At 38.1% G+C, this 64,553-nt stretch overlaps 5 protein-coding genes and 1 long non-coding RNA gene across 8 annotated transcripts; 2 read left to right on the forward strand and 4 right to left on the reverse strand.

Annotated features, from left to right (window-relative positions):
• The first annotated feature begins 2,525 nt into the window (after nt 1-2,525).
• On the forward strand, nt 2,526-12,236 carry LOC110786857 (histone acetyltransferase HAC1). Of its 3 annotated transcripts, none has more exons than XM_021991434.2 (16): nt 2,526-2,844; nt 3,589-3,691; nt 4,249-4,501; nt 4,590-4,778; nt 5,333-6,687; nt 7,566-7,862; nt 7,949-8,227; nt 8,338-8,466; nt 8,703-8,903; nt 9,017-9,159; nt 9,362-9,662; nt 9,940-10,076; nt 10,421-10,499; nt 10,684-11,064; nt 11,421-11,647; nt 11,751-12,236. In XM_021991434.2, the coding sequence occupies exons 1-16, from the start codon at nt 2,714-2,716 to the stop codon at nt 11,827-11,829; spliced, it is 4,284 nt and encodes a 1,427-aa protein (XP_021847126.1). In that variant the 5' UTR covers nt 2,526-2,713; the 3' UTR covers nt 11,830-12,236. The 3 variants fall into 3 exon arrangements, with proteins under 3 accessions (XP_021847126.1, XP_021847127.1, XP_056696600.1); XM_021991435.2 differs by having other exon boundaries at nt 2,709-2,844; nt 3,593-3,691; XM_056840622.1 differs by lacking the exons at nt 2,526-2,844; nt 3,589-3,691 and having other exon boundaries at nt 4,362-4,501; nt 5,455-6,687.
• A 558-nt stretch (nt 12,237-12,794) lies between these two features.
• Nucleotides 12,795-14,816, reverse strand: LOC110786858 (pentatricopeptide repeat-containing protein At3g29230). Its single transcript, XM_021991436.2, has one exon. It carries the CDS (start codon nt 14,702-14,704, stop codon nt 12,872-12,874), a length of 1,833 nt encoding a protein of 610 aa, XP_021847128.1. The 5' UTR covers nt 14,705-14,816; the 3' UTR covers nt 12,795-12,871.
• Nucleotides 14,817-15,661: 845 nt separating this feature from the next.
• On the reverse strand, nt 15,662-17,865 carry LOC130466139 (uncharacterized). The gene is made up of 3 exons (XR_008926160.1): nt 17,005-17,865; nt 16,572-16,634; nt 15,662-15,834 (listed from the first exon to the last, which is right to left on the reverse strand). It is a non-coding gene; the product is annotated as an uncharacterized lncRNA (long non-coding RNA).
• A 17,265-nt stretch (nt 17,866-35,130) lies between these two features.
• On the reverse strand, nt 35,131-37,916 carry LOC110786818 (putative disease resistance RPP13-like protein 1). Its single transcript, XM_021991397.2, has 2 exons — nt 37,310-37,916; nt 35,131-37,047 (listed from the first exon to the last, which is right to left on the reverse strand). Exons 1-2 carry the CDS (start codon nt 37,628-37,630, stop codon nt 35,788-35,790), a joined length of 1,581 nt encoding a protein of 526 aa, XP_021847089.2. The 5' UTR covers nt 37,631-37,916; the 3' UTR covers nt 35,131-35,787.
• A 141-nt stretch (nt 37,917-38,057) lies between these two features.
• LOC110786859 (protein CROWDED NUCLEI 1) lies at nt 38,058-45,120 on the reverse strand. The gene is made up of 8 exons (XM_021991437.2): nt 44,599-45,120; nt 42,893-43,102; nt 42,331-42,584; nt 41,942-42,212; nt 41,779-41,862; nt 39,507-41,605; nt 38,787-38,958; nt 38,058-38,663 (listed from the first exon to the last, which is right to left on the reverse strand). Exons 1-8 carry the CDS (start codon nt 44,758-44,760, stop codon nt 38,448-38,450), a joined length of 3,468 nt encoding a protein of 1,155 aa, XP_021847129.1. The 5' UTR covers nt 44,761-45,120; the 3' UTR covers nt 38,058-38,447.
• A 1,580-nt stretch (nt 45,121-46,700) lies between these two features.
• On the forward strand, nt 46,701-50,123 carry LOC130465621 (uncharacterized). Its single transcript, XM_056834456.1, has 3 exons — nt 46,701-48,899; nt 48,987-49,335; nt 49,432-50,123. The coding sequence occupies exons 1-3, from the start codon at nt 46,701-46,703 to the stop codon at nt 50,088-50,090; spliced, it is 3,207 nt and encodes a 1,068-aa protein (XP_056690434.1). The 3' UTR covers nt 50,091-50,123.
• The last annotated feature ends 14,430 nt before the right edge of the window (nt 50,124-64,553 follow it).

A 64,553-nucleotide genomic window follows, 5' to 3' on the forward strand; every position in this document is an offset into this window, starting at 1 on the left:
TTAGAAGGAATGTTTTCAAGAGTGAAAACTTCACTTTCTTGACCAAGTTATATAAAAAATAATGCATAAATATTGAATCTTTGAACTTGAAATAGGAGTATGGAAGATCATTTGAGGGGGTTTCAAGTGTGAAAACCCCTCGAATATTACTCCTTTAAAGCATTACCTAGTTCAAGTGTGTATGAACATCACATGAACATAATTGGTTTATTTATAACTTGAAAATAATTAGCAAATATGATTAGTAAATAATAAGTTTGTAGGACTCGGATTACCTAAGTAGGCTAGATTGATTTCTCCAGGGTGACTTCCCAATTGCAAGAATAGTAGAAAAGTGTGTGTTTTAGAGATTTTGAATATTTGAGAGGATTTTATTGATTGTAGATTGATTTTAGCATTACGACGTTGTATTAATGGTCTGTTTTTTTTTTATTGTACCTAATCTATCGACGTACGTCATTTTTTTTATATATAAAACAGTACAAACTGCAGATAGATGTAACCTATAAATGGAGAAGGAGACTAATGCTATTAAAACATTCTTTATCTTAAGATAATTTTGTTTGTCGTTGTGAGTTTATTAAGACTTACCACGATAGTCTTTAACAACTAACATAAATGCAACCAAAAGACGTGGTCCTTTTTCAGCTCATTGAACACTAAACGATCTTGATCAATGGCAAACCTATCCCATAATTAAACTTAGTCTCATGATTTTCCACGGCGTGTTCGAATAAATTAAAGTGTAGTCTATCAAATACTTTTGCAAACTAACATTTGTCCAATAAAGGCAATAACACATCCCTCACAAATACTTGTCTAGCTACTTACTCCTACAATGCGCATTTCAAACGCATAGACACAATAATATAAACAGTAAGATAAATTTAATAATAGAAAATAGTTTTTTTTTTTTTATTCTACTACGAGGAGTTCCCACCGTCTTCGACGAGTGGATTAATCTCCCGCGGGAGTTTGTATGGGTACCTCGATGTGCAGCATCCCTCCCAGTTGAGGTTTTTTCCATTCCCAAAGCTCGAACCCGAGACCTTGGTTAAGGAGCAAAAGACCCTTAACCACTCATGTCAACATCAATCGGTTATAATAGAAAATAGTATAACCTTATTTGGATTTACCATTTATAAAAAATTATCAATCTAAGCACATTCTTTAATTTATTCATATAATAAGTGGTGTACATGTAAATTTTGATGTTATTTGATTTCCCAATTTTGTTCTTTAATTGATTACTCTGTATGTTTTTTTTCCAAACAGTGTGAATTCTTTTAAAGCTTGGCATATTTCCTTTTTCTTTTCTTTTAATTTGTAGAATAGTATTCCCTCCATTTCTTTTTAATGTATCCATTTGGAATCTGGTGTAGTTTTTAAGAAAAATGGAATATTGGTTTGTATGGGTATAAGTGTAATGATTGGGTGTAAGAGAAAGATTAGGTGTAAGAGATTATAATAAATAAAGGAGTGAGAAAATAATAAAGAAATAAGGTAAGAGAGAGGAGTGATAATGATGGGTGATAAAGGAGGTGAGAGAGTGGATATATGGGGGAAGGGAAAAGAATTAAATATTATAGGTGGGGAAAATTAGGTGGGAATATGGGTAGAATCTTTAGGTATTTTGTTAATTAGATAGAAATGTAAGGGTATTTTAGGATAAAATGTATGTCCAAAAATAGAATAGATTCTAAATGGATACAACAATATGAAACGCTTAAAATGGAAACGGATACAACAAAAAGAAACGGAGGGAGTATAATATTTATATGGAGTATTGAAGTAAATTTGGCATGCTTTCCTATTACTCCCTCTGTATTTAGTTAAGGAATACACTTGCCTTTTCCGGCCGTATTTATTTAAGAGATACACTTGCCATTTTTAGAAACTTATCAACTCCACCATCTAATTACGGAGTAAATAATCTATCTATACCCCACCCCCTAAAATGACATGGTCCCCACTTGTTTTACTTATTAAAATATCTACTCAACCCCACTTGTTTTATTATTTTATTTTATTATATTCTTTTTCTTAATACCCGTGCCCGTCCAAGTGTATCCCTTAAATAAATACGGAAATAAATACGAAGGGAGTAATTTCTCATGTTTCCTTTTTCGGTTTCGCGTGATTTATTTGACATCTCCTAATTTTACCGGTGGTTTATGTGAAAGATATAGGAGTTGCCTTATTGTTTTCTTAAAAAAAAAAAAGTTAATGGCATTTTCTAATATAACGGTTAATGAGAGTTGAGGGATTGAAGTTTGAAGCTCTCTCATTTGTCATCACTCTGCTTTAATAATATACGGAGTAGATGTTTCGGCGTAGTACGTATTAGTTTTCGGGTGGTCAATTTTTGATTCGTACCCATTTTTATATAAAACATTATTCGGGCCTCGGCCGTTAATGTAATATAATTTCTCTGGTTCTGCGTAAAAAAAAAAATTGTATTTTAGTTTTATGTTTTAAAAAAAATCTATTAGGACTGTATAAATTTAGATTTGGCGGTCATAATAGAGATATTCTATTTACCCTAAAATTTCCCCAAATCCTCTATTCTTACGCTCCAAAAAGTTTCCCTCAAAATTGTTGATTTCTTACTTGGGAGTCTCGCATTCTTACCTGGGATTTCTTACCTAATTCCGCTCATGATTTGAAACTTTCTCCCAATTTGATTGTTTTCTGTGCATCGCGTTATGTGATCATGGCGAGCATTAAGTACAATATTCCAAAAGACGGTAAATTAGGGTTTCGTCTGGCTGAATCGGAACCTAAATTCAATTGGCGCAACAATCCCAGAATCGCTGACTGTCGTAGATTAGTTACAAACTCAATGTTGGTGATATTTCCCTCTTTTTTTTTTGTTTTTCAATTTTTCTGCTGTTTTATTTTAGCTCCTAGCCTCTGGTTCAACTATTCAAGAATTGCTTTCCTGTTCTTTTTATTGTCGAATTTAAGTGAGATTAGCACTTTTACATTGATTATAGTTCTGATATGATTACATAGAAGCACATTGGTGATCACTTAGCCCTTCTATTTCAATATGAACTAATGAACGAATGTACTACCGAGGTTTCAGAATAATGGACATACCTAGCGCGAAACGTTCCACTTTGAAATGTCGAAAAATGTCGTTGAATTTAGTATTAATATATATTTCATCATATCAACTTTTTGTAAATGTTACTACTATATGCATTGACAAGTATGTACTCCGTAGTTGAATATAGTAGTATATATTTTCATTCCCGTCCAAAATTTTATGAAGGGGTTCCTTTTGTGTAAATGGTGAGATGTTAGGTTTCTTGGTTTGGGCGGGACTGCGGGAATGGCCTCTTTTGAAGGTATGCTAGTGTTCACTATTTAATGGGCGTAATCTATTGTGTAAATAAATTGTGACATTAGCAAAATGTTAGCATCAAGGTAATTGATTGCAAAACTCGGATAGTTGTATACCAAGGAGTAGCACTAGTTTATGTTCGGAACAACTTAATCGTGTTTGAAAGTGTTAACTTCGGCTTTGAATTTTGCTTGTCAGATCACTCCTGATGTTGATTTTTTTTTTTGAATCTCCTAAAGTCAGGTGCATCTTGTACAAAATGCATCTATGAATTTTGCGCCGGAAATTCCTGCCCTTGCTGCCTACCTGGAAAATCAACTCTTCAAGGATGCTCTTTCTGAGGTTTATTATCTTAATCTATTTATTATTTCGAATTTCCCATTACCTCTCGAGTAAATTGTATTGAATGAGTGTTTGCTGAGCTGCTTCCTCTTGATATTCAACTATCTTTCCAATGTGACCTGGCAAACAACTTGTGTTATATTTTTCTTGCTCAACAACTTTTTTCTTATGCGTTGAGACTCTTGAGAGATTCACTGCATTTTGACTTTGGTTTTAGCGACACTAACTCCATTCCATAATGATGTTTCAGTTCATAATTTTGACACTATTCACAATTTAGGAGAATCTTCATGATTCCCAATGTATAAGAAAAAATATATTCATGTGGATCTTGTTTGATTCGTCTCAATGACTACTTTAAGAATATCAAAATTTATAATTTGTAATAGTGTGTAATTAGAGATAAAAATGATATGAAATGTGCATTGACAAACTGGAACACCAATATGAAACAGAAAAAGTATATTAAAATCTGTCTTTTAGTTGAACTATCTTTTATTTTAGTTTTTTCTTATTTTACATTGTATCTTACCAAGACTGACTTTCGCATGTTTCAGAATGACTACATGGATCGAGAGAAATTGCTTATTCGCGTACAAAATTTAATTAATTTGCGTTGGACTTCTGCTCAGCATGAACCAATGCATGCCACTACATCATTACCAACATATGTCTCTGCTCCAACTCTTGGGATGAAGAGTAACTTAATTAATAAGCCACTTTGTGATCAATACACGATTGCTGATACTGGCTGTATGTTGGATCGTGCACCAAAATTGCTAGCTGATGTGCCAAGGAGTAGTATATATGGTAAATCAATATATCCGTTGTATAACATTTTAATGCCACATTGGTGGTTTTCTTTCATGTCTTAGTATTGCGCATATTTTTTTTGCAGGATCGCAAAAATGTATGTTGGAAGCAAATCTATGGCAGCCTGAACTAGTGCCACCAAATAACCACTTTTCTGGAATGGGATTTTCTAATGCCGAATCTGGTGATAGTGGAATCACTTACTCTGGTTTGCAGTATGATTCTGAGGCATCCTTTGAGAGTCATCGTTACAAATATCAGGATTCTACCAAAGGTGTGCTTACTGTTTACATATCTTCCTTAGTACCTGGAAAACAACCTGTGTTGACACTTGCCATCTTTTTATTGGGGATTGATGTTGTCCCCTTTCTTCACCACCAACAACAACTTTTGTCACGTCTCTTTTTTGTCAAAGTAGAGCTATTTGTCTTTTTTAGTCTCCTATGTTTGTGTTTAACATTAACTTAGCATCAGTTTCCCCAGGGCTAGATATATTGACATTCTGAACTAAATTTGTTAATTATTCTGTTGCTGCAGTAATATGGATTGTTTGAGGTGATTTTAGTTCTAGGTTACTTGCCGGTGTAGTGCAAGGCACATTCTGCGAAACTCTCAGCATTGTTATATTCTCTAATCTTTCACGCTTTTGGTTGTATATGTGTGGTTAATTTACCTTGTGCTGCTCTTCTCCAAGCTGTGAGCTTGTGACTTAAACTGACTTGCCTGCTTCATCTAGGCAAAGATAAATGAGCACAATTTATTTGTATGTAGTGATGATATAATTTGGTTCCTCAACTTAATCTGAATTCTTGTGTCTTTGATTTTAAGGTGAGGCCAACTTCGACATCTTTAATGACATGAATTCTCCTTCTGTGCATACATCTGCTATGGCGAGAGAGAATTTGAAATTTGAAGTTTCCTCTGTTTCTGATGGTTTGTATATGCGACAGCCAGTTCTGGGATCCCTGCAGCTTAAACAACAGCTCTCATGTTTAGAATCTCATAGCGATGGACGCTTTGGGGAGAACGAATCATTAGGAAGTTTACCAGTGCAAAATAGAAATTTGTATGCACTTCCTGGCACCACATCAACCTCTAGCAATACACAGCAGCTTCCTGCGGTGCTCCTAGTCAATTATATTATTTACAATTTGAGCAGAGGGAGGCTTAAAGTTCCGCTTTTGGAATTCCTGCATTCACGGAATTGCGAAGGTGGCATCTGCAAATGTGAGGAACATAAGTGGTTCCTCTCACATTATGATGATTGTGGCTCTGCTAACTGTAATATTTGTGGACCTGCTGTTAAGGAATGTTCTGCAAGGGGTATTAATATTGTGCAACCTGGATTAAGAAAACAAAGAATAGGTGTTGATAGGTTGACACATAGTAATGATTGTGGCAAGAGAGTCTGTGTTAACACTTCTGAAGACCTTATGAATCCTGCAAAATCTAGGAAGTTGGATTCCTCTCCTAGAAGTGATTCACCATGTGATGTTTCTGTATTAACTGAGGAGCCATTCAGTCCTTCAGGACCTTTGAACTTTGCGCAACCGTCTGTATCTCAAATGATGGCTACTATTGCTAACCCAGGGGCAAATGTGGAAATTACCACTAGTCACACTAATGATGCTCTAAGAATTAGTGAAGTTGACAACAGCCATCTGGACGACGTTCTGGGATCTGGTGATGCAACCCTTCCTTCTGAAGGCGTGTCTGCTGTCGTTCAACAGAAAGATGAAAGGGTTTCTAGTCATATTTATGATGCCGCAAGGCTTAGTCAAGAAGGCAATGGCACCCTGAAGGATACCTGGAGAAGCAACTCTGATGATGTTACCAAGTTTTCCGATGACCCATCTGCCGATGATTTCTGTCAGAAAAAGATTGAACCTGCAGTTAATGAGCTCAAAGTTGAGGTTCCTGATAGCCGCTGTGAATTGCCATCTGATTATGTTCCGACCTTTTGTGATGACAAGTCTATTGCTCCAAATGTAGATTTTACGCCGGGAAGGGATCCAGAAGAAATTCAACCTAGGATAAATCAGGAAGGTTTTCCACCAATACCTGGTTCCTGGACTGGGATGAAGTCAGAAAAACAGAAGGTGGATGGCATCAGTTTAATTGACTTTTTTACACCTGAGGAAATCAAACAACATATTTCTGGTCTCAGGCAGAAAGATGATCAGGTTATTCCCCTTCTTCAATTAATGGTACTAAATCCATTGTAGTTCTGTAACCCAGGTTATCTCCATTTTGTTCTGCTCTAGTCTAATCACCTTTGGGTTACATCTTTTGTTCTCTGCTCATTTTGTTGTTAGTGTGAAAAGCTTTTAGCAAAAAAATAAAAAATAAAAAAAATCTCGTTGGGACAAGTTGCCTATACCTTAAGGAGGTTTAGCTGGTGCCATTTCATTAATGGTGTACTAGGTACAGCATAGTAGTTGGTAATTCTAGTCCTTAATAATAGTTGTGAACTTCTGTAATGGTTCGCCAGGCTGTGATTGTTTATTACAATATGAAATTGGAGAATTTGATGGGATTCATGTTATGTGTACAAAGTTTTTTGTCATCCCAACCTGGAACTAACTTGATTTTCCGTGCTGTTCTGGTGATATTCTGCAATTTATCCCGATGTTCTCATGTAGGGTAAATACTCATAGGTGTGACTGATAATTGGAATGCTATTACCTAGCCAATTTAATTCTGACCCATTTTCCGAAACATTTTCTTTGCGGATCTGACATTAGTATCCACGTCTAAATGTATTGTCTCTGCAGGATTTTGATTCCTCTTCCTTTCTTTTTCCTAAGGGGGTGCCAAGGTGGTTGGTCGGTACTTGAGCATAAGAGTTAAATATGAAATAAAATCCAATTCTCGTAAATTTTGATGTGATTAAACTTTCTACCTGTCTCCTTATAGCATCAATGCCTCTATGAATATACCAGGGATTAATATAGTCGAACAAAGAATGCATGCTGTAAACATGTATTTTTTATTCTTTCTTGCTTTGTCTGCTCAATTGTGACTTTTCCGCTGATGTACTTTTCGTTTTCTTTTGTCCTAGGGCATAATCAAGGAATTAGTGGGAAATGGAGCAAGCTGTTCAGTTAGTGAGAATTTCTGTCAGCTGTGTGCCTTGCCTCAGCTTGCATTTTCACCAATGCCATTATATTGTTCATCCTGCGCTGGACGTATAAAGAAGAATGCAACATATTACTCCACAAATGACAAAACTTGTGATCCATTTTTCTTTTGTACCACATGTTATAACAAGTGTCACCGTGAATTTACATTTTATGGGTTGTCTTTTTCTAAGCCCAATCTCGAGACACTAAAGAATGATTCTCTTACTGTTGAATCGGTGAGATATACTGTTTTATTTTGTAAACTATAAAATGTAGTTTCTCGGCAAGTTCGCAACTCATGAATATGGCTTTGGTGTTGCAGTGGGTTCAATGTGATAGATGTGAAGGATGGCAACACCAGATATGTGCCCTCTTTAATGACAAAAAAGACTTAGGAGGTAAATCAGAGTATCTTTGCCCAAGGTGCTATTTAGAAGACCTTGAATTTGGGGTGCATATGTCTTTGCCACGGTCTTCTTCTTTGGATGCAAGTAATCTTCCTCAAACTTTGCTCAGTGATCATCTTGAGCAACGACTCTTTGAAAGTCTTAAGGAAGAGAGGAAAAATAGGGCAAAGGCTGCAGGAAAAAATCCTGAAGAGGTGAGCTGGCTTCAGATATGATCAGTGTGCTTTTTGCCTTATGTTCACTTGTTCTACTCATTGAATTTTTTTTAAAGATGAACTGTCAACTTCTGTTATTTCTTTAATAGGTTCCACATCCTGCTGATCTTGCTGTGAGGGTAGTATCATCTGTTAACAAGAGAGTGAAAGTGAAGCAGCAGTTTCTGGACATATTTCCTGAAAAGAGTTATCCTGCAGAATTTCCTTATAGATCAAAAGTAAGTTAAATTGCATCCGTATTATATGTTGTATAGGAATACGCTTCCTTTCATGTGGTATACTATATATGGAAATTCTTGTTATGTCCGAGAATCTGCTAATCTTGAAGGGTGGTTTTGGCTACGTAAGTACTTTGTCCTGTTTCTGAGGTTTTAAGGTGTTTAACGCACTTCTTTTTTAATTTATCTATGATATTCATTGAATCGTGTGTGATTGTATAACTTTTCAATTCCAGGTTATTCTTTTATTTCAAAGGATTGAAGGTGTAGATGTCTGCCTTTTTGCCATGTATGTCCAAGAGTTTGGGTCGTCCTGTAGCCAGCCGAATCAAAGATGCGTTTATATTTCTTATCTTGATTCTGTCAAGTATTTTAGGCCTGACACAAAAACAGTGAAAGGAGAAGCTCTTCGGACTTTTGTTTATCATGAAATTTTGGTATACTTTCTACCCTAACTTTTCAGTCGATATTTGTTCGGATTATCTAAAGATAATTTTGATACTGGAGATAATTTCTCTAATGTCTGGCATTATCTTCTTCTTTCTCTCAGGTCGGATACCTTGATTATTGCAAGAAACGAGGCTTTGTCACCTGCTATATATGGGCCTGTCCACCAGTCAAGGGAGAAGACTATATTCTATACTGTCATCCAGAGACGCAAAAAACGCCCAGACCTGACAAGCTGCGGCAGTGGTATGTTTTTTTTACACAATCCTTTTCCTACTCATAAGAATCATGATAAGTTTGTTCATGAAACGCTTTATAGTTATACTTGTACATTTTACACTCAGGTTTCTCTTTTTGTTGTCTTTGGAAGATTTGAAACATTGTTATTCTTGTACTTCTATTTTTGTCAATTACCTTTATCATTATTGAAGTTATTTTTACCAATCAGGTATCAATCAATGCTAAAGAAAGCAACAGAAGAAAAGATTGTGGTGAATTTCTCAAATTTATATGAGAAGTTCATTGCACCTACTGAAGAATACAACACAAAAGTTACAGCAGCCAGGTTGCCTTACTTCGATGGTGATTATTGGTCTACCGTTGTTGAGGGTATGATTAAAAAGATCGACAAAAAAAGCAGAGGGAACCCTCAAGAACAGCTTAAAGGTTTTACAAAGCGGCGTCTCAAAGCTATGGGGCATACTAATCCTTCAGCTGATGATGCAAAAGACATCCTTCTGATGCAAGAGGTTGGTTTTTCATCTCTCAATTTGTAACATTACACGAATAGCTTTCAGAATTAGCAGTTAAGAGGTGAAGTTTGTGTTCAGAATTGGTATCTCCTTCTGGGTCGGAGTCCTCCCTCTTCTTCTCCGTATGACAGTAATGTAAATTTCAGTATTCGTGAGGATGAGGATGTGCTGAAGGATTGAGTGTTGATGTTCTTACTAAATAAACTAATGAAATTTTCTTTACTACTGTTCCTCTATTGTCCCCGAGTAATTTGTGTTTTCTATTTATTGACAGCTTGAACAAAGTATATCATCAGCAAAGGAAGACTTTATTATTGTGTACTTACAATTCGTCTGTACGCACTGCCATGAAATCATATCAGGGATAAGGTGGTTTTGTAATCAGTGCAAAAACTTCCAGCTATGTGGAAGGTAATTATCTGAGTTGGTGGTTGATACTGATCAATTGATTATTAATTGGCGTGGGAAGGATGTCACAGTGAAGTAGATAGTTAAATATGAAGATCTGCCCATAAATATCTGCTGAATACAATTGCAACACTGACACATTAATTCTCCTGTCACAGACTCACAGTGGAGTTTGGATGAAATATAATATATAGACAGAATTTTTCATTTTGAGATTGTGATATGAATACCCCTCCCCCTTTTGACTAACTAATGGAGTAAGAAAGTGGGGTGCCTGTTTCTCTGTTATGCTAAATTATAAGGACTTTGGTACTTTCTACTTATCCTGGCTATTTTTTGCTTGGCAGATGCCATGATGTGGCTAAGCAATCTGGACCAGCAGACACACACATGTCTAGTGCTGGTCAGAGACATGCTCTCTCTCAGGTATCATCTTGGTTCATCTCCTTCCCGATAATTCCTTCTCTCCAACCCAACTAAAAAGAAAGGAAAGAAAAAGAATACTATGCATCAAGTATAACTAGAATGGGTACATCAAATTAATCCAGATATTGTCAAAAGAGAGATTCAGATTTTAATGCAAATTCATAATTTAACTTCTGCTTTTCAGGAGGTGGTGAATGATGTACCAGTTGATACTGAAGATAATGATGCCATTATGGACAATTGTTTCTTAGAGAACAGGCATGCTCTTTTGAGTTTCTGTCAAGGAAATCACTATCAGTTTGACTCTCTTCGTCGTGCAAAGCACTCCTCTATGATGATTCTGTATCATCTCCACCATCCAAATGGGTCTAACGCTGGGACTTCTTGCGGATTGTGCCTTAAGGATATAATAAGTGCTGATCCAAGATGGATGTGTGAGATATGCCCGGAGTTTAATGTTTGTAGCTCATGCTATGAGAAACGTGGTGCTTTTTGCCACAATCACACGTTGATGCATCATCCATCCACAGCAATTAGGAAAACTGAAGTTAAAATGGAAGAATTGGTAAGAAGTGCTTGTATTGTTTTGTCCTTTTTTCTAGGAGAAGATGGGTCTCAATAAGACCTATATTTGTTAATGAATCCCTTGGGAACAAGTTCCTGCACATATTATTCCTTTCTTTTCATTTACCAAGCCAAGCTTTGTCTAGTGGGAAGGAGAACACCAAAGTTTGAGGTTCAATCCCCAATAAGGGCATTTCGGGTCTCTCCCCCCCACCCAAAAAAAAAATTCCCTTAAGGCTCTAGCCCGCTAACATGGTCGGGTTAACCTGAGGTGGATTCCGGCTAGACAGAGCAGTTTATCTTTACCAAAAAAAATCCTTTTCAATTATATGCTAACGTTGCAAGTTGGCAATGCAGGTCAAACAGCTGCTTGATGTTCTATTACATGCATCACGGTGTCAAACAACTACGAATCATCCTTGTTCTTATCCAAATTGTGTGATTCTGAGGAGACTCTTTTCCCATGCACATGCATGTAGTATTCGAGTTGCTGGTGGGTGTCGTCATTGTAAGAAGACCTGGTTTATTCTATTGATGCATTCTCGAAAGTGTAAAGATTCGAGTTGCGGTATCCCACGATGCATGTATGTTTCATTTCAGTAGTTATTTACTTGTCTGTTTTGACTTTATGTTTAATTTGGGGTGGAAATTTACATCTTCGTTTTAATTTTTTGTCTGCTGTTTCAGGGAGTTGAAAAATCATGCAAGAAGAATTGAATTAGAAAGTGCGTCCAGATGTTTGCCGTCGGTCAGTGTTATAAACTGACCTTAAACTTTCATGTACAGCAGCTTTATATGATTTGTGAGGACAGAATACTGTTTGTACATTCTTTTGGTGAGAGGCAATTGTACAGGTAGATAGCAGCAGGAATCTTTCAGAAGTAAATCTGTAGAGTTATTCAGAAAATAATGAGAGCATTAAGGGGCGAAAATTATTCCTCTTCTTAGGATGAGTTTGTATATACAGGTTATAACCTCGCAATTTTTGTAATCTTTCCCCCCATGCTCGATGTAAAAAGCCCCCTTGTGTGGTGCTAAAATAAATCCTAAGCTTAAGTATTTGTAGTCCCTTAGAAATCTCATTTTGATTATGAGAAACCAGCATTTTGGCGAGCTGAAAAGGTTACATTGTTCGTTATGTTATGTAATTAGTTTTCTCTTATTCCTCAAAAATTAGTTGAGGGCTGTATGCCTACATATGTCTGGTATATTTTGTTGGTAAGAACTGCCTTGCTAGACAGGGATTTATTGCAGATAAACTAGCCAGCTACACAATTAGGTGCACAGCAATATACAACAATCATCTGCAGCTCATTCTGCCGAGGGAAAAAGGGAGTCAGGTAGGTTTTGGAAAACCAGTTAGGTGCACAGCAATACATCATATTTCTTGTGAAAATTATTAGGTGCATCGTACACCCAAGGATATGTTTATACGCATTGGTGGTCCCTACTACATTTTCTCCCCACATGTAAATAGAAAATGTAAAAGGGTGTACGGTGCATTCGGGTGCATCTAACATGCATTCGGGTGCATCCTTCCTGTAATCATTCTTTTCCTTTTATAACTCATTCTGGCAAAGTTGTTCCATAGATACAGAAGGCCAAAGGAGGAGAATCCTAGGACCGCCATTGTAGAGAAATAAAAGAACTACTGTATGTCTATTTTATCTATCGACAGTTCTGTTAAGAACCAGAGTAGCGATCCCTAATTCCTTTAGGGACGAAAACCAGTTTATTGTCAGTAACATCATAATGGTAAAACTCTGAGAATCATCTGCTCCACAATAAAGCTACTTCGACCTCATTCACTATGTTAACCTTGGGGCATAACCAGGTTTCTTAAGTTGTGGTCGTAATAAATGGATCATCTGATATATATCTTCTGAATTTGGGTGAGAACTGTCAAACACAGTAAATTCATGAACCTCACCATCCAGGTCAAGAGTACTAGTTCCAGAAGGTTTTTGGACTCCTATATTCTTCATAGCTCGTCTAACATTTGCTACATTAGCCCAATCCCCAGCAGCAGCAAAAATATTAGACAACATAGACAAATTTCCAGCCTCTGCTGGATTCATTTTGACCAAATGCTTCAAAACCTCCTGAGCAAGTTCCTCAGGATAATGCAACCGGCATGCTCCTAAGAGCGTTCCCCAAATAACGGCATTTGGTTCCATTGGCATGTTTTGCACAACCTCTAACGCTTCTTTCAAACGCCCACCACGACCTAATAGATCAATCAAACAGCCATAGTGCTCGATTTGGGGAACAATATAATAGTCCCTTTCCATTGAATAGAAATACCCAACACCCCTGTCAACATAACCCATGTGAGTGCAAGCACATAAGATTCCAATGAAAGTGATTTTATCAGGTTCAAATCCTGCTTGTTTCATCCTATAGAAAAGTTTGAGGGCAGTCAATCCATCTCCATGCATTGCTAAACCTTGGATAATAGTATTCCAAGAAACCAAATCTCTTTCTGACATCCCCTGGAATACAGCTAATGCTTTTTCCACACACCCACATTTAGCATACATATCGATCAATGCATTAGTCACTGCAGTACTACATCTAAATCCAGCAGCCACCATTGAGGAACGAACTCTCTTCCCAAGTGCAAGCAAACCAGACTCTGCACAAGCAGCTAGGATACTAATAATTGTCCCATCATCAAGCTCCAATCCTGAATTCTCCATTTCATTGTACAAACAAATGGCCTCCTTTATGAATCCCTTCTCAGCATACCCAGAAATCATTATTGTCCAAGACACCAAATTTTTGACAGGCATCTTATCAAACAATAACCTAGCCATATCCAAATCCCCTGCTTTTGTATAACCCGAAACCATTGTAGACCAAGACACCACATTTCTTCCTGGCATCTTCTCAAACAAATGAAATGCAGAATTCATGTCCCTCGCTTTGACATACCCATCCAACATGGTATTCCAGCTCACAACATCTCTCTCAGGCATTTCATCAAACATTTGGCGAGCTTCTTCCAACAAACCCCCTTTAATCAACCCACTAACCATTGAATTCCAAGAAACAACATCTCTATCCTCCATAACCATAAACAACTTCCTAGCAGAACTAACACCAATCACCCCACACTTACAATAGCTATCAATTAAGGAATTAGGTACAAAAATATCAGCAAAAAACCCTAATTTGATCATATGAGTATGAATCATTTGAACCATTTCTAATGAACAAGTTCCAATACAAGCCTTTAGTAGAAAAGGGTATGTGAAATTATCCGGGAAAACGCCATTTTTCAGCATATCAAGAAAAGTAGTGAAAGCTTGAGATTGTTGAGAATTCTGGGTATGAGCTCTAATAAGAGAATTGTACAAATGAACATTGGGAAATTGAACTTGGTTGAAAACATTAATGGCTATCCTTAATTGATGGCATAGAGAGAAAGCAGAGACTAATTTAGGTGCAACAAAGGGATCATCATGAAGATTAGCTTTGAAGATTTGAGCATGAATTTGCTTCAAATGTGGTAAGTTTGAGCATTTGTGAAGTTCAGACACTTTGAGTTCGAGTTGCCTTCTTGTGGAGACCCAAGTTGGGGCTCTAATGGGTGAGCTCATAGGTGGTATGAAACTGCTGTGTGGCTGAAGTTTTGTCATCTCTCATAAGAAGGAATAGATGAACTAATTGTTAGAAATCAATTCATAGATTGATAAGAATAATCTACACCATTGGATAATATCGTTGTCCCTCTCGTGGTCTGTCAACTGTCAAGGGCTATTTGGAGTTATAGCGAGTAAGGATCTCCTTAGTAATCAAATGACAATTTCACAAATAATTGTTGATTTATTACGAAAATGTCATTAAATATAAGTATTAAATACAATGATTGTAACTAAGTGTGGGTTTCACGTACATTCAACATTGCATTTCGTAGTTCATTAATAACCATGTACGGAGTACTATATTCGTTTTAAAATGATCTTTACACTTTCCGTTTTAGTCCGTTTCATAATATTTTTTATCCTTTGTTTTATTCTATTTTTGGACATGAAAATTTACTACCTTACCCTTCTTACCTCATAATATTTACAAATTTTCACTTTCTCTTAGTTTATTCATTTTTTATTACAACCACCCAATTTTTTACATTTCTCTTACTTTATTCATATTTTATCATATTCAACTAACTTTTTTACTTTTGTCTTAATATTTGTGTAAATAGTAACCGTGAAGATCTTTATGAAACGGCGATGCCCCGGATTGAACAATTAATTATCATATTCTTTAATGAAATTATGTGGATATTTTCACAATAATTTTCCAGTATTATATTAATATTAATTTTGCAAAAATAACAGGTAAAAAGTCATAGCTCAATTGGATAATGCTCTAGTGTTAAAACTTGAGTTCATAGGTTCAAATCTTATGCAAATCTATTTCTCATTTTTTAAATGAAAGTAGATTGATAGCATGGATTTACGGATTGAAAACTGTAACACCCTGACCTCTAAATCACTATTTAAAGCATAATTAGCAGCGGAATTAACCTAATTTGGTCGGGACATTACCTGCCGTAATTCCCTCTTGGAAATTACAAGGCAACATCATACATAAGCCATAAAAACCTCCAAATTAATATAATAATCATTTATATTCCCAAAATACAAGTACATAAATTACTAAAAGTCTTTGATTAAACTATTATAAACATCAAGCATAAACTAGGTGAATAATATAAAAGTGAAATTTCCTCGCAACTACGCGTTTTCATCGATTCCCGCAGTACCTAAAACGGAAAAACAAAACGGTGAGCCGAAGACTCAGTAACGACTACCCTAGCAACGTAAAATTCATTTCAACTCATTTTATTTAATAACACATGGAGAATAGAATAAGTAAAACATTTAATAAAACATCATATTTAATTCATTCATAAACTTTTAATGAAAACGTCATTCATAAACTTTTAATTAACATGCTAGTTGTCGGCAAGTACGAATCGTGAAGGAATTCTCCACTGGGCCTGGGCCCATAAGAGCCTGGGCTCATCATCGTAACATGGGGCCTGGGCCCTGAGCCTGGGCTCATAAACCATGGGAACCTGGGCTCGTGATCCATGGGTGGACAGGTGTCCGTGGTGCATGCATGACCGGTAGATAGGAAGATGGTAGTTTATATACCGCCAGACAAACCAGGTCTTTCACTTTTATTTATCATGTTTTATGTATTTTTACCAAGCCTTGGCTTGTATTTCAGTTGAAACAACATAACTCTTTTAGATCATAAAACATCATTTTGATCCTGGGATCAATAAAATAACAATTCTTTCATGGCATTGCATAAACATCATTTTATGAGAAAACTCAATCAAATCATATTATAACAAACAATTCAAACAAATCATATTTCATTCCCACAATCCATAAAACATGACAAAACATTTAATTCATAAATCCAATCATAACGTCATAATTTTCATAATACATTTATAAGGGGATTGCGGGTATTAGCAATAGCCGTTACCTCAACCGGTGTTCTATACTTCCTGTTTGATGGATCGTTCTTCCTAAGCTCCAAGTCCGATTTCTTTCAGAATATTAAATTATTGAATTAGTACTACAACGATAAATAATCTAAAATTATTATTTTATAATAATAAATTTTATAAGTAAAGAATTTTATGATTAACGAATTTTAATAAAAAGTATAATTTCGAAATTTAATGAAATATTATTATTAATCCAATTTTCGATCAAAATACATAAATTCCATAAATCAGTTTACATGCAAATATTATTTAAATTCCGTTTTTGATAAATAAACTAGTAACTTATTTTCGTAAAATCGATAATAAAACCTGAAAATTAATAAACATTTTATTAGTAAATAATCATTTTATTGAATAATAAGTATTGATATGTTAAAATCTGATAATTATAAATCAACCTTAACTCACCAAAAAGCCCAAATTGAGAAATGGCCCAACCTGAAATTGGGTTTGAGGGAAAATAAAAGTCAGGGCTTCAAAATTAGGAATTTTGATTTCTCTTTTCTTTTTTTTTGTTCTCGGTTTCCTGGGAAAGCAGGCAAGAACAGGGGAGGGGTGCACGAAGGGAAGGAGAAGAGAAGAGAGGAGAGGAGGGGACAGCTGGGCTGGGCGGCGCAGCAGCGCGAACCCGCGCTTCAGGCGACGACGGTGGGTGGTTTGTGGTGGAAGACCGACGAGAGAGAGGGAGAATAGAGCATGACTTAGGGGAAAAACAGGGGTGTTTTGGGTGTTTCTAATCGGTGTGGGAGGAGGGAGGTAATGATTTGACGGTGACGGTGGGTTGTTGAGGATGACGGAGAGAGAGGTTGGGGTTTGGTGGTGGCGGCACGGTGGTGCAGCGAGGAGGAACAGAGGAAGGCAGGGGAAGGGTCAGAGGATGGCGACGGAGAAGAAGGAGGGGAAGGGAGGTATGGTGGTCGACGGTGGGTTAGCGGTGGTGTCGGTGGCCGTTGGAACTTGGTGGTTGTAGGCAGTGGTGGTGTTGGGTGGGTGGTGAAGTAAGGGAAAAAAAGAAAGGGAAGGCAGGGGAGTTTGACCGAGGAGAGCAAGGTGGTGCGCGTGTGGTGGTGGTTGACTGAGACAGCTCGGCGTTGCGGCTGGGTGGTTGGCCGTGGTGGTCGACAAAGGATGGTGGTGGCAGTGGTGGTAGCCGGTGGTTGCAGTGGTGTTTGTTGATGGTTCGAATCAGAGAAGAGAAAAGAGGAGGAAATATTGAAAGTGGTTTTGGTTTTTCATGTTAGAATACCAATTCTGAAATGTTTGAATATGTTTGAATATGTAAACAGGAAGAGTGATGAATAAGGAGAAGTCCTTGGTCTCCAAGGCATGAAATTGGAATTTTTGGACTGATTTCAAGGGAAAAGAAGAAAGGAACTTTATTGCTTTTTACGTGGAGAGCAAGGAGTTGAAGTGAAATAGAATTTTGCTCTTCAAGGGCATTTTCGTAATTTTACAATATTAGGCACAATTTCAGAAATTGTTGTACTTTTCAGAAATTCATAAAAATAGAAATGTTTAATAAAAATCAAGTTTTGAAATAATTCTTTATAAAAATATCGTTTAACGAAAAATAAATTTAGTTTCCGAATAAAATAAGAGCGTTTAGAAATTATTAGAAATCCGAGAATAATTAATATTTAAAAAGGTCGTTAAGCTTGTAAATATGACATGATAATTATAAAATCTGAAAAAATAAATCGTGTAACAATATTAAAACTTCAAGCGAAACAAAACTTCATTAATTAAAATTACGTTCGAAATTAGGATTTAAAACGATTTTAAGCTAAATAAAAATAATTAAGCATAATTAATCGAATTTTAAAAAAATTCGGGGTATTACAAAAATAGAGCGTCATGTGAACTAGATAGTCCGCCTAGTTTTCTTCCCTAATAAAAAAAATAATAACATAAATTCACAATCATTGACTCACGAATAAACAATATACTTCGTAATATTTTAGTAATACATCAACAGCCCTGGAATATATTGTCGACAACTAAATCCCTTACTAATATACAGTTAATAACTATAAATATACGGTCAGCATACATAATTATATCGAGTGGAGGGGCTCGGTATAATTCTACCGACCCTTGTGATAGTTCGCAACTAGTTTCTAATCGTGATGACTACTTAGGAGTATCTCTCAAGCGGAGGGTCTCCTAATATGTACTTTTCTTATCTATAAAAAAGTAAAATCATACCACCTTTGATCGGGAAAGTTTTTCAACAACTGAGATTAGCTCGAAATTTCTCTTCTTCTATTTACTTTATTCTTATTGTTTATTACTTATTTTTCTTAAAATCATACAAGATAAGAAAAATTCAGCCCAATAAAGCAAAACACTCACAGAAAACATACAGATCATACTAGACCAGAAAAGGGGGAAAAAAAAAACTCACAGAGAAATTCAGACCGGATTAGACCAGACCAGAAAAATTCATACTATAACATAATGCTAAAAAAATGAGACCATACCAGGTGAAAAGAACAGCGTCCAAGCGGCGAGCATGGTACCCAAAACACACACTTGTTTATGGGAAAGAAAATGACTACTTTTTCCGTACCTAAATATTTTTCCCATTTCCTTTTAAGGTGTCCTAAAATAGTCTTCCCATTTATTTTCTTACCTTTTTTTATCTTCTCTTTGTAATTTTATTGGTGTATCAATAAAAGACCTTGTAATCTCATTGGTTGGATGCATTAATGAGTTTGCATTTTTATTCCTCAAATTCTTATAACTATTTTGTATATGTTATGAGAACGACGGATCCAGATTTTTTTTTTTTTTGTTTTGGCAATTAATAATGGGATATATTAATAACCAAATCCTTGAGAAACCTCAAGGGGTAGAGCATATATTACAACCTACAAAACACCAACAACAGAAGAGCTACAACAAAGCAACAGCTCAAAATAGCTACAGCAGCAGCTACTAAACATACTCTACTCTACCTCTAAGATCATCAGAGCATCTGCAACACACTCTAAAGAGAATGTCTTTAACAATACTATCAATAGATCTCCTAGTTTGTCTAAAAACAACAACATTTCGAGCAAGCCAGATATGATACACAGTCTCAGTGGAGCACATGACATAAAGCACAGAGCAACCACTAGTCTTCCTGCTCCTCTTAACAACTACATTTAGCTCACTAGCAAAGCCATTCCCTCTTCTAGAGATCCCAATGCTTCTCAAAACTCTCTGCCAAACAGCAGCAGAAAACAGACACCCAAAGAACAGGTGCTCAACAGTTTCCTTCCCAGAATTGCAAAGAACACACACATCACTACTGTTGATACCCCAAGCCTGAATTCTGTCAGCAGTATATAATATGTTAAGAACAGCTAGCCAAGTGATGAAAATACTTCTAGGGATTGCATGATTATTACAAATCACTCTCCTCCAAGGAACTTTAGTATGATCACCTTGCAGCCCTCTATAAACTTTACTGATAGAGTATTTGCCATTATGAGTAGAATTGCTCCACCCACCAATCTGCTGAATAAAGGTTCTGCAACCCAAAATCTTCTTCAAAGCCCAAGAACAAGTATTAGGGATATTACAAGTCAGTGGATCCTGACCTTTCATATAGTATTTGTCTACCCACTGAACCCACAATTTGTCTTTCTTAAAAGCCAAAGCCCAAAGGAGCTTACCAATAGCTACTTTATTCCATACTGTGATGTTTTTCAAGTTCCAACCACCAGCTGTTTTAGGTAGATACATCTTTTCCCAAGCAACCAAGGCCTTTTTTGAGTTAGCAGTACTACCAGTCCAAAGAAAAACCCTACAGAAACCTTCAACTTCTTTTATAATATTTTTAGGGAGAATAAAAATCTGACACCATAAAGTTTGCATTCCAAATAAGATAGTTTTTATCAATAACAATCTGCCAGCATAGGAGAGGAATTTAGCAGACCAAATAGTAGCCTTGGCAAGGATCTTATCCATCAATGGCTTACCTTGATGATAGTTCAGTTTCTTGGGGGACAGTGGGACTCCCAAATATCTGAAGGGAAGAGATCCCTCAGGAATAGCAGTAGCATTCAGAATCAGTTGTTTCTCTGAATCCAGTATGCCACCAAAATAGATATTACTCTTGTTCATATTTGCTTCCAAACCAGAGGCAGAAGAAAACTTATGAAAAGCAGCAAGGAGCATTTTAACTGAGATCATATCAGCTCTAGCAAATAACATTAAGTCATCTGCAAACATCAAGTGAGTGATGTTAAGCCTCTCACACTTAGGATGAAAATTAAAATCTGGAGAAGCCTGTAATTGCTGCATACACCTAGTCAGATACTCCATCCCAATAGCAAAAAGGAAAGGGGAGAGGGGGTCCCCTTGCCTCAAACCTTTCTTAGCCTGGAAAGGTTTATTAGGCTTCCCATTAATGAGGATTGAGTAGGACACTGTAGTGACACGGGACATAATCCATTGCACAAACAGTTCAGGAAAACCAAGCTCTTGCAACACTGTATTAAGATAGCTCCACTCAACTGAATCATATGCTTTTTTTCAGATCAACCTTTAACACACACCTAGGAGAGAGATGAGCCCTTCCATAGCCTTTGATTAGCTCTGTAGCCAGTAGAATATTGTCAGCAATATATCTACCTGGGATAAAGCCAGATTGGCACTCACTTACAACTTCTGGAATCACTTTTTGAAGCCTGCTAGTCAGAACTTTGGAAATGATCTTGTATACCATAGTACAGCAAGCTATAGGTCGAAAATCCTTCACCTGAGAAGCATTTGGCACTTTAGGCACTAAAGTAATAGAGGTGCAATTCACCCCTGGCCACATCTGCCTATGAGAGAAGAAAAACTTGACTGCATCATACATTTCCTCTTTGATTATATGCCAGCACTTCTTGAAGAAAACAGCATTGTATCCATCTAAACCTGGAGCTTTGCTATCATCAATTGAGTGAAGTGCAGCATCAATTTCAGAGTTAGTAATAGGACAGCACAGAGCCATAGCAGCTTCATTTGATAATCTAGGGCCAGCTCTCAAAGTGGGAATATCAGCTTTTGGTAACACAGCAGCAGCAGACCCTAACAACTTCTTATAAAATAAATGGATCTCTTTACTTATTTCACCAGGCTCAATCAATTGTGTTCCTTGATCATCATATAGCATTGAGATTCTGTTCATATTTCTTCTTTGCTTCACAGAAGCAAAGAAAAATTTGGTGTTAGAGTCACCATTAGAAAGCCATAAAATTCTGGACTTCTGTTTTAAAGCAGACTCCTCAACTGACAGCCATTTTCTAAGCTTATCAGTTAGTCTTTTTTCCTCCACTTGCAGCAATAAATCAGCAGAATCCACTTGTAATTGCCCTTGAACATGATCCAGCTCTTGCTGAGTTTGTTGAATTCTGGATTCAATACCTGCAAATTCCTCCATATGCAATTGTTTGAGTTGTAGTTTAAGTCTCTTTAACTTAAACCATATTCTACTGAGAGGGTTACCTTGAATAGGCTTTGACCAATCATGCTGCACCAGTTTCTCAAATTGTGAATGCTGAGCTAGGTAATTGAAAAATCTGAAAGGTCTACCTCCACTCTGTTGATCACTACCAACTTTAAGCAGTAAAGGAGAATGGTCTGAAATAGAACAATTTAAGTAATCAACTGCCAAATGACCATACTGCTGTTAGGTTATGATACATATGACAATTCATAAATCATGCGGAAAAACCATTTAGCCAGGAATACATATTATTTACACATAATCATATAGCATAGTTTAGATGCATACTCTTTGTTGCGTGCCTTCCCTAGCTGCGCCCGAACCGAACAAGAACAAGTCTTTAGGACTCCAAGTGTCGTCCCTCCGTAGATAGTCCACAGCACGTCCGGATCCGCCTTAAGATTGACCAACTAGAATCGCCCTTAAGGTACTAAATATTTTCGGCACTTATAGTCAAGAAATGTGTCTGAATTTTCTCTCAAAAACTCACTTTGAATACTTGAATAATCTATTAAAAATATGTGACCCTAGGCACTTATTTATAGAGTTATGGAAAGGGTTTTGGAATCCTATTAGGATACTAATTTATTTAATTATAACCCTACTAGGACTCTAATTAAATAATCATTATCTAATAGTTTTAGGATTTAATCACACTTTGAATTCTGATTGCTTCAGGATTCCCGCACAAGCAATGCACGAGCACCGTACACCCGCGCAAGCCTTGCGGCCCACGCTAGGCGCACAGCGCTCGGCCCACTGCTGTGCGCGCGCGCCCAAGGCCTTGGCTGGGCCTGGCCTTGCGCTGGGCCTGGTCGAGGCTTGGCGTGCGCTGGTGCGCGTTGGCTCGCTGGGCGACGGCCTGGCTTCGTGCTGGGCCTTCGTCTAGCGGGCCTCGTCCGATGCTAATTCGTACGATACGCTTCCGATTAAATTCCCGATTCCGGAATTCATTTCCGATACGAACAATATTTAATATTTCCGATTCCGGAATTAATTTCCGTTTCGAACAAATATTTAATATTTCCGTTTCCGGAATTATTTTCCGATTCCGATAATATTTCCGATTCTGACAATATTTCCGTTTCCGGTAATATTTCCGATTCTGGCAATATTTCCATTTCCGATAATATTTTCTGATACGTACCATGTTTCCGTTTCCGGCAACATCTACGACTTGGATAATATTTATATTTCCGATACGATCCATATTTCCGTTTCCGGCAATATCATCGTTTCCGGAGTATTCATTTCTTGCCTGTGACGATCTCAGCTCCCACTGAAACCAAGATCCGTCGATTCCGAATATCCATAGATGGAGTATCTAATGCCATTAAATACTTGATCCGTTTACGTACTATTTGTGTGACCCTACGGGTTCAGTCAAGAGTAAGCTGTGGATTAATATCATTAATTCCACTTGAACTGAAGCGGCCTCTAGCTAGGCATTCAGCTCACTTGATCTCACTGAATTATTAACTTGTTAATTAATACTGAACCGCATTTATTAGACTTAACATAGAATGCATACTTGGACCAAGGGCATTATTTCCTTCAGTCTCCCACTTGTCCTTAGGGACAAGTGTGCATTTCCTAATTCCTTTGTCGCTCGATGCTTGCTCTTGAACATAAGGTAAGAGTTGTCATCCTTATTATGTCCAGAGGTGTTTCTCGGTTTCAGAGTTCAACTGATCAAATAAACAGATAATCATAGCCTATGATTCATCCGAGCACGGCCATGCATTTCACAGTTTCTAGCTCTCCGAGTGGCCTTGTACAACTTTTAAGCATCTCATCCCGATTTATGGGAGGACAATCCCAATCTTGCGATCTTGAGATTAGACTTCGTTTGATAGGTGATTACCTGAGCGTTGCCTTTATAGCCTCCTTTTACGATGCGACGGTTGGTCAACGTCAAAGCAACCAGTTCTCAAACAAGTAATCTCAAATCACTCAGGTATTGAGGATTTAGTGTCTAATAATTTTAATGAAATTTACTTATGACAGATTTTCATCTCTTACAGTAAAGTTTCATAGGTCTTGTCCGATACTAGTCTTCCCAAAGTAAGTATCTATGCAAATGATTATGACATTTGCCATGTCCACATAGTTCAAGAAACAGAACTACTAGTCATCTTGCATTCTAATCGTCTAACGTTTTCTATGCGTCCAACTTTATAGAAAACTCCGACTAGGGACCATTTTCAACCTTTGACATTCAAGTTCACTTGATAGACATTTCTTAGTCACAGGACTGGTCCTGACAGTCTATCTTGAATATATCGTCAAATTGAAGGGACTCATCATTTAATAAACCACAAATTAAATGGAAAAATGATTCCTTTTCATTTATTGTGAATGATTAACCAATAATGTTTTACAAAGATTTAAACTCTAAAACTTTAAAACATTAAACAGAGACATCAAAGCCATTCTCCAATATGCTTGATTCCCATAGCTGCAGTGTGCGAGTTGTGCTTCGCCTGCGGCAGAGGTTTAGTTAATGGATCTGATATGTTGTCATCAGTTCCAATTTTGCTTATCTCGACTTCTTTTCTTTCAACGAACTCTCGTAGAAGGTGAAATCTACGAAGTACATGCTTGACTCTCTGGTGGTGTCTAGGCTCCTTTGCCTGTGCAATAGCTCCGTTATTATCACAATACAGGGCTATTGGTCCTTTAATGGAGGGGACTACACCAAGTTCACCTATGAACTTCCTTAGCCATATAGCTTCCTTTGCTGCTTCATGTGCAGCAATGTACTCCGCTTCAGTTTGAATCCGCAATGGTGCTTTGCTTAGCACTTTTCCAGCTTACTGCTCCTCCGTTGAGGCAGAAGACAAACCCAGACTGTGATCTGAAATCATCTTTGTCGGTTTGGAAACTTGCGTCCGTATAGCCTTTAACAATTAATTCATCATCTCCACCATAGACCAGGAAGTCATCTTTGTGCCTTTTCAGGTACTTCAGAATGTTCTTGGCAGTAGTCCAATGCGCCTCTCCTGGGTCTGACTGGTATCTGCTCGTAGCACTGAGTGCGTACGCAACATCCGGGCGTGTACATATCATAGCATACATTATTGAACCAATCAATGATGCATATGGAATCCCATTCATTCGTCTACGCTCATCAAGTGTTTTTGGGCACTGAGTCTTGCTTAGAGTTATTCCATGAGACATGGGTAGGTAGCCTCGCTTGGAGTCCGCCATCTTGAACCTATCAAGCACCTTATTGATATAAGTGCTTTGACTAAGTCCAATCATCCTTTTAGATCTATCTCTGTAAATCTTGATGCCCAATATGTACTGTGCTTCTCCTAGATCCTTCATCGAAAAACATTTCCCAAGCCAAATCTTGACAGAGTTCAACATAGGAATGTCATTTCCGATAAGTAATATGTCGTCGACATATAATACTAGGAAAGAAATTTTGCTCCCACTGACCTTCTTGTATACACAAGATTCGTCTGCGTTCTTGATGAAACCAAAGTCACTGACTGCTTCATCAAAACGTATATTCCAGCTCCTGGATGCCTGCTTCAATCCGTAGATTGACTTCTTTAGCTTGCATACCTTTTTAGCATTCTTTGGATCCTCAAAACCTTCAGGCTGTGTCATAAACACAGTTTCTGTTAAAACGCCGTTTAAGAAAGCAGTTTTGACATCCATCTGCCATATTTCGTAATCGTAATATGCAGCGATTGCTAACATGATCCAAATAGACTTTAGCATTGCAACTGGTGAAAAGGTTTCATCGTAATCCACACCGTGGACTTGCCTGTAACCTTTTGCAACCAATCTAGCTTTGAAAACTTCAAGTTTCCCATCCTTGTCCTTTTTCAGTTTGAAAACCCATTTGCTTCCAATGGCTTGGTAGCCATCTGGCAAATCGACCAAATCCCATACTTGGTTTTCATACATGGAGTCTAATTCAGATTGCATGGCTTCTTGCCATTGCTTGGAGCTAGGGCTCGTCATAGCTTGTTTGTAAGTCGCAGGTTCATCACTTTCAAGTAATAGAACGTCATAGCTCTCGTTCGTTAAAATACCTAAGTACCTTTCCGGTTGAGATCTATATCTTTGCGATCTACGCTGGGTAACATTTCTAGATTGACCATGATTCTCACCAGATTCTTCTAAAGATCTCTGAGTTTCATCCTGAATGTCATCTTGAGCATTCTCTAGAGTTTGTTGTTCGACTCGAATTTCTTCGAGGTCTACTTTTCTCCCACTTGTCATTTTGGAAATGTGATCTTTCTCCAAAAAGACACCATCTCGAGCAACAAACACCTTGTTCTCAGATGTATTGTAGAAGTAATACCCCTTTGTTTCCTTTGGATAGCCCACAAGGATACATTTGTCAGATTTTGGATGAAGTTTGTCTGAAATTAATCGTTTGACGTATACTTCACATCCCCAAATCTTAAGAAAAGACACATTTGGAGGCTTTCCAAAACATAATTCGTATGGAGTCTTTTCGACAGCTTTAGACGGAGCTCTATTTATAGTGAGTGCAGCTGTATTTAGTGCATGTCCCCAAAATTCTAATGGAAGTTCGGCCTGACCCATCATTGACCTGACCATGTCTAGCAAGGTTCTGTTCCTCCGTTCCGACACACCGTTCCATTGTGGTGTTCCAGGAGGAGTCAATTCTGATAGAATTCCACATTCTTTCAAATGGTCATCAAATTCATAGCTCAGATATTCACCGCCTCTATCAGACCGCAGTGCCTTAATCTTCTTGCCTAATTGATTCTCTACTTCACTCTGAAATTCCTTGAATTTGCAAAGGATTCAGACTTATGCTTCATTAGGTAGACATAACCATACCTACTGAAGTCATCAGTGAAAGTGATAAAGTAGCTGAAACCACCTCTAGCATTTGTACTCATTGGTCCACATACATCTGTATGGATTAAACCCAATAGTTCATTTGCTCTTTCTCCAACTTTAGAGAAAGGTTGCTTTGTCATTTTGCCAAGTAAACATGATTCGCATTTACCATAATCCTCTAAGTCAAATGGTTCTAGAATTCCTTCCTTTTGAAGTCTTTCTAAGCGTTTCAAGTTTATATGGCCTAATCGACAATGCCACAGATAGGTGAGATCTGAATCATCCTTTTTGGCCTTTTTGGTATTTATGTTATATACTTGTTTGTCGTGATCTAATAAATAAAGTCCATTGACTAATCTAGCAGATCCATAAAACATCTCTTTAAAATAAAACGAACAACTATTGTCTTTTATTAAAAAAGAAAATCCCTTAGCATCTAAGCAAGAAACTGAAATGATGTTTTTAGTAAGACTTGGAACATGGAAACATTCTTCCAGTTCCAAAACTAGCCCGGAGGGCAACGACAAATAGTAAGTTCCTACAGCTAATGCAGCAATCCGTGCTCCATTTCCCACTCGTAGGTCGACTTCACCCTTGCTTAACTTTCTACTTCTTCTTAGTCCCTGTGGATTGGAACATAAGTGTGAGCCACAACCTGTATCTAATACCCAAGAAGTTGAATTAGGAAGTATACAGTCTATAACGAAAATACCTGAAGATGGAACGACTGTTCCGTTCTTCTGATCTTCCTTTAGCTTCAAGCAATCTCTCTTCCAATGCCCCTTTTTCTTGTAGTAGAAGCATTCGGATTCAGAAGTGGGTTGACTGACCTTCCTCTTTACAGATTTGGCGCCAGTTTGCTTAGTTGGGCTGGCCTTGTCGCCACCTTTCTTAGCATTCCTCTTCTTTCCAGATTTCTTGAACTTGCCCCCACGCACCATAAGCACATCCTGCTTATCACTTTTGAGCGTCTTTTCAGCGGTCTTCAGCATACCATGAAGCTCAGTGAGCGTTTTGTCCAGACTATTCATACTGTAGTTCAGTTTGAACTGATCATACCCGCTATGAAGAGAATGGAGGATGGTGTCTATAGCCATTTCCTGAGAAAATTGCTGATCCAGCCGACTCATATTCTCAATGAGTCCAATCATTTTGAGAACATGTGGACTTACGGGCTCGCCTTTCTTAAGCTTGGTCTCAAGAATTTGCCTATGAGTCTCGAATCTTTCGACTCGAGCCAGATCTTGGAACATGTTCTTCAACTCACTGATGATTGTGAAAGCATCTGAGTTGATGAACGTTTTCTGCAGATCCGCACTCATGGTGGCGAGCATTAGACATTTCACATCCTTGTTGGCATCAATCCAACGATTGAGGGCTACCTGAGTGACCCCGTCGCCTGCGGCTTCGGGCATCTCCTCATCTAGGACATACTCCTTTTCTTCCTGCATAAGAACTATTTGCAAGTTCCTTTGCCAGTCAAGGAAGTTTTTCCCGTTCAACTTCTCCTTTTCGAGAATTGATCGAATGTTGAATGAATTGTTGTTTTCCATATTAAAAACTACAATTGAAAAGAATAAACAAATAAATAACCATTCACAGTTTCTCTTAATAAACTTGAATCCTAGCATACATGCATAATTCAATGTTTATTAAGCATTTTATTCAAGTTATGTGTTCCGGCAGGTGTGAATAAAATGATTCCAAGATCCTAAAATCATTGAAGAACTAAGCACAGTTTGTCGACTTAATCCTAGAACATCTTAGGTAAGCAAAATCCTTTTGCTAATAGTCTAGAAACTATTCTTGGTTGATAGGTGCGTCTAAGAACTTATTAGGTAAACCTATCGATTTTGCCACGACATAAAAGGACTCCTTACTTATATCGTTGAGTTTCACCAAAACTAACATGTACTCACAATTATTTGTGTACCTTGCCCCTTTAGGACCAATAAGTAACACCTCGCTGAGCGAAAACTATTACTAGATTGATGTAAAGGATATCCAAGCAAGTGTATATTTTGGCATGGCACCTTTTAACTCAATTTTTAAGTTTGGAACTTAAGGCTCTTACTATGTTGGTTAGATTTTAAGTGAACTAAAATCCTTAATCATGCAACATAATCAAGCCACAATCTTATGCATAATTAAGACATATTTAAAGCAATAAATAACTTAAAGCATGCATAAGATAAATGTGATCTAGTATGGCCCGCCTTCATCTTGAAGCTTTGACTTCAAAGTCCGTCTTGAAAATCTCCGTGGGAGGCACCATTTTCTTCAAATAGGATAAGCTATAACTAATTACAACTATTTGATGGTACGCAGACCATATTTGAATTGAAAAATAACTTTGGTACTTTAGACCAATTACATTCAAATTAATGGTGCGCAGACCATATTTTCTATCCTATTTGGGCCATACTAGTCACTTCATAACCTGCAAAACAGTACATATACAATATATACCATTCACCCATTCATTATCATGAATGGCCCACATAGCTGGTTAGTAAAACACATTATGCATCACGTAAACATTTGCAGCAATTAATCAAGGGCACCAATAATCTACCAATTATTCAGTCCTTATTAATTCTAATCAAGTTGTTTTAACCTTAAGGATTTGTAGACCTAATCAAGAGTTTATGACTAAAAGGGCTCCCACTTAAACCAATAAATTCGTATGCTTTACTAATTTTAAACATAAAAAATGTATTTCTAGTCTAACCGGAAACATACAAATTTAATTAAAATTTAAAGCTCATATGAATTTATAATTGAATCCAAAAAGTTTAATTTAATTTCAGTCTTATTTAAATTAATTCATGATTTTAATTTTAGTAAAATAATTAGAATAAATAAAATTTATTATAATTACAATATTCAAAATTAAAATCCAAGAAAATAATTTAAATTATTAATTTTAAAATTAATTAAAATTACGTAAACTGAAAATTTCAAATTAAACATTCAAAACGATCTAATCGCAACGCAAACACCCTACGCATCTCACGCCCATGGGCCGCATGCACACAGCCATCGCTGGCCATGTGCGCGCAGCCCATGCGCTCGTCGCATAGCTGCTGCATCTTCCATCGCAAGCCATCGCACAAGTGGTGCTCGCTGCGCGCGCGCCAGCGCTCGATGCACGCGAGCCATCGCTCGTTGTGCGCGCTCGCCGCGCGCTCCAGCGCTCGATGCACGCGAGCCATCGCTCGCTGTGCGCGAGCAATTGCGCGCGATCAACGCTGGGCGCAGCGCTCGTGGCACGCGAGCTTGCGCTCGCTGCGCGCGAGGCTGCGCGCGCTTGCGCGAGGCAGTGCACATTGTGGCGCAGCTCGCTTGCTGCCCACACGCGACTGCCATGCCTTGCCTTCGCCCATGCCCATTCATTCATAGCTCGTGGCCCACGACACAAGGCAGGGCTACTGCCTTGTGCTCGTGCACCATGCCCCTGCTCATTGCATTCGTGCCGCACGGGCGACGAGCTCCCTTGCTCGTCGTCGCATGCCCGCACTATACAACACCCCTTAAGGGTTACACGAAGCGTCCATTGCTTTGTGCGTGCAAGTTATATGAACGAATCGCATAAAAAATTTAAAATTTATATTTAAAATTAATGACAAATTAATAAATAATATTAATTTCATAATTTTAGGGCGAAAAATCGAAAATTTATTATTCAATTGATTTCCGATTATCATGGATTCAAGCCTAGGTCATAAAAAATTAAAATTTAACATAAATTTACAATTTTTTTTGGTGGTTTTTAATCATAGGTTTCTAATTAAATTATAATTAATTATGAAAATCAAATTAATTCTAAATTATTCTAATTTTCAACAAATTAATCATAATTACAAATTAGATTGCATAATTAACAAGGCTAGGCATTCAAACTTGTTAAACATATACAGTAGGTCAATCAAAAATTCAAGATTTATCAACAAGAATCGCAAATATTTAATTTGACATCTTAAATTTACGAAATTTTGCATTCGAAAAACTAAAACCTTCGAAAAGTCATAGTTAGGCTTCGAATTTGAGAATTCTGGGTTCGGCAGAAAAGTATTTTTTTTTTGTCAAAATTTTAGAATGCCTTTTACATGCGGAATTGACACAAAAATCACTCAATTTGGATGAGTAACGAAGAAACTGCCGAAAAACTGCGTACGTATAATTAAATAAACGCAATTTGCAATTAATTAACAATTACGAAAATTAATCACCCCTTTTAATTCTTGCAAATTTGTAATATTTAACCATGTTCATGCAATTTAGATTATGAAAATAATAAGAGGCTCTGATACCACTGTTAGGTTATGATACATATGACAATTCATAAATCATGCGGAAAAACCATTTAGCCAGGAATACATATTATTTACACATAATCATATAGCATAGTTTAGATGCATACTCTTTGTTGCGTGCCTTCCCTAGCTGCGCCTGAACCGAACAAGAACAAGTCTTTAGGACTCCAAGTGTCGTCCCTCCGTAGATAGTCCACAGCACGTCCGGATCCGCCTTAAGATTGACCAACTAGAATCGCCCTTAAGGTACTAAAGATTTTCGGCACTCTTAGGTAAGAAATGTGTCTGAATTTTCTCTCAAAAACTCACTTTGAATACTTGAATAATCTATTAAAAATATGTGACCCTAGGCACTTATTTATAGAGTTATGGAAAGGGTTTTGGAATCCTATTAGGATACTAATTTATTTAATTATAACCCTACTAGGACTCTAATTAAATAACCATTATCTAATAGTTTTAGGATTTAATCACACTTTGAATTCTGATTGCTTCAGGATTCCCGCACAAGCAATGCACGAGCACCATACACCCGCGCAAGCCTTGCGGCCCACGCTAGGCGCACAGCGCTCGGCCCACTGCTGTGCGCGCGCGCCCAAGGCCTTGGCTGGGCCTGGCCTTGCGCTGGGCCTGGTCGAGGCTTGGCGTGCGCTGGTGCGCGTTGGCTCGCTGGGCGACGGCCTGGCTTCGTGCTGGGCCTTCGTCTAGCGGGCCTCGTCCGATGCTAATTCGTACGATACGCTTCCGATTAAATTCCCGATTCCGGAATTCATTTCCGATACGAACAATATTTAATATTTCCGATTCCGGAATTAATTTCCGTTTCGAACAAATATTTAATATTTCCGTTTCCGGAATTATTTTCCGATTCCGATAATATTTCCGATTCTGACAATATTTCCGTTTCCGGTAATATTTCCGATTCTGGCAATATTTCCATTTCCGATAATATTTTCTGATACGTACCATGTTTCCGTTTCCGGCAACATCTACGACTTGGATAATATTTATATTTCCGATACGATCCATATTTCCGTTTCCGGCAATATCATCGTTTCCGGAGTATTCATTTCTTGCCTGTGACGATCTCAGCTCCCACTGAAACCAAGATCCGTCGATTCCGAATATCCATAGATGGAGTATCTAATGCCATTAAATACTTGATCCGTTTACGTACTATTTGTGTGACCCTACGGGTTCAGTCAAGAGTAAGCTGTGGATTAATATCATTAATTCCACTTGAACTGAAGCGGCCTCTAGCTAGGCATTCAGCTCACTTGATCTCACTGAATTATTAACTTGTTAATTAATACTGAACCGCATTTATTAGACTTAACATAGAATGCATACTTGGACCAAGGGCATTATTTCCTTCAACTGCATCATCCAACAGCTATTACCCAAGGCCCTATCAATCCTACTAACCACTCTAGCATCTCCTAACCCCTTATTGCTCCAAGAGAAATAATGCCCTGTACTTCTTAATTCCCCAACACCAGTTTGGAACAAGAAATCAGTAAAATCTTGTGTTTCATATCTACTAACATCCACCCCATTCATTCTGTCTTGACAGCCCAAAACAGCATTAAAATCTCCTTGAATCAACCAAGGAGCATGACTAACTGTGGCAGCAATACCAGCAAGAGAAGCCCATAAAGGTTTCCTAGTTTCTACAGTATGCAGACCATAAATTGTAGTAAAATAACACACAAACCTCCCTCTGTTATCTAAAATTTCACCATGAATGAATTGCTCATGAACATCCAGGATTTTTACAGTAACATTCATTATTCTCCAGCCTAACCACACTCTACCTCTAGGATTACAGCTAGAATTACAAACCCAACTCCAACAATTCCCTAGTTTTTGTCTTATCTTATCAGCATTGTTCTTCTTAACCCTTATCTCCAACACACCTATAACATCAACATTATTCTCAAACAAGAAAGATTTCAGCTTCCTTGTTTTAATAGGGTCATTTAGACCCCTTATATTCCAAGTACAGATGATCATCCTGGGGAGGAATGATGACCAAACTGCACCCCATCTCCCTCCTCTTCATCTAACTCCTCATCATGTGTTTCATGGTGTGTTTGGGTCAACACTCCAAACACATTCTGTACAGGAGTAGTAGAAGGAGGAACCCTCTCCTCTCTGTGTTTCACCCTTCTAGAGTCAACTCTCCAACCTGCATCATCATCTGAGTGAATCACACTAGAAGTGCCAACTGGTGTGGCCTGAGTAGGAACTACTTGAGCCTGAGTGGACTGAACCACCACTGGTTGCTGTTTTTTAGGGACCCATTTCTTTGTCACCTTCTTCACTGGTACAGCAGCTTTCTTTAACACTCCAGCTTTAGTTTCACAATTATGCCCTACCATACAACACACCTTGCAATAAGGTGGTCTCCAATCATAAGTAACACTCTGCATAAATTCCTCTCCTGAAGCATCAACCACAACAATGCTACTAGGTAAAGGTCTGGTGACATCAACCTCCACAAGCACCCTAGCAAAAGAAACCCGAAGTTGTTGCGAGGTACATTCATCAGCATAGAGAGGTACACCAATCACACTACTCATCCTGCTAAGAGAATCTGTCCCCCAGCAATTGAGTGGCAAATTAGGGAACCTAACCCAAAGAGGGATAACCTTCAACACTTCAGCATGAAATTTAAATGTAGCAGACCATGGCTTAATGATAGCTGGTTTTCCATAGAAGAAATGGGGTCCTGCATAGAGAATCTCATTCCTGTCCTCCATGGAAGCAAATTTCACTAAGAAATACCCTTCATCATGTAAATACACAGTAGGGGTGACCACTTGGTTCCAATCCTTAGCAATAAATCGCATTACAGAAGCAATAGTGGGTGTTTCCCCTAAAACAAACAATACTACAGCAGTAGCCCAGTGAGTATTATACTTGTCCAGTTCATCAGCCTGCAATTGGGCAACAGATTTCCCTTCAATAGTCACAGGAGCAACATATGAGAGAGCTCGACCTTTAGTGGCTAGAGAGCTACCCTTAAGTATACTAGACCAAGTTTCAGGAGGTTTCTGTGGATTAGCATCACCAATTTCACCCCCCATCTGCAATCTCCTACTTACAGTATGCGCAGAATCAGATCTAACAGGGCTTCCAATTTCTGGAATAACACTCATTATTCTAGTACGACTTAATCTAGCAGATTGGCTTTTATCAGCAGGGAAAAGCGTCAGCAATGGAGGTTGGTTCAGCAAGCAGCTCCTCCACCATAGCATACGTGAGTTGTTGCGTGGGTTCCAAGTTAGACGCTTGAGTAGCAGAATCATGAGTACCAACATCAGGAGAAGAAACTCCATTATTTCCTGGCTTCGAGACCGTCGTTACCTTCTTCTTCCTCCCCATCAATGGACGTGGTGCAGGATAGCAGAAACCCTTATCATGCGCCGCTCACCATGAGAGAGAGAGAATAACATTAATTTTGAATGCTATCCGGATCCAGAATTTTTATATCAGGTAGACCGTAATAAATGTATTTTTTTTAGATACTTAATATATTTTTTTAATATAGATTAAAATGATATTTATTAAAATTAAATTAAAATAATATTTCAATGTTTATCTTTTTCAAATTTGACCTTGATGAGATATAAACATAGAATTAATAAAATAAAATGATATCACGCAGATATATTTGCATACATACAATACAAGTATCATTTGAATCCTTTTTCTATGTGTACATAATAGCTTTTGATTATGATCACAAAATTGCTTTTTTATGTTCTTTAATCCCACAATCTCTATATTATTAATTATTTCATCTATGTACTTGTGTTTTATGGGTACACCATATTCACTATACACCCTTATTTATAGTTCACGATCAGTTGCAATAACATCCTTAAAGCCTTTGTCCCGTCAAAGAAAAACATCCTTTTAAGTTTAAGCCTTTGTATAGGCAATATTACAATAAAAATTGTAGAATAGAATTTTACATCACTTAGAAAATAAACTCCTTAATAAAATGTGACTCCTAACAAACATAAAAACACATTTTTTTTCTACACGTAAAATCCAACCCTTAAGGGATTAGTAAAACCGTGTAGGACTCCTACAAAAAAACATTCAGATATGGGTTATCCTAACCAAATAAAATAGGATTAAACCAAGAATAATCAATAATGATAAGAAAAGTTATCATAATCACTTTCATCATAAGGGTTAAGTTTCTTGAGGAGCCTGTTGCCTATTTCACACACATGTGTCTGACAATTCTGTATCAAAACAGTCTTCAGTTTGGGAGGTAGGCAACTTTCATCTCCCAAAGATTCCAGCTTCAGACAATGGGTAACATGAAGTTCAGTCAGGTTGGGGAAGAAGCTCCAAGTAATGGACTTCAAATACTGGAAATAGCTGATTTCAAACTTAGACAAGGATGAAGGTAGTTGAAGATCTGAACTCGGAATGCACTCGACTAAAGCCGATGAGGAGCCAGTATCACAGAGTCTCAGATCTTGGAGAGAATCAAGGAGGTCTAATCCCCACTCCTCAAATGGCTGCCTTATACTCATATTCTTAATGTGAAGTTTTTTTCAGGTTCCTAGGTAAACCCCCTCTTGGAAAAGACAGTATTCTGGGACATTTTGTCATCTCCAAGTATTCTAGACAAGTAAAATTTTGTATCTGATTTGGAAGGCCATTTAAACTAACATTGTCTATGATCATAAGTTCTTTTATACAAGGGAGGGATAGATCTTCTGGAAATGAGATGATTTTAGGACAGCTAGCAATTCTTAATACGACGAGATGAACAAGTTCAAGGTCACTCCTAGTAAATATCAAAGAGTTGAGAGATTCGCAATTGTTTATCTTTAACCAACTAATCTTGTTTGGAACCTCGAGAGTAATCAGAGACTTACAGTCCCAAATGTAGACGCTTTGTTGTACAGCAGAGCAAGTTCCAATAGATGATTTCTTGAGTTCAACAGACTGTATATTATCACAACTGCAAATCTGCAACGAGGTAATTGTGAGAGGTATCTTGCCAACATCCAAAATGGAGTGACAATTTGTGATGAAGACACTCTGACAAGAGTCTGGCATAGTAAGGCCAGTAACTTCTGTAACACTGTGAAGTTCCATTGATTCTGAACAAATGACAGATGCAGTACTAAACATCATTGATTTACATTTAGTTATGTTCAACTTCTCAAGCAGAGGAAGACTTGGAAGTTTGACACTCAGTTGATGGCAATATGAGATCAGAATCTCCTTTAAAGAAAGGAGATGAGAAGGTAAGCAGCAATCCTGCAATGATTCACAGTGCGAAAGTGAAAGCTTCTCAAGGCGGGGGAATGCTGTTCCGGTACTATACCACTTCTCCCAGGAACTCATACGAGAGAAATCTAGAATCTTCAATGCTGGAAATGGATTATTTAAAGATGATGATCCATAAAATTCAGGACCTACTTCCTTAATACTGTCCATTCTTTGAATATGAAGCTCCTTCAATGAGGGTAGTTGTCCTAGTGGTGGCAACCGTTCACAGCTCATACAATTCATCAAGCTTATGTAGACCATGTTTGTGTAAGATTCATCTCCTAACCAACAAGGAAAAGCTAACCCCATGTACCCTTTAAACTCACAGATTTTGATGGAGTTGTACGGATGTAGCTCATTTCCCCCGTATTTTTTACTCTTGTCATTAACTTCATTGTTATCTTTGTCCCATTCTAGACACAACTCATCTGCTAATAAGCAAAATTGTTCCAATTCTTGCAGCTTTGTTGAATCTCCGATCCCCAGAGCCATCACCTCCCTAAGGGTTTCATCAAACTGCAGGTGGTGAAGATAACTGTCTTTTTAAGATAGAAAATTACAAATAAAATGAAATTATGGAGCAAGCAGAAGTAAAATGAAGTTGAAACAAATTAGGAAAACTGATGTTGGCACATTATAGATTGATTTTGGCAGACGCCTTGCAAACAGTGCAAAACAAATGCAGTTTTACAATGAATACACTAAAATCACTATATATTTTGTGCGCCAAAATCACTTCTCCCATCCCACGGATTGGATTAGTAGTACTAGTACACACCTTTTTGCTGATAGACCCAAGACGTCCAGTATCCTTGTTGAGTTGTTGAGTTTGAGCAGCAAAGTCATCCAAAAAATCCTCCAAATCATACGCCAAATCTTGGACATTTTCTAGCCAACCCTTGATAGCTTTGCTCTCACATTGCTTATGCTCAGCATCACTAAGCAACGCTTCGATCATCCTTAGCATCGTCTCCCATTCTTGAATGCACACTGTCTTTCGGCTCTTTCCTCCCTTGGTCAACTGCCTCGCCGCTACCAATGCCAGTTTTTCAAGAACCAGTTGAACAAACGCCGCCACGAATATATCTCCGGCCACCATGTTTGGATCTCGGACCAATGATTGCTGCTCAAATCAGACGAAAGTGGTTAAGAAGATATCAAAATGTCAACTGTAGGAGAGGTGTGACCTTTGGCAAGTTATTTGGGGCATATTTAACATAAATCTTTATTATTAAATACCTTGACCCCATAAGACACATATTACTATGGTCAATTTTTATTTTTATTTTTATTTTTAATAATGCTTTGGTATCTACACTCTGTATTTAAAAAGTACTAAATGGAATTTTGTTAATTCATGTCATTTGTTCTGGACTACTAGAAAAAATGTACTGACAAGGTTTCATTCTGAACTCGCATCAGAAACCAAAGAGATCGTTAACTTCAGACAACTCCAGTGCTGATCATATGCCTAATCAGGTAAAGGACTCAAGGTGTACCATTTCAAGCAAAAGAATCTTTCCAAATAAGAGAATACAAAATGAGCAAAAGATTTCAATAATCTCCAAACCAATGATACAAACAAACCTGACTTTCACTAAACAATGTGGTAAGCTAAGTCCCGCGTAAAAAAACCAACGCACAGACCACAACTAGACTCATCTAATCTCCTGTAAATAATAGACAAAAGATTGGAATATACTCCTACCAGAAAGCATCAGACACAGACTAAACGGAACTCTTCCTAAGACTTTGTATAGAGATTCCGCGGTTCACAACTCTAGATTCGATAATGCTAATACACAAATACATGGGCATTCCTAAAAGGAAGAGTTAAAGGGGATATAAATCAATGGTGATACAGTTGAAGAGCAAAAGCTGTAATTGGCTGATGATAAATGCTTCATTATGCATCATCATGTAGTCAAGAATTTCCACAGCTTCTTTCCTATTGAAGCTTCTCCTGGGTGCTCAGCCTCATCATCATCATCATCATCTTCACCATCATCATCACCATCATCATTGTCCTCTTCCTCCGCAACACTATAATCCTCATCACCATACTCACCAGTACTCTTACTCTTTCTTTTAGGTACAGGGGTACTGTATATGTTCACCTCCTCAATTTCAACCTGCCAGAATTGGAATAAGATATCACCAAGATAGAACAATATAGGATTTTTTGCTTAAAGATAAGAAAGAACAACAACAAGAATTGCATTTTCACAAAACCAACTTTCCAAGTCCTCACTCACCTGAGTCACCTCCATCAAGTTTATACTTGTTGCGCCATCATCACTAGCAACTCCCACTGAATGAGATGGCCCGGGTTTTGAATTTCCATCTAGAATCTCCCTTTGTTCATCTTCTCCATCATTATCTTTCCTTGTACCAGATGAGGTTTTTACAGCTGCACTTGTGGTAACACTGCGACCAACATATACTCATGTCAGAATCAACCAACTTTCCTAGATCAGCGTGAAGAAATATGACACTGATGAAAACCATTAGACTCTTGCTGACAAAAGAATTAACAAGAAAAATTATACAGAAAAGTTACATTTAAAACAAGCTTTGCAGATGTACCTAGGTGTTTCCATTCAGAATCAACCTCTGGATCCAAACACTTACCCCCCCCACACACACACACGCACACACACATCGTCAGAAAAGAACACAAAGAAGACGGAAAGAAGGGTATGGATTTCCTTCACTCTGAATAATATTTGAATATAAAATATGGACACGCCCCCACAAACTAGTCACAGAATAAAAACTTTGGTGTTCTATAGGAACCACACCAGAAAGGAAAAGCTATATCACTCATTAGGCCAAGCATTTCAGTAGTTCCCTTCCCACTTGTTTATAGGTTAATTTGAATTTTTATTTTTTTATGATAGGTCTAACTTGTTTATATTGGGACACGATATCACATCAAACAGAAGAAAGTGCGATAAATTCATACAAATACTTACTTCCTTGGCCTCCGGAGATTATACCGTTTTTCAACAGGTGCTTGAGCGCCTGAAGCAACTTTTCGTCGCCTCGTTCTGGGCCCACCAGCAACAACACTATCAGAACGACCTTCGCTCTCCCCATCATCCTGCTCACTTGCGGTAGCTTGCGAAGTGAGAGCACGACCACGTTTTCTTCCCTTCTTTGTATTTTCTTTATCTGCGAGGCCAGAAACCTCCCGACTCCCACCATCCACGTGTGTAGAGTCTTCGGCGTCACCATTTGGATGCTCACTAGCACTCAGTTCAACAGAATCACCAACAATGTCCTTAGCATCTCTAATTACATCCTTCACTGAACGTGTCCGAACTGTGAGCTTACTCTTTCCAACTCTATGTTGACCGTTCAAATCAGAGTTCTGGGACGGTTCAGGTTCCTTACCGTTGTCAGTATTACCCCATGCCCCAACTGAAGGATCTTGCTCACCTTCTTGCCCCCTGACACTCTCATCGGCTGCCTGGACATCTAACGAATCACTTGCCACTCTGAATGACAATTCTTGCATTTCTTCAACATTGTCATGTCTATCAGAAGCTGGGCCTGCATTAGCATCCTGGTCTACCGGAGAGCCCTCTCCACCAGGGTTCTCCCTTGCAGCTGGTTCTTCTCTTTTGATAGGTGATAACTGCAGTATCTTTTTTGTGCATTTCCGGAACCAAGAGACAGTTTTCCCTGGGGTAGATTCCATATTTCCAGGAACAGGGGATCTCTCATCATACTGAGACTCAGATGAACGTAGATTCTCCTTGAAGCTATTTCTGATATAATCTTCAGCTAGCTTTGGCAGAGGAAGAATTTCCCTATTCTCAATTTCATTTAAAAATTGAAGATCAGAGAGCATAAATTCGCGGGTTACTTCACCGCATTGCCCACAACTCTTAAATCTCTGAACAAAAGCAACGAACCTCTCCCTCTCCTTTACAAGCTGCTCTCTCTGATCCTTCAATTTGCTACTAAGAACAAAAAGCTCATCAACATCCTTCTGAATTTCCAGTCTACGCCCTTCCAAATCTTTCTTACTAGCAGCCACTTCTTCTGTTTGCTTTGCAATCCTCCTTTGCTCCTCTTTCATGTCTGACATTCCCCTTTCAGCTACTTCTCTCAAGTAATTAATGTTGTTCTGTTCCTTCTCTCTCTCTTCCTCAAACAATCTCTCTCTTTCAGAAAGATCTCTTTCCTTCTCTTCATACATCTTCCGCATTTCAATCTCAAGGTCTCTTTTCTGCCGTTCAAGATCATCAACCAGTTTCCTCTTTTCAGTCTCTTCTCTCTCTGACAAAATAGACTTCTGATAAACCATCTGAGCTTCAAATGAATCCTTTTCTAATTCAAAAGCTTTAAGCTCACTTTCCATCTTCTGCTGAGAAGCCAGACTCTCATTCCTCAATCTTTCCTCTTCCAAATGTCTCCATTTTTCCCACTTCGTTTTCTCTTCTGCTAACCTTTTCAACTCTCGTTCAATTTCTGCCTTCTTCTCATCCAGTGATTCCCAATCTTGCTCAAATGACAACCTTTCCTGTTTCAACTCAGCAGTTTCTTTCAAAAGTACTTCCTTCTGTGATCTGCACTCTTCTATCTCTCGCTTTAGTTCAGACTGGAGACGTAAATGCTCTGACTTATCTTCTTCAGTCACTCGTAGCTCTTCCTTCTCTTGATGTATCCTCAGCAATTGTTTTTCGTTTGCAGCTTTAACATTCTCCAGTTCTTCTTTGAGCTTCAGTAAATTCTCAGTATCCATCAGTATTTGTTTCTTTTCCTTCTCCAATTGTTTATTCTCTTCCCTGGTGCTAGTTTCTTTTTCCTTCAACACTTTTGCTTTTGATTCCAGGTTATTCTCTTTCTCCTTAAACTTCTCCAATTTCTTTTCCAAAGCCTGTTCACGCTTTGCAATTTTTTCTGCGGCGTGGCTGACTTCAACTTCCTTCTTCTCTAATTCAATAACCTTATCTTTCAATTCGTCGTCAACAGATCTCCTCTTCTTATCCATCTCAAACTCAAACTCCTGTTTCTTAGCATCTAATTGAGCATTGTGCTCATCGAGAAGAATTTGGAGCTCGTTCTGCAAGAGCGTAAAAAGGCAACGAGTTTAAATTCAATACAATTCGACAACTAGAATGTCACTACACAGATAGACTCACAGGTGATGACAGCACTACTCATTAAGCAGACAATGCTCTGGCATCAAAAAATGCTAACAAACACGAAAACATCAGAGAGTAAGGCGAAATTCACCTTTTCTCTCTCATTAAGCTGTTCTTCCCGAGCAAGTAGGTCCTTCTCTTTTTCTTCGATTTTCCTTTTCATGGCATCAACTTCCTGCAAGCTCAAAAATGATCAGATTAGCAATTGTCATAAACTAAAATTTAAGTAGGCAAAACTTAGGTAGTATATTCACCTTCTCTGTTACAGTCAAGTTAGCTAGCCTTTGGCTTATATCCTCCTCTTTCTTCTTCATATCCATATTAGCTTTATCTATCTTCTTCTGTATCTCCGCTAGTTCATACTCTTTCTGCTTGCGGCCCTTGTCAATTTCATTGGCTCTCTCTTCCCTTTGGTTGAGGATTCTCCGAGCCTCGCACAATCTCTCTTCTCCTTCTTGTAGCTTCCTCTCCCATTCTAGCATGTCTTCTCTTTGTTTAGAAAAATTTGAATCATGTGTGTCTTTCCTATTGAAATAAACAATAACACATCAAATAGGATATATAGATATCATGCATAAAACGCCAGCATGAATTATACGAAGTATATAAGAGACATAACAAAAGCCTGCAGTCTGCCACATACTCTGAGTTAAAAGACAACCGCTCCCTTCGAAGAGCACTTTCTCGACTTTCTACTTCTTGCATTTTTCTCTCTATTTCAGAACTCTTTCTACTTGCCTCGGCATACTTAACGTCAGCCGCACGCAGTTTTGCTTCAACTTCTAATGATTTTTCCTCAATGCTAGCTGCCAAAGAATTGGCTTCAGCCAACTTTGAATCAGATGTAAATTTAATTTCAGCATATTCTGATCGCATCTCACGCAAGGCCTTCTCCAGCTGCAAAAACCGACATTTATCAAATTGTAGCCAATACTACATTTTAGAAGACAATGATACCATCTAAAACCTTTCAAATTTGAAAGAGAAATCAAAGAACCATGCCTTGCATCCTTCATATTAAATATAATCTGGCTGCCAAATACAAAGAATATTCAACAAATGTATTTGTATATGACAGTAAGAGAACAAATATAGCATCTCATAAAAGTAAATTAATTTCTGGAATACAAACTCCATCTTCTAAAAATAGAACGAGTAACAAAATAATTGGGACCAAATCTCAAGATAGGACACAGTAATCTTACATCAAGAACACACTGTTTCTCAACACCCAACGCCTTCCTCAGATCTTCTTCTCTCTTCTCGAGATCAGACATTGCAATAAGATGAGCTGCCTGCTCTCGCTTTAGTGCATCTTTCTGCTCTGCCAATGCATGTTGGAGATCGTCGAACTTAGCACTCCATTCCTTCTTCTCAATCAAGAGAAGTCCCATATTGTATTGGTATTCAAATAGCTGTAAGAAACAAGCAAATAATTAAGAACAAGCAGACAAAAACTGTATATGGATCTCATCAAGGCAAAAGTGCAGCCACAGTTCTAACTTGAGGATTGAGAACAAGCCAGCCAAAAATTATGACCAATAATAATCATGAGGATTGATAAAGGGTGATAAAGGATTTCTAACTTGTACCAGTTTAGATCACATTTCTTGATAAATTGTGCTATAAACAAGACTTCTCTTACTATTTTTTCAGTTTTATTATTTTCATTCACGCTAGTACTGATATTGATCCAGTCCTCAATGTCGATTTTATTTCGAATAGAAAATTCGAATTTTTAAATCCCAACATACTATACTCAGTCGTTCCTTAATTTTCTTCCAACAACCAACTAAGCATAATGACTAATTGTTAAAGTTGCATGACAAAGTTCAATTAGCTTCCTGAAAAGCTTTATTTTTCCGCATCAGTATCTTTCTATTTTTATTCTCCTCCAATAAGTTCCTCCCAAAGATCTATTGATATGGTTTGTCAAAGCAAGGAGCTCATTTGGTTTGTCCAGGTGTTTAATCCGTATTCCCCAGTTGAGGCAATAAGAAACGAGTCCAAGGGGGAAACAGTAAGGAGGAATCGAGACCTAACCTGGTTCTTCAAGAAAAATGAGACGGGTGAAAAATATAGCAAATGGAAAAGCAGATTTAAACACCCAAAAAAGAAAATTTTCACAAAAGTATGATGTCATGACAAGCACTTATAGGAGTTACCACTATGAAATGTCCAAGCTGTGCGTACAAATTACCACCAATTCGCAGCAATTACTCTAATACTTGCTGGTTGCTAAAGCCATTGCCACAAATTCAAGCAGCATACCAGCTTTGCAGATTCAATTTTATCCCCAAAAATATAAGGCGTTGGGAAGGATAAAATTGTTTTAATAATATAAATGGGATATATCAATATATCATTACATCCTGATCTTAAGCTCCTTAAAAATAGGCTATTCTCGCTCATCCATATATAGCAAAGTATTAACAATAATATCCAGAGTTCCTGAATTTTCCCTCAAAACATATTGCAGACAAAGATCATAATACAACCCGAAAAAGCCGACTACATCCTGAAAACATACTGATTAAAGATCCGTCAATATCTCAGTGTTACCAAAGAGGCCAAATTACCAATGCGCCTCACATTTGCTACAAGGTCTACAACCAACACAAAACTACCCAATTTCAACTGAAAATACGTCAAGCAACAACTAATTCTCAACCTTTCTCCAACAGACCGGACATCCATTAACATGCTGCAGTCCAATATCATACTTACCACATTCAAAAGGCACGAATCTACTCAAACCAGAGCATAAAATAAAAGCACGAATTTTTCATTACAAATGAAAACCCACCCAAAAAAAACAGAGAAAACCCAGATGAGCAAAAACTCAAAATCCATCTCATGAAAACAAGGAAATTAAGTAAGTGAAAATACAGAGCTAATAAAAATAACCCACCTCATTTTCAAGCTTAGCAACCTTCCCATCCAAATCTTCAAGTCCGTCTCCATTTCCATTTTCAGAAATTCTAGCATTAGAATTTGAATTCACCACCGGAGTTTTCTGATTCTCTCTCCTCGGCGACCAAGCCGAAAAAACCTTCTTCTGGGGCGTAAACATTGGTTCAAACTATAATTCAACCGATTTGAAACAACAGAAATCAACCCAGTAACCCAACTTCATAAAAAAAATCCTCAATTTTGATTAGGGCAGAACCAAGATTTCAAACTCTTGAAACTGAATAAACCCTAACCCTAACCCTAGAATTCCGAAATCAGGCGTAAAACAAAGAATTATGAAACAGAACCCACAAAAATAACGCCGGACTTGAAACTGGAAAATCCAAATCACCGGCGAGTTGAAGAAAAAGACGTTTGAAGTCCGATAACGTCTCTCCCAACGAACACTTTCTCTCTCTAAAAAAAGTTTAATTTCTCTCTCCTACTTAGCCACCTTTCGTGTAGCGCGGGGATCAGTCACGTTCGTGTAATTTATTTATCTATGGATAATAATAAAATAAAAACAAAAAAGTACCCGACAGCAATTTTGGGTTACGGAAGGACAGTTTTAGCCTTGAGTGTTCCAGACTTCTAGTTTCAACTAGGGGTAATTTGGGAACTCTAACGGTCTGCTTTTTTGGAATGAACATGGGTTGCTTGGGTTGAAGTGAGAAGTGACCAAATTACCCTCGCTCGTTTTTATTGTAAGAACAACTTGAATCCACGTACCTATGTCAAACTCTTGAAAGCAGGGGAGGATGCGGAATTCTGATAAAACTAATTATGGAGTAGGAGATATTCTCTTGGACTGAATTGAATTTATTAGACATTATTTGAAATAAATTATAATGTTAAACTGAATTAGACTGAAATGAACTAAAATGAATTATAAGAATACAAAATACTACTCCCTCCATTCCTTTTTGTTCTTCCCGTTTCTATTTCGGACGTTCCTATATGTTCTTCCCATTTCCTTTTTTGGACATACCTTTTTACCATAAAATTTCCCACCATCTCTTATTTAATTCATTCATATTTCCCTATTCACCCACCCAACTCCACTTTTATAATTTTTTATTACTTTATTAAAAATATCTTCTCTCTCCTTCATTTTTTTATTACTTTCCTTTACTACTTTATTACTTTATTTTACATTCAATCATTACTCTTACCCCCAATCATTACAAGATTCAATTTTCTTAATTTCCACATTATTTCTCAAATGGGAAGAACACAAAGGAACAGAGGGAGTAATGGAATTAAACTGGATTAAATTTACGGTTTTTTCATGAAATGCCCCTGAGGTTTGCAATAATGCACCAAATACACCTGCGCGTTTCAAAATTCATAAAATACCCCTAAAGTTCCGTACTGTTCATTAAATGCTCCTGGATTTAACGGACGTTAGCTTGCCGTTAGTGACGTTTTACCAATTTGCCCTTAATTGTTGTTTGGCGCGATTTAGGTAACAATTGTGACTGAAATTCCAAAAAAAAAAAAAAACTTCTCAACTTCTCTTCTTTCTCTCTCCTTTCCCCTGTTCTTCAACCCTCATCAATTCTACTGTAACTGACAAAATTCTGGGTAGATCTTCAAGAATTTAGTGAAATTTGTTGCGTTCTCTTTTGGCGAGTTCGTGGGTGTTCGTTTGGTGAATTCGCGACAAAAGGGGGGCAACTTGGAGGCGATTTAGAGCTTCGGGTGCAGTGGACGAACAAGAGCCCTTTTCCTAGTTGGATTATCTACTTCAAGGTAATAATCCCTTCTTCGCTGATTTATTTTGCTTGTAAAGTATAATTTTTTTCGCGAAATTGATTAGGGTTAGGGTTTTGCGTAATTGTCAGTGATTTTTTGAAATTGTCAGTTGAGATTAATTGATTGGTTAGAAGTTAGTTATTCCTTGGATTTGTTGTGAATAATTGTTTGGTTAGTTGTAAGTTGTGATTGTGACCTGTTGAATTTCATTGTGATCATGATTGTGGTTGTTTATTGATGAATTGTTGTTGGTTGAATCGAAATTCATGTTTTTTTTTCTTAAATTTTCCCTTTAGGATGACTGCAATGTGGTTGTTATTGCATCATGGATCACATAGCTTTGATGTGAGAGTTTCAGACATAGAAAAGTATCGTCTTTTGAGGTTGTTTTTGGATATTTTTGAGGAATCTGTTAGGCAGGATGTGTTTTTACCTAGTACATTTGCCCTGTTTATTGAGTCTCCCTGTGGTAGAGTTGAGTTGGTAGATGATAAGACAATGAAGCTAATGTGGGGATGGAATTGGGGTAAGGACACTGCTGAAATATGGGTTGAGGGTACAGACAAACCAGGAGTGGTGTTTAGAAATGATGTTGCCACAATTGAGCATCATAGGAAGGAGAGTGAGAGAAAGCTCAAAGAGAGACAAGATGAACTTCTTAGGGCTCAAAGAAAGGAGGAAGAGGAAATGAGGAAAAAACAGGAGAGAGAGGACATTTTAAGGGAACTTCAAGAACAAATGGAGTACACAGTAGCTGTGGAGGTGCCTGTGGTTGATTGTAAGGACTTAAGCACTGAGTATGTGAGGATTATAAGCAAGGATGGTGCTGATGAGGTGTTTCCAGGAGCCTCTCAACCACAACCCACACAAGAATCTTCACCCTCCAAAAAACCTACTTCTCCTAAACCAAAACAAAAGGCCAAAGTCAAGCCAACTACTCCAAAAGCTCCTAAGGTTCCTAAAGCCAAGAAACTGACCCCTAAGAGGAGACCCACCCCAACTCAAAAACAGGCCACACCAAAGGCAAAAAAACCCACCCCAACAACAAAAAAGCCCACCTCAACACCACAGCAACCCACCCCAACTCCAGAACAATCAATCCCACCAGCACAGCAACCCACCCCAACAACACAGCAGCCCATCCCACCACCACAGCAACCCGACCCATCACCACAAACACACCCCACCCATTCCCCACCACCACAGAACACCCAAAATGATCAACCACCCCATTCCCCACCACCACAGAACACCCAAAATGATCAGCCACCCCATTCAACACCAACACAGAATCAGTCTGAAGCTGTTAAAAGGAAGGGGGGCAGAACTAGACCTACAGGGTTCAGGGTGAACAAAGTGACTGCCAAGAAAGCTGGAACTTGGGTATCCAAAGGGAAGGTCATATGTAGGAAGGGTACAGGGAGGTCAAAGAGTGCAAGGGTGTTCACTGATGTTGAGGATATAGGTTCAGAAGAGGAGAGTGAGGATTTAGATTGGGAGGAATCTGAACCAGACTCTGAACTAGAGGAGGATAAACTTGATGATTGGGTTGACTCTGATGTGGAGGCTGAGGTGATAACAGATGATGTGCCTGACTTATTGTTTGAGGAATGTTTGGATGGTTCTAGTAAGATGGATAAGGCCTACAAGAATGGAAAGATATGGACTCATCAACCATATGGGTCCATCAAATTAGAACCTTGGTTGATCTTTCCAGACAAGTCCACTTTCCTAGATATTTTGAGGAGTTTTTGCATACAAGAGGGGTTTGGACTTAGTGTTGAGAGGGCTGACAGTAAGAGGTACACTGCAGTGTGTGCAATAGAAACTTGTGACTGGAGGATACATGCAAGTAAGATGTTTGACAGTGTCAGTTGGGCTATTAAGGGGATCAGTGGGTGCCACAAAACTTGTGGGAGATTGGAGGAGAACCCTGTGGTGACCTCTGAGTGGCTATGTAAGAACATGATGAGTCTAATTGAGGCCAACACTGAAATTCCTGTTGAGACATTGAGAAGGTATGCACAGGAGACATTTCAATTGAGGGTTAAAAAGAGATTGTTGTACAAAGTAAGGAGTATGGCAGTAGAGAAGATACATGGTGGTTGGGCTGAGGCTTATGAGTTGCTTCCTAGGTATGCTGAGATGATTAAACAGACAAACCCAGGAAGTTATGCACTGATTTCCTGGGGTGCTACAAGTGGGGATGTGAACCCCAAGTTCAGAGCTTGTTTCTTCTCCTTTGCTGCTCAAGTCAAGGGGTTTTTGAGGGGGTGCAGGCCTATAATTGGAATAGATGGGGCTCATCTAAGTGGGTTTTACAAGGGAATCCTACTCACAGCTGTTGGCATTGATGGGAACAATGAAATATTTGTTCTGGCTTATGGGATAGTGGACACTGAGAGCTGTGATAGTTGGACACATTTCATGAGATGCTTGAGGCAGATGTTTGAGCAAGAGGGTTGCAACAAAGATGATTGGACCTTCATCAGTGACAGGATGAAGGTATATGTTTATTTTGCTCCTTTTTTGTTTCAATTTTATAATATTGCAACAGATATGATTGGCCTAAAATGAACATATCCTGTGTAGGGAGTTGACTTGGCAGTGAGAGATACTTTTCCTAGAGCTACTAGGAGAGTTTGCTGCCAACACTTGTACATGAATTGCAAAAACAATGGATTTAGTGGATCTGTTTTCTTCAAACTGTTTTGGATAGCTGCAAATGCACACAATGAGTATGTGTATGGTAAAGCATTAGAGAAGATCACTGCTCATGATCCAAATGCTGCTGCATACTTGGACACATGCCAGGAGCAGTGGTCCAGGCATATGTTTGACCCTGCTGTTTGTTGTGATCACAACACAACAAACTTTGTGGAGTCATTCAATGCATGCACAAAACCATACAGAGACATGCCTGTATTCTCATTGTTGGAAGGTATATATAGCTCACCACTTCATGTTCTGTTCCTTTATTTTGTGATGTTTGTGATGTTCTGTGTATAATGTTGTATGTTGTTGTGTTGTTGTACAGCAATCAGAAAGTGGTGTATGGAGAGGGTTGGGGCAAGATTTGACATGGCAATTGATATGGAGGATGGTCAGTTGACTGAGTATGCCAAGAAAGAGGTGGATGAAAGAACAGGAGAGTCTAGGTTCTGCTATGCTATAGCCTGTGGTGGGGGGGAATTTGAGGTCAGAGATGCACATGTGAACTTCCCCATCAGGTTATCAACTAGAAGCTGTGGGTGTGGGAAGTGGCAAATTTCTGGAATCCCCTGCAAGCATGCACTCAGGGTGATTTATGACCAAAGGCTGAACCCCATTGATTTTGTCTCCCCATTCTTCAAGTCTGCTGCATACAAGCTTACATATGCAGACCACATTCACCCCATGTCAGACCCAACACAGTGGCCTAACTTTTCTCTCCCTACCATTCAGCCTCCAGTCATCAAAAGACAAGCTGGCAGACCTGCTAAGAAGAGAAAGAGAGGACCAAATGAACCCAGGAAGGGGAAGAGGAACAACAATGTGAAATGTGGAAAATGCAGGGAGTTTGGTCATAACTCAAGGACATGTAAGAATGGAGGACCAAGCACTTCAGCAGCAGCAGGAGCAAGTACATCAAGGGGGTCCAAGGGGGAGGAAAAGAGCAAACACAGCAACTTAACCATGCACAAAGTTAAAAGTTAGTCAGTTTTTGGTGAATTGTAGGTGCACAAAGTTAAAATAGCTTAGGCAATTTACAGTTAGTATCACTTTTTGGAAAGAACACAATTGCTTAGACAAGATGTTTTTGTGCAGTTTCAGTGGCATTTGTCCACTTAGAAATCAGTTTTTGTAAAGCTCATATGCTTAAACAAGTGATGTTATTGCTTGAAATTTGTTACAACTCTACTTCATTGCTATCCAAATTAGAAATGCAAACATTATTACACCAATTTTTATTGCAAACTTGAATTGTTGTTTCTGTTGTTTCAGTTTCTTCTTCAATAGCTTCAACTCTTCATGCATTCCCCTGCTTCCTTCTTGCATTCCCCTGTTTTCTTCTTGCATTCCCCTGTTTTCATCAGCTCTGTTTCCCTTGCTTTGAGCTTCATCAAATGTCTGCTCAACAAAACCTTTGCACCACTTGAAATTATCACAAGGATCACACTTGTAGTAAAGCTTTTGCGGATTTTTAGCCGTTTCCGAGCTCCTAATTGCAAATCTTCTCCCACAATTGCAGTTTTTATTTGGAACTCTTAGGTATGACAAACTTGGGATGGAAGAGGATCCGGTTTTTGAATTAGAACTCATGGCTATTTAGGAAACAGAGGGTTAAACATGGAGCAAGTCAAGTGAACAACAGCCTTACTTATAGGCAGCATGAACATAACGACTATATTGAATTAAAACTAGCCGTTGGATTCAAATTATGAAGTTTGGGTATTTGGTGCAAAGAACTTTACAAATAGGTGTATACTATGCAAAACCTTTATATTTAGGTGCATTTTATGAATTTTAAACATGACTTAACGGAGGACTAACGGAAAGTCATAATAGGGGTATTTGGTGAACAGTTTTGAGTAAATAGGGGTATTTTATGAATTTTGAAACGCGCAGGTGTATTTGGTGCATTATTGCAATCCTCAGGGGCATTTCATGAAAAAACCGTTAAATTTATTGGACTTCAAATAAACTAAAAATTGAAAATAAGTCAAAATACGGAGTAATGGAGAGATAGGAAACTAGGATTCAGCCCATTAAATACACCAAAAGGTCGTTCTACGTTAATCGTTATTTGGCTTTTACGGAGTATGTGGGCTGTGATGTTTGGTGAGAGTTGGAGGGTAAAGTAGTCATTTTAAAATGGCGGAATAATAAAGAAAGAATATACCGATTTGAAATGCCACGGTGTTGATGGGTTGTATTGGAGTAGCATTATATGCCCAATAATAAAGTTTTATTTTATTTTATTTTATTTTATTTAAAAAAAATAAAAGAATACAAAAAGGAAGAGGAAGGTTTAAACTTTGGGAAATGAAGATGTGAATGACTTTAGGTGGATAAGAATCACTTTTATTAGAAAACCAACAAAAAAAATCACTTTTATTCATTTATTTAATTTTTTTATTTTACACAATTTGGCAATTTTGTTAGTGGTTCTTTCTTTTTTTGGTATTTTATTGGTTAAAGGGCAACAATGGTGAAGTTGCTACGGAGTATAAACTTACAAAGGAGAAGTTTACATTCATTTTGGTGCCTTCTAAAATCTAAATAAAATAGTGTTAGTTTTGAAGGATATCAAACGTTCGATAAAATGTCATTTTGTATGTGTCATTGTCTTAGACTCTCAGGGAATTTGTTTTAAACAGATTTTTTGATACAATTAAGTAAAGTCGATATTACCGATTGGGATTTTGGGTAGTAGTTAAGGGTATTTTGCTCCTTAATCAGGTTTTGGTGAGTAGTTAAGGGTATTTTGCTCCTTAATCAGGTTTTGGTTCGAGCTTTGGATATGGAAAAACTCTCAGCTGGGAGGAATGTTGCCCATCGAGGTACCCAATACAAACTCTCGCGGAAAATTAGTCACTTGCCCAAAGTGGTGGGAATTCCTCGTAGTAGAACCAAAAAAAAAAAAAAAAAGGGTAAAGTCAATATTATTAAATAGCTTGTAAAATGTTGTTATCAATTGTTCTAAGATGACTTGTCATGTACAAGGTTAATGACGATAACCCTGTTTAGTTCTTCTTATTTCACTACCATATTACTTAATTCAGATCAAAACAAATAAGTTTAGATGTCATAACTGTTACGGAGTATTATTATTATTGTTAATATTATTGTTAATTATTATTTTGGATTATTATTATTATACAATTTTGTTAATATTATTGGTTTTGTTGTTGTTGTTGTTGGTGATGGTGATGGTGGTGTATTCTTATCTATTGTTTAAGGCATAATAAGAAACATTAACAAAGTAGAAGCTTTTAAATTCGCATACATAACCAATTTTTCAGATCAAAATAGATACGGAGTATGTCTGTATGATGTCCATATCATAACAGAGTTTTTCATATCATGTCTAGATCAGAACGGATTTTTCCACGTCATGTTTAGATCGGAACTAGTCTGTCCAAATCATGTCTAAATCGGCGTATATATTGTTTAGATCATCTCCATTCTCCAAATTAGAACGGACATGTCCAGATCATCCGGATCAGAATCAATCTTTCTAGATCATGACCTTGTCAGAATCCATTTTCCCATATCGATTTGTCCAGATCATGTCTAGAACTAACTACTCAGGTCATTTCCAGATTAGAACTAATATGTCCTGATCAGAATTGATTTGTCCAGGTCACGTAGAGATTAGAACACCGTATTTTTAAGTAATTATAAATATATTTAATTATATTTATAAAGCATTCTTATAGTTTTTTTAAAATTAAAGTTGCATTTAAATATCTATTTAAATGTATTTTATTAATTAAAAGTATTTATTATTTCTAATTTGAGAGAAAGTAATTGCTATTTTAATTGGGCAAGTCTAATTGGGTTTTTGAAAAGTAAAACGAATTTCAAAATGTTCTAGCCCAACCCAATTTCAATTGCCAGCCCAAACAAGTTATCAAGCTCGTATTATGTTTAATGAAGCTCATCTTGGAATATTCCCAAGCCTAGCCCAACTTGGGATCCTAAAACTATAAATACCCCTTGAAACTTCATTAAATGCCCACTTAATTTCAAAACCCTCATAATTCTCTCCCTCGCTTTCTCTCTCCTCACTCGGCACCTTGCCCTCTCTCCCTCTTGCGTGCGACGAGCAACAAGGTCGGCAAGCCAACCCCGCTGCTCATCCTCCCTCCTCGTCTGTCACCTTCGCCCAACGCCCAGCGTTGTCCTGCTCTCCTCTCGCATGCGTCACCCCGCAACAGCAGCAGCAGCAACACTCGGCCCTCGGCCCGCGCTGCTGCACTGCCCCTCTTGCTCTCCCTTTTCCGTTCAACCACCACCACTGTTATCGTGCCTTTGGCCGGCTGGTATGATTCTCTTCTTCCTAATCTATCTCTATTTAAATTATCGTTTTAAATTATGATTAATTATTATGTTGATAATTTAAATTGTTTTGGGATTGATTATGAATATTAAATTATGGATTTTTATGCTGGGTTGTTAGTTATTGAAAGTATTTACGAATTTCATAATTTTAAGATTTGATTTATAAAGTAAAACATTGTTTTTTACGAGTTTTATGGATTTTAATGATGAATTAGGGTTAGGATTTTAATTAAAATTATATGATTAATTGATTAGAATAATTAGATGTTGATTTTAATTATGATAATCAATACGGAGTATGAATTTTCAGATTCATTTATGATCATTAAAGTGTCAATCTTTAAGGATTTAATGCATGAAATTAATTAATATTTATGCTAGGGTTTTAAGAAATTAATTAGAATTATTATTATCCAAGTCGGAGATATTGCCGGAAAAGGAAATATAGACGGAAAATATTACCGGGAATAGAAATATTGCCGGAATCGGAAATATTGTCAAAATCGAAAAATATTGTCGGAATCGAAAATATTTTCGGAAACGTGAATATTGTTTGAATCGGAAATAAATTACGGAATCGGAAAACGATAAGCACGACGAGAGAATGCTCGACGAACGAGCTTGTGAAACGTAAGGCCCAGCACAAACGCCGGGCCCAGAGCCTAGCAAGCCCGCACGGAGAAGCTCTATTGGGCCGAGCAAGTGCAGCAGCGCCCAGCAAGTGGACCGCGTGCTGTGTGCCTTGACGCCAAGCCTAGAGCGGCAACGTGGGCCTCAAGCCACACGCTGCAAGAGGCTGGGCCGTTGGTTGCTTGCACGCTAAGTAAAGCTTGGGCGCTAAGATACTTGCGCGGCAAGTAGTCTGGGCCTCAAGTTATTGTTTTCCTAATCCTACTAAAATTAGATATCAAGGGTAGATCTGAAATACTAAGTATTTGATTATCCCTAAAATTCTAATATTACTCCGTATTAATTAACTAGAGTCCTAATAGATTTAGTTAATAGATTCCTAGTAGGATTTCAATTATCTATTTCCCACCCTATAAATGTGTGGTTCACGATCACAATTTATACATCACATTCAATACATTAAATTCAAGGAAGAATTTAATATTTGCCTATCACATCTGTGAGTTTCCCGAGTGCACTAAAAACCTTAGAGAATATTCTAGTCGGTTGAATCTAAGGCGGACCCGGACGTGCTGTGGACTTGCTACGGAGGGACGACACTTGGAGTCCTTTACTTGTTCTTGTTCGGTTTGGGAGCAGCTAGGGAAGGCACATATCACATAGTATGTATACTAAATTATGCTAATTGACTATGTGGAAATTAATTTGGATTACTGGCTTTTATGGTTTTTCCGCATGATTTATTTTGTTCATAACCTAACATATCAACGTTGAGTTAGAGTTAACTCGTCCAACTTCAAAACAAATCAAAAGCCGACAAAAAAACCATACGCACCACGCTACATTCTTAGAAAAAAATTCTAACTCTTTTGCATGCCAATCTAGTATTCACCAAGAAAAGGGCTCATTATCTCCTCTTGGAGAGTAGGAGTACATCTCCCATTATATCTACTTGGAAAAATAACCCAAGTCTTTAAAACATGGCGCTTCATCGTTCGCCCAAGCATGGGGCTCATTAGCCCTTATTGGAGAACAAAAGTCCATCTTCCTACTTAGCAAAATAATCAGTCTTTCAAGCATGGCGCTTCATCATTCACCCAAGCATGGGGCTCATTAGCCCCTATTGGAGAACAAAAGACCATACTCATACTTAGAAAAATAATTTAAGTTTCTAAGCATGGCGCTTCATCGTTCGCCCAAGCACGGGGATTATTAGCCCCTATTGGAGAACACAAGTCCATCTCATACTTAGCAAAATAATCTAAGTCTTTCCAGCATGCATGGCTCTTCATCGTTCACCCAAGCATGGGGCTCATTATCCCCTATTGGAGAACAAATGTCCATCCTCATACTTAGCAAAATCATCTAAATTTCAAAGCATGACCCTTCATGGTTCACCCAAGCACGGGGATCATGATCCCGTATTGGAGAACAAAATCCCATCTCATACTTAGAAAAATAATCTGAGTCTTTAAATCATGGCGCTTCATTGTTCGCCCAAGCATGGGGCTCATTAGCCGATATTGGAGAACAAAATCCTATCGCATACTTAGCAAAATAATCTAAGTCTTTCAAGCAAGAGGCTTCATCGTTTGCCCAAGCATGGGTTCATTAGCCCCTATTAGAGAGAAACAACCGATTCATTACTTAGCAAAATAATCTAATCTCAAAACACAGAAGAAGCCGACAAATGAAAAACTAAGTAAACGTGTTTCAAGAGCCAAGAAAGTGGCAACACATGTTCAAAATATATCAAAAGCCAAACGAGGGTCAAACAAGTTAAAGTACATCAAAAGCCAAGCCATGGACAAACATGTTCAAAACAAATCAGAAACCAAAGGCCCAAAATTAAGACAAAGCCATATATCTTGTGGGCGTGGAAAAAAGAGCAGCTCCCCCCTAGCCACTTACTCGTCTGCGTGAAACAAACCGCCAGCCACAACTAGAATCCCTCCTTGTCCACAACTCTGCAGATCTCCGTAGCACGCCCAACCTCACTCACCTAATTCACATGAACAACTAGTGCGCAAAACAATAGTCGGCGCGCGGAATAGCAGCCCCGCCTTCCAGTGCGCAAAATAACAACCACACGCGCACGAATTAGCCGCCATTGTAACACCCCGACAATTCTCCTTTTTATAAATATAACTATAGAGAATTATCGAAGTATTATCGCCCGTGTGAAAACGTAACGCTTATTCAGAATTTTGCAGCGGAAAACATAAAACTAACTTTAGGTTTATAAATAATCGATTAAAGATTTAGTCCCAAAAACTAATCAACGAAAAGAAGGAAATGTAAGTAGTATGACAAGTTTAAAGTCCAACTTAACAAAACCCAAGTCACTTAGCAAAACAAAATAAATACAAGCTCTCTAATCCCGATCCCAATGATGCATCATCTTCAAACCTGTAGATGGGCAACGCTTATTGGTCCTTAGAGACTGCTCACCAAAATGGGTCATCACAGGATCAATAAGGCATAGCCATGATCAACACACACAAACAAAGCACGTAATCAGCAAAGCTGAGTACTACATACTAAATCAATAATAAACCTAACATGATTCTATTAAACGAACAATCCTAACATGATGCTAATAAAACGTAAGTAAGGGCAAACAAAACATATTAATTTGAAGACCACACTTGACTAGACTAGGCTAGACTGGACTAGAACTTTTATGACAATAATATTATTTTAATTGAAATAGTCAATGGACCGAGTTTTCTAGCTAAAAGCTTCACTAAGGAAGACGAGGTACGGGCGCGACTCCGTAAACTCAGTGACCTGCGATATCGAGGAACTTTTGAATAAAAATAGAACACGGTGATCAATCCGGTCCAGAAAAGGCCCATGGGCTACCACCATGAACCCCAACTCCTGTTTGTCCGTCACTTCAGACGTGCACAGTCTAAAGCTATTTCTACTCAGTTTCACTTTACATGATTTACAGATTAAAACTCTGTTATGACTCAACAATCACATAAGTCATACAATCAACCATTATTCACAGCTGTTTTTATCTTGGAATTAATTAAGTGATCACAAAGGTATCAATCAAGACTCATTCCAATTAATTCAACCTTTCCTTTAACAATGATCAACCCCTGTATATGGGTATAAGGTTTCAACTTACTAAACAAGGTCCTCGGCCCTCATAAAGTAGTGAAAAGCTAAAAGGGAACAACGATCAATCGATCTAAACCAATATATATAAAATAATTGAAGGAAATAATGCCCTTGGTCCAAGTATGCATTCTATGTTAAGTCTAATAAATGCGGTTCAGTATTAATTAACAAGTTAATAATTCAGTGAGATCAAGTGAGCTGAATGCCTAGCTAGAGGCCGCTTCAGTTCAAGTGGAATTAATGATTTTAATCCACAGCTTACTCTTGACTGAACCCGTAGGGTCACACAAATAGTACGTAAACGGATCAAGTATTTAATGGCATTAAATACTCCATCTATGGATATTCGGAATCGACGGATCTTGGTTTCAGTGGGAGCTGAGATCGTCACAGGCAAGAAATGAATACTCCGGAAACGATGATATTGCCGGAAACGGAAATATGGATCGTATCGGAAATATAAATATTATCCAAGTCGTAGATGTTGCCGGAAACGGAAACATAGTACGTATCGGAAAATATTATCGGAAATGGAAATATTGCCAGAATCGGAAATATTGCCGAAAACGGAAATATTGTCAGAATCGGAAATATTATCGGAATCGGAAAATAATTCCGGAAACGGAAATATTAAATATTTGTTCGAAACGGAAATTGATTCCGGAAACGGAAGTATTAAATATTGTTCGTATCGGAAATGAATTCCGGAATCGGGAATTTAATCGGAAGCGTATCGTACGAATTAGCATCGGACGAGGCCCGCTAGACGAAGGCCCAGCACGAAGCCAGGCCGTCGCCCAGCGAGCCAACGCGCACCAGCGCACGCCAAGCCTCGACCAGGCCCAGCGCAAGGCCAGGCCCAGCCAAGGCCTTGGGCGCGCGCGCGGAAGCACAGCAGTGGGCCGAGCGTTGTGCGCCTAGCGTGGGCCGCAAGGCTTGCGCGGGTGTACGGTGCTCGTGCAATGCTTGTGCAGGAATCCTGAAGCAATCGGGATTCGAAGTGTGATTAAATCCTAAAACTATTAGATAATGATTATTTAATTAGAGTCCTAGTAGGGTTATAATTAAATAAATTAGTATCCTAATAGGATTCCAAAACCCTTTCCATAACTCTATAAATAGGTGCCTAGGGTCACATATTTTCATAGATTTTCAAGTATTCAAAGTGAGTTTTTGAGAGAAAATTCAGACACATTTCTTGACTATAAGTGCCGAAAATATTTAGTACCTTAAGGGCGATTCTAGTTGGTCAATCTTAAGGCGGATCCGGACGTGCTGTGGACTATCTACGGAGGGACGACACTTGGAGTCCTAAAGACTTGTTCTTGTTCGGTTCGGGCGCAGCTAGGGAGGGCACGCAACAAAGAGTATGCATCTAAACTATGCTATATGATTATGTGTAAATAATATGTATTCCTAGCTAAATGGTTTTTCCGCATGATTTATGAATTGTCATATGTATCATAACCTAACAGTGGTATCAGAAGCCTCTTATTATTTTCATAATCTAAATTGCATGAACATGGTTAAATATTACAAATTTGCAAGAATTAAAAGGGGTGATTAATTTTCGTAATTGTTAATTAATTGCAAATTGCGTTTATTTAATTATACGTACGCAGTTTTTCGGCAGTTTCTTCGTTACTCATCCAAATCGAGTGATTTTTGTGTCAATTCCGCATGTAAAAGGCATTCTAAAATTTTGACAAAAAAAGTATTTTTCTGCCGAACCCAGAATTCTCAAATTCGAAGCCTAACTATGACTTTTCGAAGGTTTTAGTTTTTCGAATGCAAAATTTCGTAAATTTAAGATGTTAAATTAAATATTTGCGATTCTTGTTGATAAATCTTGAATATTTGATTGACCTACTGTATATGTTTAACAAGTTTGAATGCCTAGCCTTGTTAATTATGCAATCTAATTTGTAGTTATGATTAATTTGTTGAAAATTAGAATAATTTAGAATTAATTTGATTTTCATAATTAATTATAATTTAATTAGAAACCTATGATTAAAAACCACCATAAAAATTGTAAATTTATGATAAATTTTAAATTTTAATGACCAAGGCTTGAATCCATGATAATCGGAAATCAATTGAATAATAAATTTTCGATTTTTCGCCCTAAAATTGTGAAATTAATATTAACTTATTAATTTGTCATTAATTTTAAATATAAATTTTAAATTTTTATGCGATTCGTTCATATAACTTGCACGCACAAAGAAATGGACGCTTCGTGTTACCCTTAAGGGGTGTTGTATAGTGCGGGCATGCGACGACGAGCAAGGGAGCTCGTCGCCCGTGCGGCACGAATGCAATGAGCAGGGGCATGGTGCACGAGCACAAGGCAGCAACCCTGCCTTGTGTCGTGGGCCACGAGCTATGGATGAATGGGCATGGGCGAAGGCAAGGCATGGCAGTCGCGTGTGGGCAGCAAGCGAGCTGCGCCACAACGCGCACTGCCTCGCGCAAGCGCGCGCAGCCTCGCGCGCAGCGAGCGCAAGCTCGCGTGCCACGAGCGCTGCGCCCAGCGCTGATCGCGCGCAGCAAGCAATTGCTCGCGCACAGCGAGCGATGGCTCGCGTGCATCAAGCACTGGAGCGCGCGCAGCAAGCGCTGGCGAGCGCGCACAGCGAGCGATGGCTCGCGTGCGTCGAGCGCTGGCGCGCGCGCAGCGAGCACCACTTGTGTGATGGCTTGCGATGGGAAGATGCAGCAGCTATGGGACGAGCGCATGGGCTGCGCGCACATGGCCAGCGATGACTGTGTGCGTGTGGCCCATGGGCGTGCGATGCGTAGGGTGTTTGCGTTGCGATTAGATCGTTTTGAATGTTTAATTTGAAATTTTCAGTTTACGTAATTTTAATTAATTTTAAAATTAATAATTTAAATTATTTTCTTGGATTTTAATTTTGAATATTGTAATTATAATAAATTTTATTTATTCTAATTATTTTACTAAAATTAAAATCATGAATTAATTTAAATAAGACTGAAATTAAATTAAACTTTTTGGATTCAATTATAAATTCATATGAGCTTTAAATTTTAATTAAATTTGTATGTTTCCGGTTAGACTAGAAATACATATTTTATGTTTAAAATTAGTAAAGCATACGAATTTATTGGTTTAAGTGGGAGCCCTTTTAGTCATAAACTCTTGATTAGGTCTACAAATCCTTAAGGTTAAAACAACTTGATTAGAATTAATAAGGACTGAATAATTGGTAGATTATTGGTGCCCTTGATTAATTGCTGCAAATGTTTACGTGATGCATAATGTGTTTTACTAACCAGCTATGTGGGCCATTCATGATAATGAATGGGTGAATGGTATATATTGTATATGTACTGTTTTGCAGGTTATGAAGTGACTAGTATGGCCCAAATAGGATAGAAAATATGGTCTGCGCACCATTAATTTGAATGTAATTGGTCTAAAGTACCAAAGTTATTTTTCAATTCAAATATGGTCTGCGTACCATCAAATAGTTGTAATTAGTTATAGCTTATCCTATTTGAAGAAAATGGTGCCTCCCACGGAGATTTTCAAGACGGACTTTGAAGTCAAAGCTTCAAGATGAAGGCGGGCCATACTAGATCACATTTATCTTATGCATGCTTTAAGTTATTTATTGCTTTAAATATGTCTTAATTATGCATAAGATTGTGGCTTGATTATGTTGCATGATTAAGGATTTTAGTTCACTTAAAATCTAACCAACATAGTAAGAGCCTTAAGTTCCAAACTTAAAAATTGAGTTAAAAGGTGCCATGCCAAAATATACACTTGCTTGGATATCCTTTACATCAATCTAGTAATAGTTTTCGCTCAGCGAGGTGTTACTTATTGGTCCTAAAGGGGCAAGGTACACAAATAATTGTGAGTACATGTTAGTTTTGGTGAAACTCAACGATATAAGTAGGGAGTCCTTTTATGTCGTGGCAAAATCGATAGGTTTACCTAATAAGTTCTTAGACGCACCTATCAACCAAGAATAGTTTCTAGACTATTAGCAAAAGGATTTTGCTTACCTAAGATGTTCTAGGATTAAGTCGACAAACTGTGCTTAGTTCTTCAATGATTTTAGGATCTTGGAATCATTTTATTCACACCTGCCGGAACACATAACTTGAATAAAATGCTTAATAAACATTGAATTATGCATGTATGCTAGGATTCAAGTTTATTAAGAGAAACTGTGAATGGTTATTTATTTGTTTATTCTTTTCAATTGTAGTTTTTAATATGGAAAACAACAATTCATTCAACATTCGATCAATTCTCGAAAAGGAGAAGTTGAACGGGAAAAACTTCCTTGACTGGCAAAGGAACTTGCAAATAGTTCTTATGCAGGAAGAAAAGGAGTATGTCCTAGATGAGGAGATGCCCGAAGCCGCAGGCGACGGGGTCACTCAGGTAGCCCTCAATCGTTGGATTGATGCCAACAAGGATGTGAAATGTCTAATGCTCGCCACCATGAGTGCGGATCTGCAGAAAACGTTCATCAACTCAGATGCTTTCACAATCATCAGTGAGTTGAAGAACATGTTCCAAGATCTGGCTCGAGTCGAAAGATTCGAGACTCATAGGCAAATTCTTGAGACCAAGCTTAAGAAAGGCGAGCCCGTAAGTCCACATGTTCTCAAAATGATTGGACTCATTGAGAATATGAGTCGGCTGGATCAGCAATTTTCTCAGGAAATGGCTATAGACACCATCCTCCATTCTCTTCATAGCGGGTATGATCAGTTCAAACTGAACTACAGTATGAATAGTCTGGACAAAACGCTCACTGAGCTTCACGGTATGATGAAGACCGCTGAAAAGACGCTCAAAAGTGATAAGCAGGATGTGCTTATGGTGCGTGGGGGCAAGTTCAAGAAATCTGGAAAGAAGAGGAATGCTAAGAAAGGTGGCGACAAGGCCAGCCCAACTAAGCAAACTGGCGCCAAATCTGTAAAGAGGAAGGTCAGTCAACCCACTTCTGAATCCGAATGCTTCTACTGCAAGAAGAAGGGGCATTGGAAGAGAGATTGCTTGAAGCTAAAGGAAGATCAGAAGAACGGAACAGTCGTTCCATCTTCAGGTATTTTCGTTATAGACTGTATACTTGCTAATTCAACTTCTTGGGTATTAGATACAGGTTGTGGCTCACACTTATGTTCCAATCCACAGGGACTAAGAAGAAGTAGAAAGTTAAGCAAGGGTGAAGTCGACCTACGAGTGGGAAATGGAGCACGGATTGCTGCATTAGCTGTAGGAACTTACTATTTGTCGTTGCCCTCCGGGCTAGTTTTGGAACTGGAAGAATGTTTCCATGTTCCAAGTCTTACTAAAAACATCATTTCAGTTTCTTGCTTAGATGCTAAGGGATTTTCCTTTTTAATAAAAGACAATAGTTGTTCGTTTTATTTTAAAGAGATGTTTTATGGATCTGCTAGATTAGTCAATGGACTTTATTTATTAGATCACGACAAACAAGTATATAACATAAATACCAATAAGGCCAAAAAGGATGATTCAGATCTCACCTATCTGTGGCATTGTCGATTAGGCCATATAAACTTGAAACGCTTAGAAAGACTTCAAAAGGAAGGAATTCTAGAACCATTTGACTTAGAGGATTATGGTAAATGCGAATCATGTTTACTTGGCAAAATGACAAAGCAACCTTTCTCTAAAGTTGGAGAAAGAGCAAATGAACTATTGGGTTTAATCCATACAGATGTATGTGGACCAATGAGTACAAATGCTAGAGGTGGTTTCAGCTACTTTATCACTTTCACTGATGACTTCAGTAGGTATGGTTATGTCTACCTAATGAAGCATAAGTCTGAATCCTTTGACAAATTCAAGGAATTTCAGAGTGAAGTAGAGAATCAATTAGGCAAGAAGATTAAGGCACTGCGGTCTGATAGAGGCGGTGAATATCTGAGCTATGAATTTGATGACCATCTGAAAGAATGTGGAATTCTATCCGAATTGACTCCTCCTGGAACACCACAATGGAACGTTGTGTCGGAACGGAGGAACAAAACCTTGCTAGACATGGGTCAGGCCGAACTTCCATTAGAATTTTTGGGACATGCACTAAATACACCTGCACTCACTATAAATAGAGCTCCGTCTAAAGCTGTCGAAAAGACTCCATACGAATTATGGTTTGGAAAGCCTCCAAATGTGTCTTTTCTTAAGATTTGGGGATGTGAAGTATACGTCAAACGATTAATTTCAGACAAACTTCATCCAAAATCTGACAAATGTATCCTTGTGGGCTATCCAAAGGAAACAAAGGGGTATTACTTCTACAATACATCTGAGAACAAGGTGTTTGTTGCTCGAGATGGTGTCTTTTTGGAGAAAGATCACATTTCCAAAATGACAAGTGGGAGAAAAGTAGACCTCGAAGAAATTCGAGTCGAACAACAAACTCTAGAGAATGCTCAAGATGACATTCAGGATGAAACTCAGAGATCTTTAGAAGAATCTGGTGAGAATCATGGTCAATCTAGAAATGTTACCCCGCGTAGATCGCAAAGATATAGATCTCAACCGGAAAGGTACTTAGGTATTTTGACGAACGAGAGCTATGACGTTCTATTACTTGAAAGTGATGAACCTGCGACTTACAAACAAGCTATGACGAGCCCTAGCTCCAAGCAATGGCAAGAAGCCATGCAATCTGAATTAGACTCCATGTCTGAAAACCAAGTATGGGATTTGGTCGATTTGCCAGATGGCTACCAAGCCATTGGAAGCAAATGGGTTTTCAAACTGAAAAAGGACAAGGATGGGAAACTTTAAGTTTTCAAAGCTAGATTGGTTGCAAAAGGTTACAGGCAAGTCCACGGTGTGGATTACGATGAAACCTTTTCACCAGTTGCAATGCTAAAGTCTATTCGGATAATGTTAGCAATCGCTGCATATTACGATTACGAAATATGGCAGATGGATGTCAAAACTGCTTTCTTAAACGGCGTTTTAACAGAAACTGTGTTTATGACACAGCCTGAAGGTTTTGAGGATCCAAAGAATGCTAAAAAGGTATGCAAGCTAAAGAAGTCAATCTACGGATTGAAGCAGGCATCCAGGAGCTGGAATATACGTTTTGATGAAGCAGTCAGTGACTTTGGTTTCATCAAGAACGCAGACGAATCTTGTGTATACAAGAAGGTCAGTGGGAGCAAAATTTCTTTCCTAGTATTATATGTCGACGACATATTACTTATCGAAAATGACATTCCTATGCTGAACTCTGTCAAGATTTGGCTTGGGAAATGTTTTTCGATGAAAGATCTAGGAGAAGCACAGTACATATTGGGCATCAAGATTTACAGAGA

The sequence above is a fragment of the Spinacia oleracea genome, chromosome 1 (genome assembly GCF_020520425.1).
Source record: "Spinacia oleracea cultivar Varoflay chromosome 1, BTI_SOV_V1, whole genome shotgun sequence".
In the NCBI taxonomy this organism is placed as follows: domain Eukaryota; kingdom Viridiplantae; phylum Streptophyta; class Magnoliopsida; order Caryophyllales; family Amaranthaceae; genus Spinacia; species Spinacia oleracea.

Bases quoted from the DNA above. Each gene is read 5' to 3' on its own strand.
- LOC110786859 (XM_021991437.2), bottom strand. From the start codon at position 44,760: ATGTTTACGCCCCAGAAGAAGGTTTTTTCGGCTTGGTCGCCGAGGAGA. The intron at 38,959-39,506 runs GTAAGTATTTGT...TGTTGGTCGCAG, and splicing joins AATCTCCGGAGGCCAAGGAA to TGTTACCACAAGTGCAGCTG. The intron at 38,664-38,786 runs GTGAGTGAGGAC...CAATTCTGGCAG, and splicing joins ACTTGATGGAGGTGACTCAG to GTTGAAATTGAGGAGGTGAA.
- LOC110786858 (XM_021991436.2), bottom strand. From the start codon at position 14,704: ATGACAAAACTTCAGCCACACAGCAGTTTCATACCACCTATGAGCTCA.
- LOC130465621 (XM_056834456.1), top strand. From the start codon at position 46,701: ATGTGGTTGTTATTGCATCATGGATCACATAGCTTTGATGTGAGAGTT. The intron at 48,900-48,986 runs GTATATGTTTAT...TATCCTGTGTAG, and splicing joins TCATCAGTGACAGGATGAAG to GGAGTTGACTTGGCAGTGAG. The intron at 49,336-49,431 runs GTATATATAGCT...GTTGTTGTACAG, and splicing joins TGTATTCTCATTGTTGGAAG to CAATCAGAAAGTGGTGTATG.
- LOC110786857 (XM_021991434.2), top strand. From the start codon at position 2,714: ATGGCGAGCATTAAGTACAATATTCCAAAAGACGGTAAATTAGGGTTT. The intron at 8,228-8,337 runs GTGAGCTGGCTT...TTTCTTTAATAG, and splicing joins CAGGAAAAAATCCTGAAGAG to GTTCCACATCCTGCTGATCT. The intron at 9,160-9,361 runs GTATGTTTTTTT...TTTACCAATCAG, and splicing joins CCTGACAAGCTGCGGCAGTG to GTATCAATCAATGCTAAAGA.
- LOC110786818 (XM_021991397.2), bottom strand. From the start codon at position 37,630: ATGGTGGCCGGAGATATATTCGTGGCGGCGTTTGTTCAACTGGTTCTT. The intron at 37,048-37,309 runs GTGTGTACTAGT...CACCACCTGCAG, and splicing joins TTGGGTCTATCAGCAAAAAG to TTTGATGAAACCCTTAGGGA.